General features: G+C 40.5%; 2 protein-coding genes across 2 annotated transcripts; both read right to left on the bottom strand.

Annotated features, from left to right (window-relative positions):
• Positions 1–15219: 15219 nt before the first annotated feature.
• Positions 15220–36493, bottom strand: LOC122052015 (threonine--tRNA ligase, chloroplastic/mitochondrial 2-like). The gene is made up of 8 exons (XM_042613394.1): positions 36104–36493; positions 17967–18113; positions 17710–17857; positions 17291–17544; positions 16681–17058; positions 16283–16591; positions 16001–16201; positions 15220–15656 (listed from the first exon to the last, which is right to left on the bottom strand). Exons 1-8 carry the CDS (start codon positions 36425–36427, stop codon positions 15396–15398), a joined length of 2022 nt encoding a protein of 673 aa, XP_042469328.1. The 5' UTR covers positions 36428–36493; the 3' UTR covers positions 15220–15395.
• LOC122052016 lies at positions 19312–21035 on the bottom strand. The gene is made up of 2 exons (XM_042613395.1): positions 19413–21035; positions 19312–19326 (listed from the first exon to the last, which is right to left on the bottom strand). The coding sequence occupies exon 1, from the start codon at positions 20926–20928 to the stop codon at positions 19507–19509; it is 1422 nt and encodes a 473-aa protein (XP_042469329.1). The 5' UTR covers positions 20929–21035; the 3' UTR covers positions 19312–19326; positions 19413–19506.
• Positions 36494–72089: the final 35596 nt, after the last annotated feature.

Genomic DNA, 72089 nt, shown 5'->3' on the forward strand with positions numbered 1-72089 from the left:
ACCTGGATCTGACTGGTATCTGCTCGTCATGCTCAAAGCATACGAGACATCAGGACGAGTACATAGCATGGCGTATATGATAGATCCTATGGCTGAGGCATAAGGGATCTGATCCATGCGGTCTCTCTCCTCTCTAGAAGAGGGACCTTGAGTCTTCGAAAGACTCACGCCATGTGACATCGGCAGAAATCCCTTCTTGGAGTTCTGCATGGCAAATCGAAGGAGTACCTTGTCAATGTATGTATTCTGACTTAGGCCAAGCATCCTTTTAGATCTATCTCTATAGATCTGTATGCCTAGAATGCGGGATGCCTCACCTAATTCTTTCATTGAGAAACAAGTCCCTAGCCAAGTCTTGACAGACTGCATCAAAGGGATGTCTTTCCCAATGAGTAGTATGTCATCCACATACAATATGAGGAAGACAACTATGTCCCCTACAACCTTCTTGTAGACACAAGGTTCATCTTCATTCTTGATGAAACCAAACTGTTTGATTGCATCATCGAATCGAAGATTCCAGCTCCGAGAATCTTGCTTTAGTCCATAAATGGACCTATGCAGCTTGCATACTCTGCTAGCATGCTGTGGATCTACAAAACCCTCAGGTTGTGTCATGTACACATCCTCGAGTAGGTTTCCATTCAGAAACGCGGTTTTGACATCCATTTGCCATATCTCATAGTCATGGTATGCTGCAATAGCAAGCATGATCCGAATGGACTTAAACATCGCTACTGGAGAAAAGGTTTCATCATAGTCAATACCATGAATCTGCTTGAAACCTTTAGCTACCAAGCAACCCTTATAGATAAGACCATCCATGTCAGTCTTTCTCTTAAAGACCCACTTACTCCCAATGGGTTTTACCCCTTCAGGTGGATCAACCAATGTCCATACTTGGTTGGTGTACATGGATTCTATTTCGGATCTCATGGCCTCTTGCCATTTCTCGGAATCTGGTCTCATCACAGCTTCCTGATAGGTGGTAGGCTCATCCTCTATGAGCACAACGTCATCATGGTCAGACAAGAGAAATGAGTATCTCTCAGGCTGACGATGTACCCTATCAGACCTGTGAAGAGGTATGTCTACTTGAACTGGTTGTTGTTCCTCAACTCTTTGTGGAACAACATCATCCACAACACTTTGTGGTTCCAGTTCAACTTCCATCGAGGCTTCAGTGCTATAGTCCGCATCTTGAACTTCTTCAAGATCGAATGTACTCCCACTAGTCTTTCTAGAAACAAAGTCCCTTTCTAGAAAGACCCCAGTCTTTGCCACAACTACCTTGTGCTGACTAGGAATGTAGAAGTAATATCCCTTAGTTTCTTTGGGATATCCAATAAAGTAGCACTTGTTAGATTTGGGTCCTAATTTATCTGAGACTTGACGTCTAACGTAAGCCTCATAACCCCAAATCCTTATAAAAGATACCTGGGCATCTCTCCCAGTCCATATCCTATATGGTGTCTTTATCACGGCCTTAGATGGAACTCGATTGAGTATAAAAGCTGTCGTATCTAGAGCATAGCTCCAAAGGAATGTCGGAAGATCTGTGTGACTCATCATAGATCGTACCATATCTAATAGAGTATGATTCCTCCTTTCAGATACACCATTCCACTGTGGTATCCCAGGAGGAGTGAGTTGGGATAGAATCTCACACTCAGCTAGATAGTCACGAAACTCATGGCTAAGGTATTATCCACCTCGATCTGATCGAAGTATCTTAATACTCTTGCCAAACTGGTTCTGTACTTCATTCTTGAATACTTTAAACTTTTCAAAGGATTCTGACTTATGTGTCATCAAGTACACATAACCATATCTACTGAAGTCATCAGTAAATGTGATGAAATACCTATAACCGCCTCTAGCAGCGACATTGAAAGGGCCACATACATCACTATGTATAAGTCCTAACAAATCAGTCGCTCTTTCGTTGTGCCCACTAAAGGGAGTCTTGGTCATCTTGCCTAGTAGGCATGACTCGCATGTCTCATAAGATTCAAAATCAAATGAGTCCAGCAAACCATCCTTATGGAGCTGGGATAAGCGCTTGTCATTTATATGACCTAAGAGACAGTGCCAGGGATAGGTTTGATTCAAGTCATTTGACTTGAACCTCTTGGTATTTATGTTATAGATAGGGCTTTCAAGGTCTAGAATGTAGAGTCCGTTCATCAGAGGTGCACTACAATAGAACATATCTTTTAAATAAACAGAACAACATTTGTCCTTTATTATAAAAGAGAAACATTTCTTGTCCAAACAAGAAACTAAAATTATGTTCTTAGTTAAAGCAGGCACATAACAACAATCATCCAACTCTAGTACAAGCCCAGAGGGCAGAGATAGAAAATAAGTCCCTACAGCAACAGCAGCAACCCGTGCTCCATTGCCTACGCGTAGGTCCACCTCGCCCTTTGCCAATGCCATGCTATTTCTCAGCGCCTGGGCATTAGTACAAATGTGAGAAGCACATCCGGTATCTAATACCCATGATGAAGAAATTGATAGATTGACTTCTATAACATATATACCTGAAGTGGAAGTCTCACTTCGCTTCTTATTAAAATCTTCCAGGTACACCTTGCAGTTCCTCTTCCAGTGCCCAGTCTGACCGCTCCTTTAGGCTTCAGTGCCTTGCCTTTGCCCTTGGCTTGGGACTTTCCTTTGCCTTTGGGCTTGCCCTTGCCCTTGTGTTTCTGAACCATCAGAACAAAGTGGGGCTTAGCCTTCTTAAGGTTCAGCTTAGCAATTCTTAACATGCTAAGCAGCTTGGGCAGTGGCTTATCGATTTCGTTCATGTTGTAGTTTAGAACAAATTGACTATAGCTATCTGGCAAGGATTGCAAGATCAAGTCAGTGGCCAGCTCTTGGCCAAGCGGGAGTCCCAACCTCTGTAGGTTTTCTATGTACTCAATCATTTTGAGTACATATGGGCCTACGGGAGCCCCATCTGACATCTTGCACTGAAATAGTGCCCTTGAGATCTCAAATCTCTCATGCCTCGCTTGTCCTTGATACAGTTGACGAAGATGTTCAACCATATCGTAAGCGTCCATCAACTCGTGTTGCTTCTAAAGCTCAGAGTTCATGGTCGCGAGCATTATACAGGACACATCTAATGCGCCATCTTGATGCTTCCTATAAGCATCTTTGTCTGCTCGCGTGGCATTGGCAGGAGGAGCCTCTGGAATGGGCTGCTCCAGAACGTACAGTCTACGTTCCTGGGTGAGAACTATTCTCAAGTTCCTGTACTAGTCCAGGAAATTTGCTCCGTTGAGCTTGTCCTTCTCAAGGACAGAACGCAGGGAGAAAGAGTTCGTATTCGACGTCATGGTAATCTACAACAGAAATTAAAGCAGAAAGTAAATATCATATTCTTTTAAATCATTTAATTAGGCCTTTAACTAAATGATGCTCCCACTAAATTCTATAATTCATGTGGGACAAGATCCACATCATACTAACCCTTGAGTTAGCTTTGGCTAATACGCCCAAGATTTAGTATGATCGGTAGGTAACGATTTACCAATTACATCTCTATGCAACTCTTGTTTATAGGATCATTATCCGTAGTTATATAAAAACTTGAGTTAGCTTTAGCTAATATGCCCAAGAATTAATATAAATGTGATTTATGTCCTAACTTTCCAACCATTGGAAGAATGCCTATAGTTGTACTCGATCCAACCGAGTTAACTAGGAATACTCAATCTAATTGAGTTTGTACTCGCCCATGCGTTGATAAGCGGGACCAAGATTGTCCCTCCGTACCCTACCAAGATAATATGTGTTGCTCTGCTTTGGCAGATTCAACAACACATGTGATCAAGGTAGTGATAGGTATCACAGCACGGTAGGCATTTGAGTTGACGTGATTGAGATCTAATCTAATCGAGAGGGTGCATATTGTACACGATTTAGATCTAATCTAATCGTTAGGCTCTAATTAATTACTAATTATGCATCACATACACACAAGCAATTAATTAAATTATTTGTGATTAGTCATGGCCCTACTATGATATTCTCATGCCAATGAGAAGATCGGATGGTCAACCTAAGGTCAACAGCTTCTCAAGCTCCTCCCTTTGACCACCTTGTGTTGCTCGCGCCCTCCTCGTAACTCCGTCTCGAGTGGACCTTCCACTGCTCCAATTTTGTACATTACAATTTTGAAACTCGAGTTACATTCGAGTCTAAACTAATTTACAACAAGAATAAATGGAGAAAGGCACAATGCGCAGGTCGCGTATCAAATATACAGCACACACAACACGAATGACGGTGTGCAGGCCGTAATACGAATTACAACACAAATATACCAATCAAATTGGGTCTTTTTGGGCCATGACTATCACAAATGATACATAATTCTAAATTATGTATTTTCTATAATTTTATGTAATTTTTACTATAATTTTTATAATTTTTATGTGTAAAATTCCCGGCGGTTCCGTTTAGCGGGTTTTCGGGCGCAATCGCGGAACGAATCCCCTTGCGGGGCTAGGGGCAGCACCCCTACCCACGATCTAACCATCGCGAGTGTTCCTTAGTGATCCTACAGTGCCTTAGCCCACTGTCCCAAAAGGATTTGGGGTGAAACCTTGCCGTTTCGGAAAAATCTTCTCGGTAGCCGAAGCCTACAAGTGTCTAAACACTTGTGCTTCGCTTCTACGAGAAAAATACCCATAAAAAACCATAAAAACCTAATTTTACAGAAAATTATTATAACGACCCGGCCCATTTGGCGGCCCATTTTGCGACCCTCGGGTCGTCGACCGTCGACCGTTGGCCATGCCGTTACTCACTAGGACTTTCCACCCCTGGCCATTGGATTTTTGCCTCCCCCAGGATTCGAACTCTAGACCTTCAGGCTTAAGTACTAGAGTTTATGAATCCTGGTAACCAAGTGAGAGGCGTCGGTCGATGACCCGAGGGTCACCAAATGGGCCGACAAATGGGTCGAGTCGTTACAATTACAGAACCTACACTTTTCATAAAAACGCAAACTAAACTCGTACAAGACTTCACACGTGGCTCTGATACCACTGTTGGGTTTTTCGGGCCGCGAAAACTACTTTTTCGCGTCGCAGAAACCCCGAAAGCCCCGTCACCGAATCCGTGCGAAGTAAAATAAAACAAAAGTTTACGAGTACGAGTTTCTTAGACTTAGTTCTAAACTAGATTTACAAGGAGAAACCCTTTTACCCTTGATGCGTGCCCTTTACGAATCCCGCTCGTCCAAGGAAGTGTCGGATCTCGAGATCGTCAAGCGTACGATCCTCTAGAAGTATCCACGCGAACAAATGGGTGGAGAAAAACTAAACAAAGGTGTGCTAGCACCTTTGATCAGTCACGGCAAGAGGAGGAGAGGGAGAGCAAGAAGAGAGAGCAAGGAAAAAGATGAGTTGAATTGGCTTGAATGAAAAAATCAATTTCATTCACCACCATAAGTGGCCGGCCACAATGGGAATTGAAACCCCCATTCTCATTTAATGTGGCCATTAAAGAGATTTGTAACCTCTATGAGGTGGCACACACATGTGCTAAACATGATGATGTGTAACACCATTATTCGCCACTTAATGCCAACTCACAAATGAGGTGACAAATAGTCAAGTCAAACTTAACTCTTCCTCTTCCTCTCAAGTCAAGTCAAACTTGACTTAATCTCTATCATGGTTGATCTAATCCAACCATCTAATTTATGGCATCCACATTATGGAGGTTACAAGTCCCCTCTTTAATGGCATCCACATTTAATGAAAAGGAGTTACAACTCCAAGAGGTGGCCGGCCACTTTTGTAAGGAATGAAAAATTCATTTTTCATTCAAGGGCATTCACTTCATCTTCTTCCTTGCTCTCTCTTCTTGCTCTCCCTCTCCTCTCTTGGCCGAACCTTACCAAGGTGCTAGCACACCTTTGTGTTAGGTTTTCTCCACCTATTTGTTCATGTGGATATTTCTAGAGGGTTGTACACTTGACAACCTCGAGATCCGGCATCACTTGGAAGAGTGGGATACGCGAAGAGCTTCGCGTCAAGGGTAATTCCTTCTTCTAGTTTAGAACTAGCATAAAACTCGTACTCGTAATGTTTTTCGAAAGTTTTACTTCGCACGGATTCGGTGGCATGGGGGTTTCGGGGTTTCTGCGACGCGAAAAAGCGGTTTTCGCGGTCCGAAAAATCCAACAATCTCTGCCAGAGACAAGTAGAAGTATAAAATAGAGTTACCTATTCTTTATAGACCGATCGAGCAATTAGAGCTAACATTATATATATATATATATATATATATATATATATATATATATATATAAGGAGAACTTAATTAATAACAGGTCGAAGTATATAACATTAGGAAGGGATGAATATAAATTCATCACAAGTATTTACAATAATAACATCAAGTATAAAAAACATCGATTTACCCCTGATTATAACAGCTTGAGGAGTAGATCAGGAGGCCGATTTTTCACTAGTCTCCTCCGGTCAGGGAAACTAGCTGGAGGATTAGAAATCAATAATCCTAGCTCCTTCAATTGTTCCTCTCCACTATTAGCTTCGTAGTTAAGAGCCCTCAAGAAAGAATCCACCATAGGATTAAGGAGAGCAGGAGATTTAAGGTATGCCTTTTCTTCGCTGTTCAAAACGGGCATCCTCATTGGCCTTATAATCTGCCAATTCTTCTTGATAAGCTTTTAAAGTAGTCTCTTTAAGATTCAGAGTAGATAGTTGGTCTGCTAATTCAGTTGCATGAGTATCTTTTAGTGATTACAATTGGGAAGACAATTAATCGATCTCAGAAGCTTGTTTCTCCAATTTAGAGGATAACTCCTCATTACGGGCATTTGTCGACTAAAACTGAGACTAAAGGCTTTCTATGTTGACCTTATATTGGTTCGATTGCTCAGTCTCAGTTTGTAGTGATTGGCGAGCTTCTTGTAACTAGGTGGATAGACTGTCTAGTTTCTTAATGGCCTGGGCAGAGGATAATTCTGAGATTTGCCGCCTTAATGCCCTATTCTCTTGGATTAAATTATACAATAATCGAGTTATGCTCATATTATTTATCAAACGTTGCAGAAACAACAATCATTAAAAAGGCACTTAAGAAAAGATGAATGTAAACATGAACAGTTTTACCTTAGTCTCATCAAGAGAAAATCTATCGACCAGTTCAAAAGGATTAAGTCCTTCAAGGCCCCCCCCCCCCCAAAAAAAAAAAAAATATATATATATATATATATATATATATATATATATATATATATATAGGAAGGGTAGGAGTGGAGGAAGAAGTAGAAGATAAAGTAGTTTGGGTTGAAGAGGGACAAAAAATCAAAAAGGGTGAGTCTTGAACAAAAGTAGTAGGAGAGCTATCACTACCAGTAGGCAAGTTCATAGAAGAAGAGGAAGCAAGGGTAGGATAGAGAGTAGAAAGAGGAAGATCAGGAGAAGAAGGAGTAACATCTATAAGATGAGTATCGGCAGAGAAGGAGACAATTTTTTACTTAGGGGAGGGGGCAAGAGTTAACTTGCGTCGTTTCTCAGTAGGGGCCTCCTTAGAGGATTTCTCCGAACCTACGGGAGAGGTAAGCTCGATGATTGGAGGAAGATCGATGAAAGTTCCCTCTGGAGTCTGTTAGTGAGAGCCCAAGAGCCTATCATGTGATGATTGTTGTATGGACTCGATGTATCATATTCTTATATATATATATATATATATATATATATATATATATATATATATATATAAAGGCATTTCTTTATGGTTAATATACTTACTTGTATTGGTGCCAAATAACTAAGTATAAAGCGTCCTTGAGTAGAAAGTTCTTATCTATATCAATCGATTGGTTGAATTGATAATGAGATGATATAGAGAACACTACTCTTAATCATTCCTAGTCAAGTATTAACATTCAAGGACAATGTTAATGCGATGAGACTAGCATGTAAGTCAACTCGATGACTTGATCTCACAAGTCATGGATATTAGATATCAAGTTGACACATGGGTATGCATTGGAGAATGTATACTGAATGATCCGCCATGAGAAAGTATCATGGATCGTTATATGAGTGTCATATACTTTCTCATGTGACTATTAGTATGACTATCAGTCCTTGGACCTGAAGTCACCATGGTTCCTTACATAAGGAGTTGCGTACTTTGGCTTCGTCAAACGTCACCTGTAAATGGGTGAACTATAGAGGCGACTACTGGGTATGTAACAAATTATGCGGAGGGATGTGAGTGATGTAGAAGGGATCTACCCCTCCTATATGACAGGAGTGATATCATGATTCTTGATAGAGTGAGACCACTAAGTGCATGGTCATGCCCAAATAAGTCAATATGAGATATTGAGCTCATTTGATTAGAGTGAGTCTACTTGGAGTTCAAGACATAGATTGAATAGAGGATGACACGGTTTATACCTCATGTTGATCAATCTAAATGTCACTGATAGAAGGACATTGTCACATATTGTGAGAGTCACAATTAGTAGTCACATCGATGATGTTGGATCTCAACATTCTTGTAACTTGGGTAGTAATGATGTGTTGCTAGATACCGCTCATTGTTTATGTTTCTAAATGGGTTTAGGAGCATTGCCAACGTTACAAGAACCTATAGGGTCACACATAGAGGACAGTTAGATGGAGATTAGGTTCATATGATGGACCAAGAGGATTAGGTTCATGTGATGAACCAAATTGGATTAAGAGTAATCTAAATTAGACTAATTGAGTTGGACTCAATTTGATTCATGTGTCGAATGAGTCTAATTTAGACTATGATTCATTGAGTCAATTTAAACCAATGAATAGAGATTCATTAAATTAAATTGATTTGAATCAAAGGGTAGATTTGATCAACCATGGGAGATAAGAGGTCAAGTTTGACTTGACTTGAGAGGGAAGATGAAGGGTCAAGTTTGACTTGACCAAATGCCACTTCATTGTGACTTGGCATGGGTCGGCCAATGATGATGTCCCACATCATCAAGGCTACATCATTGTGTGTCACCTCATGAGGAAGACCAAGAGTCATGACTCTTGGTATTACATGGAGGTATAAAATGTTCTAATAGTGGTCGGCCACATAAGAATGAATGAGAGAGGTGTGCTTATTCATGGTCTCTTCTTCATGCTCTCTTTTTTTCTCTCCTTCTCCTCCATTGTCGAGACCTCTCAAGAGTGCTAGCACACTCTAAGTGGTTCTCTCCACCTTTTATCCGTGTGGGTACGTGTAGAGGAGTGTACAGTTGACAATCTACGAGATCCGACAACTATTTGGACGAGCGGGATAAGCGAAGGGCATCGCTACAAGGGTAATACTTCCTTTTCATATAGATCCAAGGTAGATCTAGTGTAGACAAACATATACATGAACTTTTATTTATCTATCTTCGCACGGATCCGTGGCTAGCTTCGAGGCTTCCACAATGCAAAAAGAGGTTTTTGCGGCTCAAAATTGCTAACAGAGTCGCCTCATGGGAACTGGAAGTAACCCCTGTGGAGACAAGAACTGTTGGGTTTTTCAGGCCGCAAAAACCGCTTTTTGCGTTGCGGAAACCCCGAAATTCCCATGCCACGGATCCGTGAGAAAATTAAAATTTCGTAAAACTTCGAGTATGAGTTTTCTAACCTAGATCTAAACTAGATCTACAAAGGAGAAGAGCTTTACACTTGATGCGAAGCCCTTCGCTTAATCCCGCTCGTCCAAAGTTCGCCGGATCTCGAGAGTGTCAAAGTAGACACTCCTCTATGTGTATCCACACAAGCAAGAGATGGAGAGACCAAACAAAAGGTGTGCTAGCACTTTTTTAGAGTTCAGCCAAGGGAGGAGAGGGAGAGAAGAGAAGAACTTGAGGAAGAAGATGACTTGAATGAAAAATCAATTCAAGCTTGTAAATCCACAAAAAGTGGTCGGCCACCTTCAAGTGAGTGGTTATATACTCCATGGAATTTCAAGAGTCAAAAACTCTTAATCTCCCTCATAAGGTGGCACACCATGAAGTGGTCTTGATGATGTGACACATCATCATAAGCCCACTTAATGCCAACTCACCAATGAGGTGGCAAATGGTCAAGTCAAACTTGACCCTTCATCTTCCTCTCAAGTCAAGTCAAACTTGACCACTTCTCTCCCTTGGTTGATCTAATCTAACCATTGGTTCAAGTCAATTTTAATTTAATGAATCTCTATTCATTAAATTAAATTAATTAAATGAGTCTAAGTCCAAATTAGACTCACTTAACACATGAACCAAATTGAGTCCAACTCAATTAGCTCAATTTGGATTACTCTTAATCCAATTTGGTTCATCACATGAGCCTAATCCTTTAGGTTCATCAAATGAACCTAATCTCCATCTAATTGCCCTTTATGTGTAACCCTATAGGTTCTTGTAACGTTGGCAATGCTCCTAAACCCATTTAGAAGCATAAGTAATGAGCGGTATCTAGCAACACATCATTACTACCCAAGTTAAAAGAATGTTGAGATTCAACATCATTACTAATTATGACTCCTCACAATATATGACATTGTCCTTCTATCCTAGACATTTAGATTGATCAATATGAGGCATAGACCGTGTTATTCTCTAATCAATCTAAATCTTGAACTATAAGTATACTCACTTAATCAAATGAGCTCAATATCTCATATTGACTCATTTGGGCATGGCCATGCACTTCGTGGTCTCACTCTATCAATAATATCGATGTCACTCCCATCATATAAGAGGGATAAATCCCATCTACATCACTCACATCCCTCCGCATAATTTGTTACATACCCAGTAATCGCCTTTATAGTCGACCCAGTTACGGGTGACGTTTGACAAAGCCAAAGTACGTAACTCCTTATGTAGGGAATCATGGTGACTTCAGGTCCAAGGACTAGTAGTCATACTAATAGCCACATGAGAAAGTATATGATACTCATATAACGATCCATGATACTTTCTCATGACAGGTCATTCAGTATACATTCTTTAATGCATACCCATGTGTCAACTTGATATCTCTATATCCATGACTTGTGAGATCAATTAATCGAGTTGACCTACATGATAATCTCATCACATTAACATTGTCCCTGAAGGTTAATACTTGACTAGGAATGATTAAGAGTAGTGTTCCCTATATCATCTCACTATCGATTCAACCAATCGATTGATATAGGTAAGAACCTTCTACTCAAGGACGCTATTATACTTAGTTATTTTGCACCAATACAAATAAGTATGATAACAAAAAACAAATGTCTTTATTTATATACAAGAATATGATACAATGAGTCCATACAACAATCATCAAATGATTGGCTCTAGGGCTCTAACTGAAGTCCTTAAACCTGAAGTCGCTACGGTTCCCTACATAAGGAGTTGTGTACTTTGGTATTGTCAAACGTCACCTATAACAAGGTGGACAATAAAGTCGATCACTAGGTATGCAATGAATTATGCGGAGGGATGTGAGTGATGTAGATGGGATCTATCCCTTCCATATGACGGAAGCGATATCTGTAGGTCCCTTGATTAGTAGGACATAAGAAAGCATGGTCATGCGCAAATGAATCAATATGAGATATTGAGGTTATTTGATTGAGTGTGTCTACTTAAAGATCAAGAAACACAAAGGTTAGTAAGAGCATGACACGGTCTATGCCTCATTGATTAACCTAGATATCAAGGATAGAGTGGCAAAGTCATACAAGATAATAGCCATGGACAGGTTAGATCGGATCTCGACTTTCTCGTCACTTGGATAGCAATGATGCTTTGCTAGATGTCACTCATTGCTTATGTATCTAAATGTTGATTTGGTTACATTGCCAATGTTACGAGAACCTATTAGGTCATACACAAAGAATAAGTAGATTTGGAGATGGATTCATATGATGAATCATTAGATTAAGTCTTATCCGAATTGGACTTATTGAGTTAGACTCAATTGGATCTAATTGTTGGATTAAGTCCAATTCAAACTAGACTCAAGGAGTCAATTTAAATTAATGAAATGTGATTCATTGAATTTGAATTGTATGAGATTAATTGAGTAAGACTCGATTGAATTAGACTTGAGTTAGACTCAAGTGTATTAGACTTGAGGTAGACTCAAGTGAGGAGACTTGAGTTTGACTCAAGTGAGGCTTAATGGAGAAATTCATTGAATTTTGAATTCAATTAACCATGTAATTTAATTTTCGAAATTTAAAATGAGAGGTTTTCAAATGTGTCCTTAATGGAGAGTGAATGATCATTAAGGCTCATTAATGGAATTAATGCACATTAAGTGTTTTCATTGGATGAAAATACTTAAGTCATTTTTCCTCTCATTTTTGTAATTTCTTCATTGTCTTCTTCCTCTCCCCTCCTCTTGCCCGAAACCTTCTTTAGGTTGCTAGCACAATCTTAGGTGGTTTCATCTCCACTTTGTAAGTTTGTGAGATAAACAAACACTTGTTCGTGTGGATACCGTAGAGGCGCAAACGTGAGATCGTGCTGTAATCCGAGCTGTCGAGAGTCTGTGAGCACACTACAAAGGTATAATACTATCATGTTAGAAAACTTAGTATATGTAGTAATTTTTATTTCCCTACACATGGATTTTCTGGAGGAACTAGTGTTTTTCCGCTGCGCGTTTGCGTGTTTAGCGCATCTAGTTCCTTACAAATTTGTCATCCAACAGAATCTAATGGGAACCGCCCGATTACTCTTCCCATTCTAAGTGAAGGCGAGTAATAGAGTAGCAACCCGGGCAGAAGGGTGAGGCCCGTCCTATCCTTTGGCACTTGTATGGTGCACCCTCCCAAACATGTGACTGAAGGGTCATCTCTGAACTGATCTGATCCAACTCGGCTTGTAAGAGATACACCTCGGCCTTCTGTTGGTCTAAGACTCGTTGTTGTTGAGATATTAGTAAACCATATACATGAATTTGTCTGGATAGAACGGTTATCTCTGAAGTGTATTGGCCTCTTAGATCATCCAACTCCTTAGTTTTTAGCTTCAAATCTAGATAAGTCTTTTCCCGTAAAGCCCTTTCTGATTGGATTGCAGACCGAACTGCTAATAAGCGCGCCTCTAGTTTTCTTTGGTAAGAATGATGCAGGTCTAGAGCTTGGGGAGCTTCAGCTAAGGCCTTCTCCTCCTAAAATAATGGTTGATCCCGGGAGGAGGGATCTGAGACCATAACTTCCACTAGAATCTTTAGAAAGAAGTAAAACAAGGAGGAGCGAAACTTGATGTTATAGGAGATATGATCACACGTTTATTTAAATGGCTGAAGGTGTCACGAGATCATTATAGTAGAGGTTACGGGATCATGGTAGTAGGGGTCACGGGATCACTATAGCAGAAGTCACGAGATCGCTGTCATGGATATGAAAGGTTCAGGAAAGATTGGTATTTAATAAAAAGACAAAAAAGACTCAGGTCTAGTCAATCGGATACACTATACTTGAAGGGGAGGCTAGTGATATGGGTTATAAGGAGTGGATCCCGTGTAATAATGTGAAAGGGGATGGAGAAGAGGGAAGAAATAGGGAGGCCCGGATAAGATGGATGCGCTCAGTAAGCAAATCCCGATCGAAAATATAGGACCGGTCGGGATAAAATTAACGAAACGCACAATGCTAGTGGGTATATTCGGCAGACAAAGCTTGACCGAGCATATAGTGTCGGATGAACCCAAATGGGTGAAGTATTAGCAAGCACACCTATGCCCAACAAGGAAGCCTCGATCGAGCATGAAATACCGACCGAGAATATAAGTTCGATCGAGAATATAAGCCCGACTGAACTAAAACAAACAAAGGATTAGCGTGTTCAGATACGCTCAGTAGTAGAGGTTCGACCGAGCATAAAGTACTGGCCAAGTTAAAATAACAGAGGGTCAATGAACCTAGAAACGCTTAGAAAGTAAAGCCCTGTTGAGCTTAAAGGCGTACATCCCTAAGCAATCTCTGTAGTCGGTCAAGCAAGACTGATTGCATATCATAAGACCCAACATGACTCAATAGGCAAAGCCTGAGCGGGCATAAACACAATATAAGCATATTACGCCCGATAATAGAATCCCGGCCGAGAATAAACATAACTCGTTCGGTAATATAATCTCGGGCAAGCAAGTAGATGTACCAACTAAGGGTGTCAGAAGGGGCTCGACTTAGAAATATCTGGTCAGACATAGGCACAATACGCTCGGTAATATAATCTAGGACGGGTATATCAACACACACCTTTATAAGGCTATTAGTATGAGATCAACCTGGCAAAATCTGGCCGACCATAAAAACACTTACATTTATTAAATCTCGTACACATAGCCAATAAGGAGTATTATAACTAAATATATGTGATGTATGAACCATATGAGAATAATATATGATCCTATGACAATTTGGTTAATTTAAAGGGAAACATTTTCTAGAAACTTCTATAAGTGCACTAGACGATAAAAAATGTACATCTGGGGTACAAAAAATAATCCTTAAACTATTATTACAGATACTTACGTCATCTCATAACAAACTCTAACAAACCGTAGTCCACCTCATGATTACGGAGGTTGCATGAGGTGGTATAAAAAGGGGAATCCTCTTCGTTGGCAAGGTACGCCCAACGCCACCACCAAAACCCTAGTTCCACTTCAGTTTTACTGTACTTCTTCTTTTTCTTCTTACTGAGAAGAGAGAAGACTGACTTGAGCGTCGGAGGGCCTAGCTAGGGATTCCCACCCCGGTCTTAGGTCATTAATGCTTTATCGGTTGGTTCCATGGTGCGCAGGAGGTAATAGCATCCGTCGAAATATTGACCTGTGGTTTTCTTCATCACGGTATCCTAATTTGCCGGAGTCTTCCCTAGATCTGCTTCGGGTTTCTCAAATCTAGCTTCAACCTACTATTCTCGTCGCTAGGAGGTATTTTTGACTAAATTTCTTCGAAATCTGCTTTGAATCTCAGATCCATTGTTATTCATCTTTCCCGGAGTCGTTGCCTATCTTTTCTCCGGAGTCACCGCCCGCCGTCCCAACTCTCCATCTCGTTACGCTTTTAGACAAGTGCATATTTCTTTTTTTTTTATTTCTACTGTGCAAACATTTTAAAAAGCCATTCTATATTTTCCAATCATTGTTTTTTTTAACTGAATTCATTTTTATTTTGCTAACTTGTTATTTAATCTGTCTTAAAAGCATTTTCCACTGCGTTTTTAAACGATCAAACAAAATATATAGTGCATACAAAATAGTATCTAAGTCACAGAAAATAATGCACAAAATTTGCATGGCTATGTTTGAGCATACATCTAAGTTTTTTTGATGACTGAACAAACTTGGTTAGGATGATTCATAAGCTTTTTATAAGAATCTTCTTTTTTCCGCTGCCGACTTGATTCTACTGATGAACTCGTCAATCGTCATGGTTCCTAGTTCACCTCCAAACCTTGACCTAATAGTTACTGTGTGAGTCTCGACTTCTCTTGGCCCAATAACAGCCATCAAAGGCACTTTCTGTTTTTCTGCATTCCTTATGAGTTTCGGTAGGCGCTCACCATGGCATATCTCAGCTCGAATGCCTGTAGAACTGAGTTTTGAGACAATCTCAGTGCAGTACTGGACCTGAAAATAATGTTGTGCGAGGACGGATTAAGACAAGTTTTAGGAATGATTTATGTAAACAATCTAACATCTACATATAAACTTAGTTGGGCACTTATGACAAATTCATGAACAGGTCGTGGAAAACATTACAAGAACTATGAACTAACAACTAATTGGAGGCAATTCAGGTTGTCAAATATCTCCATTCTAACTAACCGAGATTAAACTTGGGCCAGGGTCAAATTTCCAAGGACAATGAAATTTCATTTGAACAAGAAAAAAGAATCTCTCAGAGAAAAATAACACAATCAAGCGTTGACTTAAATCTTGATAGAATACTCAATATGAATCATAGAGCACACCTCAGTATCAGTTACAGGTAAAATCCGAGCTTGGATCGGAGCAATCCATAGTGGAAAGTCGCCAGCATAATGCTCTATAAGGACACCAAAAAATCTCTCAAGGGACCCAAGCGCAGCTCTGTGGATCATAATAGGACGTCTCTTTTCAGCATTGGAGTCAACATATGACATGTCAAACCGCTCTGGCAGATTGAAATCAACCTAAACTAGCATCAGTTAGCTCACATGCTCATTCAAAAGAGACATAACGAATTTGAATAAGAAAATTTCCAAATAGCTTGCCTGCACTGTTGAGCATTGCCATTTCCTTCCAAGAGCATCTTCAATCTTTAGATCAATTTTTGGACCATAGAAAGCACCACCACCTTCATCAATCTGATAATGCCAACCTTTGTCATCGAGAGCATCTCTTAAGGCAGAAGTTGCTTTTTCCCATATATCATCGCTGCCAACAGATTTCTCTGGCCGGGTTGAAAGATTAACTTCATACTTTCTAAAACCAAATTGAAGCAATATCTTCTCTGTTAAATCAAGAACACCCCTGATCTCATGTTTAATTTGGTCATCCAAACAGAAAATGTGTGCATCATCCTACATGAAAACAAAGTTTGAATTCAAACCACTAACACAATTAAGGTTGTACAACAAACATACAGCATAATGAACTTATCCAGAGGTACCTGAGTAAACCCTCGCACCCGAAACAGTCCATGCAAGCTACCAGACAATTCGTATCGGTATACTGTTCCCAACTCAGCAACTCTGATGGGAAGATCCCTGTATGATTGCAGTTTCCTTTTGTAAACCAATATGTGGTAAGGACAATTCATTGGCCTAAGTTGATAGAGTTCATCTTCTATGTTCATCTGATCATACATATTTTCTCTGTAAAATTCCAAGTGGCCACTGATTTTCCATAGATCAACCTTGGCAACATGGGGAGTGTAAAGTAGCTCATAACCATGGTCCAGATGAATTTTTTTCCATGTATCTTCAATAAGGTGCCTCATGATGGCACCTTTTGGATGCCAAAACACCAACCCTCCACCTGCATCTTCCTGTCAAGGTAAGAGGAATATTTGACAATCCTTTATAGGCTCAGTAAACAGACCGAAATAAGCAGCCACTGAAATAGTATTTTGAAATTACTTTCAACAGTTCATTTATTTTCCACTTATCTACTGTAAAGATAGCATCTTACTATGATGACGTGTTGTGTAAAAGGTCCTATAGAAGGTTACTGCATGAACATGTATCACCTAGCTATCATTACAGTTAATGGAGATGTACCTGTATAGAGAACAGATCGAGATCCTGACCAAGACGCCTATGATCACGTCGCTTTGCCTCTTCCTTTAAATAAAGGAAAGCTTTTAAATGTTCTTCAGTCTCCCATGCTGTTCCATATATCCTTTGCAACATGGGTTTATTCTCATCACCTCGCCAGTAGGCTCCAGCAACAGATTCCAGTTCAATAGCCTTTTTGTCTATATGTCCAGTTGAGTCCACATGGGGTCCAGCACAAAGATCCCACCATTCGTTTCCTGCATGATGGGCAGTTAGGTGAGGAAACGGCATTTACAAGATAAGCAAAAGTCAAAGTGCTGTTTATAATCTATCATGGATGCTTATATTGTTTCTTAGTCATAATACCTGTTGGGAATTTCATGAATTTATGACAAGTTAACAAAAAAAAAATCCAAAATTACCTATATGATAAATCGTAATAGGCTCTTCCTTTATACTTTCCAATATTTCCAACTTATAAGGCTCATTAAGAGCCATAATCCGTATCTTGGCCTCTTCTCTGGAGACTTCTTCTTTTATTAACGGCAGATTCCGACTAATAATTCGATCCTACAGATGATGTAAGAAATGAATTCTGTACCCTGAAACAATAAGCTAATGAATATGCTTGTGAAACTTCAAATCTATAACCTAAATTCAAAAAATCATTTAAACTCACCATTTCCTTCTTTATTCTCTTTAGGTCTCTATCCGCCAAAGGCTCCATATCAAAATCATAATAAAAGCCATTATCTATCCACGGACCTATGGCCACTTTAGAACCAGGGAAGAGCCTCTGAACAGCCATCGCCATAACATGTGCACACTGCAGAGAAATGCAAAAACTATAACAGTTGTACTAATGTTAGTAGGACAACTAGGAGCTTAATTTCTACCTTCTAATTCCTAATACATCATTATAATGCAAACATATAGTCCTAACACAAAAGCTGCATCTTTGGGTTAAGTATTGATATTCTAAAACAATATTTACTCCATATAAATGGAAGACATTAGACACTAACATTCCATGTTGACACCCTCACACCCTCGTATTCCTTTTGATCACATGTAAAAGTGCTTAGAAAAGACTGTGTTGGGCACTTAGATCGACACCCATATCAACTACTTGTACTCAAATCTGAGTGACATAGTTGGCAAGCCACATAACCGTTCATAGCAACTGAACAAAATAGTGCGTTTTTTGCAATATATTTTTATGGAAATGTACAACTCATCCATGGCGAATGATTTTCTCACTGTCAAACATTCTTAAACCGCAGAATATAAACTCAAAAAATATGAAAGCATTCTTTTAAATACCTAGGTCATTTTAGATAAGGAATATAAATTGTTTCACGAATGTTTCATCCTTGAAGTTTAAACGGCAATTTCTCAAAGAGCGCATTTAAAATTTCTGAATACCCAAAAGGCACACTTAAGTTTCATTTTTCCAAAAGGCGCATCTCATTCCCATTTTACGTCTCCTATCAAATGCTGACCCGCTATCTTTTTCCAAAATATCTCTCCTCTCTCCTTTTTTTTTTTCTCTTTTCTCTAACACCCTGTTTGGAAACAACTTAAGTGAAGGAATTGAATTCTGGCAGGAATTGAATTCAATTCCTATGTTTGGAATGAATTAGTGAATAATAGAATTGAATTGAATTCCTTAATTTGGAATCTATTTGAATTGAATTCCATTTTTATACATTTACCATTTTATCCTCATAATTAACCATTTAATAATCAAGTTAAGTATTAGAGAATAGGAAGAAGGGATCGCACAGTTAAAATAGCACTGAAAAAACTCAAAACTTGAAATTCTTAACAAACACAAAGATTTGACAAGTTATCTACGAGGTCTTACTTCGCTCACTAAATTGTCATTAAAATGTTTACGAGGCAACTTCCGTTCTGGAACATCTCACTACACTTCGAAGCTTGGATATTTGTAATTGTCAACTTACGATCGCACAGTATGAAGAAGGTGGCGCACGGGAGTAATGGTGCAAGGAGAAATTTCCCATAGAGGCAAGTAACTAAAGAGTGAGAAAAAATTTGAATTAGTTTCCAAGAAATTATAAATTTATACGAGTATTTAATAATTAGTAATAAATTAAGTTACCTTTTCTTAATACCATTAAAGGCAGCTTGTATCTTTTCTTTGGCCCTGTCCATTTCCTCATAAATGAACCCCATGGCAGGCTTCTCATCTGAGTCTACCAACGAAGGACTTTGATCAAAGGATAAGCACTCCTCAAGCATGTAATAATGCTTTTCCAGAAGTCCTTATCCATTACCACATTTTCAATAACCTTTCCATCTTTAGTCTTTGCAAATTGACTAGATTTCCATTCTTTGGATGTAAACATTCTAATCAATGCTCCCTTATTGTCATTCAAGCAACCCAAAGTCAAGTAAGATGTGGCAAAACGGGTAGTGGCTGGTCTAATCAAATCCTTTTCTTTGGTAAAATGATGCAATAGAGAAATAAGCGCAGTCCTTGAATAGATGTAAGTTGTGATCTTTTTACCTCGTGCAATTGTCTCTTTATGTATTGGTATCTTTTTTTCAAAATCCTCCAACATTAAATCGATGCAATGAGCTGCACAAGGCGTCCAATATAGCCTCTTTCTCTTCCCCATCAACATCTCCCCGGCTGCTTTGTAGTTTGCTGCATTGTCTGTGACAATTTGCACTACATTCTCTTCACCAACTTCTTCAACAATTTCATCCATCAACTTGAAAATCTTGTCAGCTGTTTTAGATATATCAGATGCATCAATTGACTTCAAAAAAATGGTTCCCATAGGACTATTAACCAAGAAGTTTAATATAGTCCTCCTCCTCTTATCTGTCCACCCATCAGTCATAATTGTGCATCCCATTTTCTTCCAAAATGCTTTGTGCTGCTCTATAACTTCTTTGGTGCAATCAACTTGTTGTTTCAAATACTTGACTCTAATCTCATGGTAGGATGGAGGCTTAAAGCCAATACCATGTCTTGCAACCAAGTCTAGCATCTTCTTGAATTCATCACTTTTTGCCACATGAAAAGGTATAGCATTATTGTAGAAAAAAGAGGCAATCCCTTGGCAAGCTTCCTCCCTCAAATTCTTCTTGAAAATGCCATTGATGGTAGTTTGACTACTCACACCCCTTTTCTTGAATAGATCAGCAGGATTCTTTGCAATTTCTCGCCTTTGTCTTTTTGCACCCTCCACCTCCTCATCTTCATATTGGCCAAGAGGACTTGAATCACTTGATCTTCCTTCAATCTCCTTTGCCCTCTTTATTAAATTTTCTTGCAATGAGGATACAATTTTCCACATTTCCTTCCTTACATCATCACTAACAGCCTTGCATGCTCCAACATCCTTTTGTGTTCCTGCCAAATGATGCTTGAGTCTATAAATCCCTCCATTTATCACCTTTTGACAGTATTTGCATTGCACTTCCTTTGGATTTTCATCAACTGCAATTCCATGTTTCCAACCTGGATCAGATCTATTTCCAGGAGCATTCATTGCCAATCTTTTGGAATCTGAAGTTCCACTAGTTGTGGAAGCTACGCTTGGAGTGGCTGCACCACTATTGGAGCTTGCTTCACCAGACCCACCAACACTAGCTTCTCTACTCATTTTCGTGAAATTAAAGAAGAACAAGAACACCACCACGCAGCTTCAGCTTCACCAACGACACTGCAACTCTGCAACAGCAGCTCGCGAACCACAGACGTGGCCAACAGCTTTCAGAGATGCAGACGGGACAGAGACGACCAAAGAAGTAAAGAACAGAGACCCACGAATGAGATAGATGGAGAAGGGACAGAGGCGGATGGTGGCGTACCTTTAATCGAAGTCAGTCACAGTGCCGGTCGACGCACACCGGACGCACAGGGAGGAGGAGACAGACGCGTACGTGAAGGAGACGATGGTTGCTGAAGAAGAACGAAGCACAGCAGTTGCGGCGACGATGGCTCGTGACGCGACTTAGGAAAGTTAGGGTTTCTTGGACCCGTGTTTGATCGATCGCTGCGATCGACCTTCCGGTCTTAGAAAACCAGCGGACATTTCGCGTAGAATCGTTGGACTCTTACAAGTCTACGATTTCCGCTACGCTTCCACGCGATTCTGCACGATTCCACCCGATTCCGCTTCCGCCTGGGCACGCAACGCGGAAGGCCACCAAAAACGCGTAGAATCGTGCGATTCTACGTTCCAACTCGCGATTTTGACAACATTGGTACATACACATAACTTATCATAGGGATGTCAGAACCATGATATTTGATATGTGTACTTGAGTTGTGCAGGACTGCAGGATACACATGTGACTCAGGTTGATGGCTTCGGGTCCTGTGAAGGATGGCATTGGGGATGAGCCGCGGGCTTGTATGCATCCGAGGGACCGTGGACAAGGCAGCAAGGACAAGGGCCGAGGGAAGCGACTTCGAGGCATACGCGAAGGATGACATTGGGGACGAGCCGCGGGCTTGGATGCATCCGAGTGACGAGAGCCAAAGGAATAGGCTTGAAGGCAAGAGATCAAGACTGCAAAGAAGAGTCAAGTGAGTCGTGAGGGTCCGAGTGCTAAGAGAAATGTACTCGGGATGGGAACCCTAGGTATAGGGTTGTACCAGTTGACTGATACTAGGATTAGTCGACTGGTGATGAGCACAGAAGCTCTCTGTACTCGAAATGGCTGGGATCAGTCGACTAGTCCTGGGACCAGTCGACTGGTAGATTGTCGTAGGGCTGGCACCAGTCGACTCGACTGGTGCAAGGACCAGTCGACTAGTAACCGGCAAATCAGCTTGTTGATTTCTTCCAAACTCTATAAGAAGGAGCTTGGGATGGCCGGCTAAGGTAACGAAATTAGACTTGGTTAAAGCCTAATTAGTAATCACCAAAGTGCTTAAGGTTCTCTTGTGTCCAAGTGTTCTTGATTGGTGTTGTGTGAGGTTTCTCCACCCATAAGGAGTTGCTTGAGTAGCCAGAGTTTGCCGGGGGCTAATCCACCGAAGGATCGAGATCGTCCACCTTACGGACAGTCGTGGAGTAGGAGCAAGTTATCCCCGAACCACGTTACATTGACGTGTATTGGTTTGCATTTCCTTTCTTTGTCTTTAGCTTTTGTATTCGTATTTTAATTTTGTATTATTCCGCTGTGCAACTAACGAATACGTAGGAAGCGAACGATTTGGGGGCGCCGTCTGTCCAACCCCCCTTCTAGCCGGTCACCGATTCCCTACAAGTGATATCAGAGCGGGACGCTCTCCATTGGACTAACTGCCAAGGAAGCAAAGATGACCGGCTTAATTGATCCGCCAAAATTCGAAGGAGGAAGCTTATGGGACATCACCTTTTGGATGGTGAAGATGAAGAATTTCTTCGAAACGGATTAAGACACAATGATGGTGGTGGAAGAACCATTTGAAGTCCCGAAGGACAAGAAAGGGAAGAAGCTCCGACCACGACATTGGACGGAGGAGCAAACCACACGATCGGAGGCAAATTCAACGGTAATATCAATGTTGATTGAAATTTTGCCCTCTAACGTGATAAGTCGTGTAGGTGAATACAAGAACGCCCACGAGTTGTGGAGTAAGTTGAAGAAAGTTCTAAGAGAGGAACTTTTGCCTACACATGAAGAGGTAGAGCCCAAGGAGATGGATTCAATTACTCAAGGAGAGGAGGTTGAGCAACCGGAAGTTGAGCCATGCTCAACATCCGAAGAGGAGAAGGATGAAGAAATGTCATCCACTAGTGTGGATGAGGAGACATCCTCAAAGGTTGAAGAAAAATCCAAGACAAGTGAAGAGGATGAAGAAGAGATCTTAGAAGTGGTCAACCTAGCAAGCACCTCCACCGAAGTCAAGTCAAAGGACCACATCATTTGCTTCGGATGTAATGAGAAGGGGCACTACAAGAGTAGGTGTCCAATGGGTAAGAAGAAGGTAACTCCTAAACCCATTCAAGTTATTTTAAACACTAACAAGGGTTGTAGGAATGAAGAATTGTGTGCTTCACGTGTGGGGAGAAGGGACACTACCAGACAAAATGCCCTAGGAAGGGAGAGCTCAAGAAGTTGGAACAATTGAAGAAATGAGAGAAGAAGAAGAAGAGCTCAAGTCAAGGGGGAGCTTCAAGGGTAAGGGAGGTATACCCTAATTTGAATTGCAATTCAAAGTCAAATTCAAAGTCTTATGTTCCCATGCATGCTAGGAGAAATGATTTTGATTATCATTATATGCCCATGCAAAATTTTGGTTTTAAATATCATGATAGGAATAGGGTTAATATAGATCAAAACCCTAAGAAAGTCATGCATGATAAACCTATAAATGGTAGACCTAAGGAAAACCAAGGAATTAATCCTAAGAAGGGGAGATATGCCTAGAATTGGTAGGTCTAGGAATGTCCAATTTGGACAAATTAACTCTAGGGTTAGAAACCTAGAGAAGGAGAATCAAGCTTTAAGAGAAAAGCTTGATAAGTTAGAACAATTCCTTAAGAGATTCAATGTTGGATTTAAGGAATTAAATATGGTGTTGGGTAGCCAAAGACCCAACCATGAAAGATTGGGCTTGGGATACCGATCTAGTCCCTTTAAGGCAAGGAGAGATCATATGCTAAGGTGGCAAATGATTATGGCAAGGGAGAGTTCTCCAAGGCTAAGGGAAAGTCTTATGCTAGGGTTGCATATGACTACAGCAAGGAGAAGTCAATAAATGGCAAAGGAAAGTCATTTAGTGGTAAGAAGAAATTAACCAAGGACAAGGTGTCCAAGGTTAAGAAGGTTAGTTTTGTAGGCCAAGTGTCACCGAAGGTGCACCGATGTGGCCTAGCAATTGTGGATGAGTCACCTAGGGAGGTGGCTAAGGTTAAGAGCTCTAGGGGGAGCTCAAAGAGTCAATTTGGGACTCATGGCAAATGGATCTCAAGTGAGTACTACTTGGGATTCTAGATGGGTTATGGAATGTGCCAAAAGGTTTGAAGACGGATTTGAGTCTCAACCTTAATGATTTAGCACAATTGGGTTGTGTTTCAGGCTTAGAAATATGACATTGGAGTCATATAGCATGATAATTGCTTTTGGATGAATAGATGCCACATAAACCAATGCTAGGGATGCATTGTGGGTTCGTTTGGGCAAATACATCAAGAGGAAGCTAAAACTAGAACTTTAGGTCAAGGTTCAATTGAACCATTTAGCTAGTTTTGAATTTTGTATCAATCTTGGGATTGGTGATAGATACATTTTGTAATGTATTTTTCCCAAGTAGACATGGGTACAATAGACCTCTCTACAAAATTTGGGGATTTTTGGAGGTCTGTGGAATTTCTTGTGCATTTCTGAAGTAGGCCAGAAAAGGCCGATTTTTTCAGAAATAGGGTACCAATCGATTGGTGCAGATACCAGTCTACTGGTAACAGTGTTTTTCGAACACAGAATGCTTCTGTGTGTTGATTTCAATAGGATCAGCCGACTAGTACCAAGGGGCAATCGACTGATACCAGCCTGATAGTGTTTTTCAGCGTTGTTCTTGACCGTGTCAACTCGTTTAGATGTATGGGATCCATGGGGAATAAATACATAAGTTTAGGATCAATTTGGACGACAAGTTTTCAACAATTGGGATATTGTTGGAGAGTTTTTTGAATGTTAGGCAAAGGGGGAGAAGTAAGGTTTAGTTGGGAAAACCTTAGTGCTTTTGCGTAGGGAGAGCCTTGTGATAGGTTCTTAAAAATCCCTGTGTGAAAATCCTAACTCATTGGAGAGCTTAGGTGTAGGGGGAGCCTTGGAATAGGTTACAATGCATGTTGCATTTTGTTTCGGCAGTGTAAGTCCAAGTGTGTAGCCTTGGCAACGTAAGTCCATTCGACGTTGTAAGTCCAAGTGTGTAGCCTTGGCAACGTAAGTCCATTCGGCGGTGTAAGTCCAAGTGTGTAGCCTTGACAACGTAAGCCCATTCGGCGGAGTAAGTCCAAGTGTATAGTCTCGGCATCGTAAGTCCATTGTTTTTAGCATATTGTTTTGCTATTATGTTTTCCCTAACTTAAACGTATTGCCAAACATCAAAAAGGGGGAGATTGTTGGAGCAATCCCAATGGTGCGTGCGACCATGTGTTTTGGTGTTTGGGCAAAGGGTTTAAGTTAGGTTCACCTTTGTATTTGATATGTGTACTTGAATTGTACAGGACTGCAGGATACACATGTGACTCAGGTTGATGGCTGAAGGATGGCATTGGGGATGAGCCGCGGGCTTATATACATTTGAGGGACCATGGACAAGGCAGCAAGAACAAGGGTCGAGGGAAGCGACTTCGAGCTATACGCGAAGGATGGCATTGGGTACAAGCCGCGGGCTTAGATGCATCCGAGGGACGAGAGCCAAAGGAAGTAGGCTTGAAGGCAAGAGGTTAAGGCTGCAAAGAAGAGTCAAGTGAGTCGTGAGGGTCCGAGTGCTGAGAGAAATGTACTCGGGATGGGAACCCTAGGTATAGGATTATACCGGTCGATTGGTACTGGGATCAGTCGACTTATGGTGAGCACAGAAGCTCTCTGTGCCCGAAATGGTTGGGATCAGTCGACTGGTCTTGGGACCAGTTGACTGGTAGATAGTCGTTGGCATGTCGTTGGGCTGACACCAGTCGACTGGTGCAAGGACCAGTCGACTAGTAACGGGCAAATCAGCTTGTTGATTTCTTCCAAGCTCTATAAGAAGGAGCTTGGGATGGCCGGCCAAGGTGGACGAAATTAGACTTGGTTAAAGCCTAATTAGTAGTCACCAAAGTGCTCAAGGTTCTCTTGTGTCCAAGTGTTATTGGTTGGTGTTGTGGTGAGGTTTCTCCACCCACAAGAAGTTGCTTGAGTAGCCGGAGTTTGTCGGGGGCTAATCCACCGAAGGATCAGGATCGTCCACCTTACGGACAACCGTGGAGTAGGAGCAAGTTATCTCCGAACCACGTTACATTGACATGTATTGGTTTGCATTTCCTTTCTTTGTCTTTAGTTTTTGTATTCGTGTTGTAGTTTTGTATTATTCCGCTGTGCAACTAACGAATACGTAGGAAGCGATCGATTTGGGGGCGCCGTCCATTCAACCCCCCTTCTAGCCGGCCACCGATCCCCTACATAAATGACAATGAGGATAGTAATATGATTCTACAAGCCTAGACGAAGGTAGACAATAAGAAGACGGTTAGAATGACAATGAGGGTTCCCTGGCATAGTCACTCTGACTCTCAAGTTAGAAAACAAAGAAGAAGAACAATATTAGGGATTCTGTCTTTTTCCTGAAATAATCCGAGAGTTGCGTGATAGTTATTTTTTCCTGAAATAATTTAAGATTTATGTGATGATAATCCTTTTCCTGAAATAATCTGAGATTTCATGCAATTATCAAGAAGACAAGCACCGAAAAAGATGGAGTGTTGAAGAGTCGAGGGTACCTAAGAAGTCGGGGTGCCAAGGAGTCGGGGGTGGTCAAGAAGTTGAGGTGCCAAGGAGTCGGGAGCGCCCAAGAAGTCAGGGTGGCCAAGGAGTCAGGGTGCCAAAGAAGTCAAGGGTGCCAAGGAAGCTATGGTCGACTCGGTTTTTCCTTTGCTTGAACCACCATCACAGGAAGATCACTAACCTCGCTTATCCATATGGCACCCTCTAATTATCCTCCGAATCACAAGTCTCCCTTCAAGTCTAGTCGAAGGAGGCGAGAATCCAACCAATAGGACCGGTGTGCAATCGGAATAATTCCAGCTGCCTCGATTACCTAAGTCACGTGATGGATCGCTTGCGTATTTCTGAAAAGATTACGTATTAAATGTCAACATGCCTTTGTCATTATGTCATTAAATGCAGGCACTCTTTTTAAAAACATCGTCTGCATCATCCATCTCGATTCTCGAGCCATAATCCACTAGTGTCTTCGAGGTTGCATCACATTAATGTGATATAACCAGCAACAGAGAAGACTAAGTGTCTTTCACCAACTAATGATTACTTAGATTTGATTTACTCCATGTGCTTGATTCTATGGTTGGAAATTTATCCCGCTCATGTAACACAGAGATCCAATGGTCTTTATTCAGCTAGTCGGGTTATATTAGGTCAGATAATAATGTCCTTGCACATGATCATTGATTATGCATTTTCCGTCCTTAATCTTCTTCGTCTCTGAGCTCACCTTCCTACCTATTTGGTTCATCCCTACGATTCTTCTTTGCACTTTGGTAGTCTAGAAGCGTACTTCATGGTCGGAGAATTTCTTCTTCTCTTTGGTATAGATCCACTACATCAAGCTTTCCTAATGCATCCTTGGATTGATTAAGGACTATCTATGAGATTTTGACCGACCATCTATTAGGGCTTCCGAATGGTAATGATTGGCCAGACCATCCTTCTTCGAGTTTTGTGACCTTCTTCTGAAGTCATATGTTGAGTGGGTTATATTTCCCTATCCTATTTTTTTTTTTATCGAAGTATCACAATATTTTCATATCTTATTATCGCAGCTTGACACCAATTCCTTCCGCATCTTAACTGGGGTAGTAATCCGTTTGTATCATATTATGTTTTCCCCTTGCATCTTCTATTTCTTATTTTACCGAAAGAAGATGGAAGATGGGTCTTTTTCTTTTCATCCCAAGCTGAGATTAGCCTGATTAAGGAGTTTACCTCTTCACACAAGGAGTGAAAATTACAATTTTTCTTTGTCAAATCCCTGAGTCTCATATCTTGGACGACTCGGTGGCAGAGAGAATTGCCCCCACCTCCCGCTTTGAAGGACTATCACTTGAAGCAAGGCTATTTTAGTGCATCCAGAAGCTATTGGGCTTGCAATTTAGCAACAACGTCCTAATCGAGGAAGGAATGATGCATATGTTCAAATTGAGCCCCAAACCGACTCCCCTGAATGCTTCATTTAATAAGAATTCTCATCATCATGAGTTTTGATATCTACATATTGTTTTTTGCAGCTGATATGATGATGAGGGCATCGTTGAACAAGGTGATGAAACTCACTACAGCAGAGCTGGAGGCACGCCGTAGAATCATCGTTGATCTTACTAAGGCAGCACCCGAAGAAAGAGCACCTCCGACCCTAGCTATAGCTCCAACGGAGGTGATTCCTCAACTGGCGGTGAGAGAACCGAACCCGACGAGGGAGTCGAGAAGGTCTCCAATTCATCGATCTAGTGCATCAAAACCAACTTCATCGACGAAGTCGGAAGCCCTCTTAGAATTGCAAGGAAGAGGTGTCACTTGTCTACACCCTCGGCTGACCATTCGGGTCCGTCCGCTCCCACATGAGTCCTAATCGGATCCCCAGATCCATTGATCCGCTCGCCGGTTCAACCATCAAGTGCGCTAGTCAGGTAAGAGAGTCGCCCAGTCATGGCTAATCTTCCCTTGGTGCACATCCCACTGTCTCCCAGGATCACAACTCTCATGCCCCTGTAAAATCAGGAAAATCTCGTATTAGGGCTGGTCCTTCACGCGCTCTCGTGGATCTAGGTTCTGCGGATCGTCGGGAGAATTTGTTGGGCTAAGAGGGCGTCCCATTCACCGTGGAGTTATCCTAAGAACTAGTTCAAGAAGAGAACAAACTGATCTCACCCTCTACGGTCTAGCGACAATTGAATGACGGAACACTGAAGAAGCAACCAAGGGCATGTCCATCTGGGCTTTAGCATAGAAACTTTTGCTAAATGGGGTTAAGCATATGTCTCAGCTAATGATATTCAGCCAGTGATACTCTAAGATCTAGCAGGGCAGGCGAGAGTTGCATACCCGCATAGTCGAACTAGAGACCCAGTTAGCTGCAACCCCTTCTTAGGAAGTTTTGATCGTGGCCAAAGAGGAGATGGCCCTCGCAAAGTCGGAGATCGATCGCTTGAAGCGACAACTGATCCTGCTTCTGATCAGGCAACAATCACTCGACTGAAAAGGGGAACAGCGGAGGCAACGACAAAAAGGATTAGGGTGGCGCACAATGTGAGTCAACTGCAGGTGGAGATAGACCAGTTAACAACTGTTATTGTCACGCATCAAACGGAATTGAAGGCCACCACAGCTAAGGTAACGGCCATCCAGGTTGATTTGGAGGTTAACAAGGAGCTTGGGCTCCTTAAAGTGGAACTAGGAGCAACTTGAGAGGAGACCGAGTTAGCCGGGGCTATGGCAGAAGCTCGACGATGCGAGTTGGAGGCTGCCCTTATTACAATCGAGGATGCTCGCGCTGAGGCGCAAGGCTAGGAGGCCTCCATGGCGGAACTACAAGCAACACTTGGAGCTCAGAAGAACTAGATAAAGAGTAAGATATTCGAGCTTCACGAGTACCAAGCTGGAAAGGACGAATGTTGGGCCACCAGTAGAAAGGATTCATATGATCTGAAGAGTTCTATGATATGGTTAGCACCCACCTCGTCCGAATGGTGCGACACGGGATCGATGACATCCTTAAGCAGCTGCTGGAGAACGAGATTCTTCCTGCCAATTCTTCTCTTCCAGTCATTGACCTGCTAAAAATCAACGAGAGCATTCCCAATGAAGATGCAGCAAACTTTTAGGACACTGTAATAGTCCCTTCTTTTGAACTTAATGAGATTTGGTTTGAGAAATTCATGCTTCTTCAATTTAACATCATAGCGACTAGATTGATATAATATCTGCTCAACCCTTTAGACGAAAGGGAAGGTGGTTGTTATAAATAGAAGGATCCCGACCCCAACCTTTGTCCGAGTCGAGGGAGTTTGGGCTAAAAACGAAAATATGATATGGTACTCGCTCGACCCTTACGCGAAGGGAAGTCGACTATCGCAACTTAGAAGATCTCGACCTCGACGATGTCCTAATCGAGGGAGATTGGACCCTAAAAAGGATAAGGTGATACGGTACTCACTCAAATCTTGTGCGAAAGGGAGTCCGCTACCATAGCCTGAAAGATCTCGACCCCGACTATGTCCGAGTCGAGAGGTGTTGGCCATGAAAAAGACAAGATGATACAGTACTCACTCGACCCTTGCATAAAGGGGAGTCCACTACCGCAGCCTGGAAGATCTCGACTCCGACTATATACGAGTCGAGGGAGGTTGGACCTTGAAAAGGATAAGACAATACGGTACTCGCTTGACCCTTGTACAAAAGGGAGTCCGCTACCGCAGCCTGGAAGATCTCGACTTCGACTATATCGGAGTTGAGGGAGGTTGGACCTTGAAAAGGATAAGATGATAGGGTACTCGCTTAACGCTTGTGGGAAGGGGAGTCCACTACCACGACCTGAAAGATCTCAACCCTGAGTATGTCTAAGTTGAGGGAGGTTGGACTCTGAAAAGGATAAGGTGATATGATACTCACTCGATCCATGTGTGAAGGGAAGCCCGCTACCGAAACCTAGAGGATCTCGACCCTGACTATATCCAAGTCGAGGGAGGTTAGACCCTGAAAAAGACAAGGCGATATAGTACTCGCTCGACCCTTATGCGGAGAGGAGTCCGCTACAGCAGTCTGGAAGATCTCGACTCCGATTATGTCCGAGTCGGGGAAGGTTGGGCCTAAAAATGACAAGGCGATACGGTACTCACTCGACTCTTATGCAAAGGGGAGCCCGCTACCGCAGCTTGGAAGATCTCGACCCTGACTATGTCCGAGTCGACGAGAGTTTAGGCAGGACTTAAGTCTTTTCTTGATCTTCAGAAGCCAAGGGAATCTGGTGATAACCTTGATAAGTATTCAGCATGCATATGAGTTCACAACCGGAAGTAAAAACTATGAGTTGATCAATGCAAGGCAGAGGGTAGCAATCTTTTAGACAGATTTTATTGAGGTCATGAAAGTCAATGCAAACTCTTCATTAGCGAGTCAAGGAATTAAACCTCCCGCATATGCTTGACTTCCATTAACTTGCCGATCTCTGCTTGAATCACCTAGTCCTGCCTTGGTGAGAAATTTCGCTTCTTTTGTTGAACGGGCTGAACTTCCGACAGCATGTTTAGCTGGTAAATCATTATAGTTGGGAAACGCCTGTAACGTCCTTCGGTGACTAGGAAAAGACATCATGATTGCGCGAGAGACATGCAATTAATTCTTGTTTGAGCACTGAAGGGCGATTGGTAGCTACTCAAGTGACCCGATCGATCGGGATAAACTTGCACACTTTCATGATTCTCCTCCGATCGAGATATCGACGCCTCTTGGACGGCTTAGATAGCAGTATCTTGAGTTCGATGGGTCATGCATGAGTCGGTCTAGATTAAACCTCTCCTACTCGGCTTCCTACTTGGAATTTAATTTTCTAATGAAATGTGGAGACTACAGCTTAGTAGGTACTCAATGTCGACCTCTCTAATATAACATTGTAGGCAGAGGCGGTGTTTACGATAATAAAGGATGTTTGTGGAGTTCGCATTAGTGGCTCCTCCCCTAAGGAAAGGGAGAGGTTAATTTGGCCGATAGATTATACTTCATGCTCGGTAAAACCATATAGGAGAGTATGTATAGGATGAAGTTTCTCCCCATCCAGCTGCATCTGATCACAAGCTATTTGAAAATGATATTGACGGAACTACCCGAATCAATAAACATTCTTTACGTAAAAACCTTGATTACTAAAGAATCATCATGGGGGGAGCTTAATTCCTGTCAAATCTTTAGGTTTGAAATTTATAGAAGGATCTTTTCCTCTTCCCGACTGATGCTGACGATATAACTCCCCTGCCTTTTACCGTGAGCCTTTCGGGCTCGAGTGGAGTCCCCATTTGTGGGACTGCCCGAGATCATGTTCTTGCCTGTGTTTGTTCCTTTCTCTTTTACCTCTTGACGAGACTGGAGGAACCTCAAGGTTACCTTAAGGGAGAATGAGATCGTTGACTTGTGAATCGATTGATATCAGCATAACGATGGCGACAGCGTTTGTAAGGTTTTTTGAGATTTTCTTTTACTGGGCCAACTCTGATTGGTGTTCCGCTGATCAACGACTCATTTCAATTCCCTCGCATATTGTTAGTAATCCCGAGTAGAGTGAATACTTGATTGATGGTAGGCACAGTATTCAGTCACCCCGAGAGACGCGATCAGATTCGGGAGGAGTTGGGGCTACCTTCACTGTCTGTACCATTTTTTCCCCTCTCTGATTTGTGAACTCCCCAATTTCGCAAGGGCGAAGGAGGGCTCTACGATCTGGATGAGTGGGGGCAGAAGCTAGAGTCAGAGCTTCTTTTCTCTTTGCGGACTAGGCTTCCTCGACTTGAATATACTTAAGTATCGAACTTGTAATCCTTCGAAGTTGACTGGGAGCTTTTTCACCAAAAACCTGAAAAAATCTCCATCAATCAAGCCTTACGAGAAAGCACTGACTTGTACCTCTAGGATAACTAGGGGAGCATCCATGGCCACCCGATTAAACCGTTATAAATATTCTTTCAGGGTTCTTTGAGTTTTTGTTTGAGAGCGAACAAATCATGCGGCATTTTATTTATATCTTTGACTAGTTGTGAAGTGTTGCATAAAGACAGCTTTAAACTCCTCAAAGTTTGAATAGAAGAGATAGGGAGTCAACTAAACCATCTCTGCGTCGAGTTCGAGAACATGGTTAAGAAAACTCGACACTTGACGCTATCCGTATATTGATATAATAAAGAAGTATTTTTAAATTTGACGATATGACAACACCTGAAAGTGCCTTAGCAATTCATCTTGGAGGTTGCCCCTCAAGAATGGAAGGCCTCGAAGGGCTCTCGTTCTACTAAATTCAAAGGTTTTTTCCTTTGGAGGATCCCAATAAGGGGTTTCACCAAAAGATTCTACAGAAAGTTCGCTCGCAACAAACTTACCGATTAGTATGGGAGAAGTAGACTGCGACGTTTCGGGGTGTCAAAAATGAACCCGACTACGGCGTTTAGAAGTGTCAAAAATGAACCCGGTCTGAGTCGACCAATAAAAATCAGGTTCAAGTTGAGAATTTTTGGGTTCGGGTCGGGCTAGGGTTGGAGGGATTTTAGGTTGAAAATTTTCGAGTTCGGGTTGACCCGATTTGACCCTAATTTAGGGTTTAATCACTTAGTGAATTTTTTTTTAGGAATAAATCAAATATTATTTTGAAAATTATGATGATTTTATATATAGTAATATTAATATTAGTACGATAATGATGAAGTATTGAAATAAAAGTGAAGAATTATAGGGACAATAGCAAAAAAAAAAGTCATTTTGAATTGGGTTTTTGGGTTATTCGGGTTGGTTTAGTTCGGGTTCGAGTTTAAGGGTTTCGAGTTGGGACTTAAAAAAAAAATTTCCCCAACCCGACCTGAACTCGATTGACCCACTCGAATTGACACCGCTAGCAGCGTTCCCGTGGGTCAGGGCACCTTCTAGTGCACCGATGTCGCTTTAATCGACTGAGACGATGACTCGATTGAGGGATTGATCACCGGTGGAGAATGCGAGGATAACTCCTTTAATACCGCTTGTACCGTCGCCACTTCTAATTTTTCAAAATCGTCTGTTGTCATAACGATGATGTTAGGTCTTTTGGCATCATCTATCTTAACGTCCTAATTCAGGTTTTTAACTCAGTGTTTCCATAGACATCCTGTCCACGAACATCGACGAGTGAATTACCGATGAGTTAGCTTTGATGTCAACTTGATCATCAATCGTTAAATGACGAGGATGGTAATATGATTCTACAAGTTTGAACGAAGGTAGACAATAACAAGAGGGTTAGATTGACAGCCAGGGGTTCCTCGGTGTAACCACTACGACGCTCAAGTTAGATAACAAAGAAGAAGAGCAATGTTAGGGTTTAGATGTATATCTGTGCATGTAACTTGGACATCGAAAAGGGCTACCTTTTATAGGGAAACGACAGACTTTTTTCTTATGTTCTGATCTTCATGTTATCATTATTTAATTCCTCAAATAATTTAAGACTTATTCATGTCGCTGTCTTTTTCCTAAAATAATTTGAGATTTGCATAATAGTTATCATTTCCTAAAATAATCTAAGATTTGCATGATAGTTATCATTTTCATGAAATATTCTGAGATTTCATGCAAGTATTAAGAAGACAAGTGCCTAAAAAGATAGAGTGTCGAGGAGTCGAGGGCGCCAAAGAAATTGGGGAGCCAAGGAGTCAAGGGCACCCAAGAAGTCAAGGTGCCAAGGAGTCAGGGGAGCCCGAGAAGTCGGGGTGCCAAGGAGTCGGGGCGCCAAGGAGTCGGGGCACTCGAGAAGTAGGGGTGCCAAGGAGTCAAGGGCACTCAAGAAGTTAGGGTTCCATGGAAACCAAGGTCGACTCATTGTTCCCTTTGCTTTAACCACCATCTCAATAGGATCACCAACCTCCCTTATCCACTTGACGTCCTCTGATTACCCTCCGGATCAGACACCATATATACCTTTACCATACTACCCTCTTCTATTATATGTCAACTTTTCAGAAATTCAAATCTCCTAGTCAATCAATGAGTTTCATTTGAAACCATTGATGGACTTAGAGAACTCTAATTGGACTCATTCTAACTTCTATGGATTTCTACAATGCCCTGGAATACAAATATGCGCTTCTTTACTATTTTTAAAAAATCAACACCACAAGGTATTGATGGTGCTGGTGTTTAAATCATGGTACTGGTTTTTTAAAAACTAGCACCACAACGGTGCTAGTATGTTGAGCTGTGGTATTGATTTTTAAAAACCAACGCCGCTGTTTTAAAAAACAACACCACTATTTTAAAAACAAACACTAGAGAGCAGTGTTGGTGTTTAAAAATCATCATAAAAGAATTAAAAAATGGAAAAGATGAAAGAGAAGAGAAGAGAAGAAAAATGTTTACATGCAAGAGAAGAGAGGAAAGACGTTAAATGCAAAGGAGAGAGACAAGAAAAAAGAAGAAAGGGATAGAGGAAAGAGAAAAGTCAGCTCTTGGCGGAAGCGGTAAAATAGATATTAGGTGCACCTTTTGAGAATTTAACAACTTTAGGTGCGCCCTTTAGGAAATTGCTGAAGTTTAAAACATGTTATCCTTATTTTAACTTTTTCTATCTCTACAACAACCACCAAATCTTTATCCTACTAAATGATGTCGATTATATGGATCTTCCTACGCTATTAAGTTTGATCTCCTAAAATATCAGCATATATTTAAATAAATTTTATCTTATTTTATCGTTATTAACCAAACTTTTTTTTTGCTATCGTTGTCCTTCTCAATTAATGTGTATATTTGTTATAATTTTACATCATCTAATTAGGGTATTTATTGGTCACTGAAGTATATATTCATATTATATTCATATCATCTTAGTTGCATCTCTTAGAGTTTTTCCAACCAATGCAATCCTGACTTACTCTCTAACATTTTCATTTTGTATGATGTGTATCTTCATATGTCCGCACATTCACCCTAACATCATCATTTTTACAACTGTCATCTTATACTTGTGTACTCATTTCATAGTTTAACCTTCAATTCCATATAATATAAATTTTTCATAGTTCAACCTTCAATTCCATATAACATAAACTTTTCCTATCTATAATCGCTCAAAACTAGATTATCCACTCTGCAACAAAATTTGTTCTCTATATTTTCTTGAGAATGTCAGAACGCATTAAAGAATCATAATCATCCAATTTTATAAAGATAAAAAAGGAAATACCCTTACAACATAAGAATCTAACTTTGAGATGGTTCCTGAGAGAAAGTAAAAAAAAAAAGTTTACCCACAAACTGGCAGAAAAGGATTTTGTTCTCTTTCCAGAAATAGAAATAAACAAGAGAAATAGACGAGGGAGAAAAAAAAAGTACCGTGTGGCGAATCCGGAGTAGTTTCTCGGATGACTCATTAGTTGGAAGGATGATCCTTTGCTCCACTAAATCTTCCTCTTTTTTGACCTCGGAGGTCCCATCGCTCACCTCGACTGCCGGACCGACTGCCAGACGAGGATCCGATTCCACTGCGGAGGAGGTAAAAGAGGATGCAACGGCGAGTCTGCGGCAACTACCGGTCGGCAAAGATTTGAAGTGGTGAGGAGGCCTCCGTAGTAGAGTCGAGGGAAGGAACAAACTGGCGAGACGAGGAGAATGGGATCGGAGGCAAGAGTGGATGAGAGGCGAGGAGACTGCCGCCATGGCGCGGTCGGGGCTTACCCCTTCATTCACTGGTCTTGCTTCGCTTCGAGCCTCTCTTAATCCATTGCACTTGTGGCGTCAAATTTCCGCACTTTTCCTAAAATATTTTGATATTTTCATCATTTTATTTATTTAAAAATATATTTAACAAAATGGAAACTTTTATTTTTGCACTTTTAACTTTCGTTGCGTTTTCAACGTGCCCCTAAACTTGTTGTTTTATCAACATGCCCCTAAAATTTTGAAATAAAATGGAAACTTAAAAAGTCTTTAAACATTGTGAAAAACTAATGAAAATTGGGATAAAATAAAAGTTTCCTTAACAAATATTAAATTAAAGGGTAAATATCTTGTTTAATTCTCAATAATTTTAACAAATATTTAATTCATTTCTCAACTTTATCAATGCACCCAAAACGTGTTAGAAACTTTTATTTGCCACACCATACTATCTGTTTTTTTATATAAAAATCATATAATGACAATTAATTTACTTCATATAATAAAATAATTATTGACAAAATCTCAGACTCATAAAAATATATTAGATATACATAATTGTTATAGAAACCAAAAAAAAACTTGCTAAAGCTAAAGCTTATTACTCCACGATGTACATGAGCTCTCATATGGAGTTTAAGTTGAATTAAGAATAAGCTGGAATAATATCAGTTTTCTTATTTAAAATACATAATTTATATTAAAAAATTATTTTATTAAATTTGGATATTCATTTTTTACTATATCATATAACAGCTTCCCTATTTTTTTCTCTCTTCTTTATAATAGTTAAATAATGGAATTCATAACTTAAATTTAAAGAAATATTATTCATAAATGTTAAATTTAGAGAATGAATAGGATAGTTGATACAAAAAATTTTTAGCTATCCTATCCAAATTTTAAGATAACATTTTAGATAGGGTAATTAATGTGAATGCCCTAATATTAGAAATAATTTTTTATTTCTTATTAAATAATCCTTTAATAAGAAATCCTTGGAGCTGAAATCGATGGGGAAACCCAGGTCGATATTATTCTCCAAACGCTGCCCAAAAGTTTTGAGCAGTTCCGCCTGAACTATAATATGAATAAAAGGATTTATTCATTAGCAGAACTACTGACAGAACTTCAGGCAACAGAAGGGATATTTTGTTATAATTCTCAAATTTACTTTGCTGAAAATGTTTCTACTTCTAAGTCGAAAGGCAAGAAGAAGAAAAAGAAATAAGCTGGCTCGACAAAGAAAGTGAATCGATCTCTAGGTACTGGACTAAAAGCAGGAGTGAAGAAGTCGAAAGGCAAGTGCTTTATTTGTAAGCAGTATGGACATTGGAAGACGGGTTGTCCTCGTAGGAAAGAGAGCAATAGGTATATCTTATTCTCTAGTTGCTGAAACATGTTTAGTGGTGTTATCTACCAGTACCTGGTGTGTAGATACAGGAGCCACTGATCATATCTGCAATTCATTGTAGGGGTTCCAGGAAACCCGTCGACTATATGAAGGAGAAATAACTGTCTACATGAGCAATGCTACGAAAGTGCCGGTTGTTGCAGTGGGAGATGTCTATTTATCATTTGATAGGAATATAACTTTGATTTTGAAAAATTGTCTTTTTGTACCAAGTTTTAGAAAGAATTTAATTTCAGTTTCTAAACTATTTTTGGATGGATATACTGTTTCTTTTGATAATAAAGTGGTTGTCAAGAAAAATAGGGTAATTATCTGTTCTGGTACATTAGTTGGCAATTTATATACTCTAAATCCGATAACACCCACAAAGCAACAAATGGAAATTAATAACACATCCTCTAATTCTAATAAGAGAAAGGAACCTTCAAAAATGAACCAAACATATCTTTGGCATCTACGACTTGGTCATATTAACTTGAGTAGGATTCAAAGGCTAAGCCGATGGACTCTTGGGTTCATTAGTATTGGAAAATTTTCTAACTTGCGAATCTTGCTTGGAAGGGAAAAATGACCAAGAGACCTTTAAGGCCAAGGGGTATAGAGCAAAAGATGTGTTGGAATTGATTCATTCTAATTTGTGTGGATCTATGACTATCCAAGCGAGAGGTGGTTTCGAATATTTCATCTCTTTTATGGATAACTATTCGAGATATGGGTACATTTATTGTTGCGCCACAAGTCTGAGTGCTTTGATAAGTTCAAAGAGTACAAGGCTAATGTGGAGAAACGTCACGGTAAGAGTATCAAGACACTACGGTCTGATCGTGGTGGTGAGTGCCTCTCAGAAAAGTTTAGGAATTACCTATCAGAGGTTGAGATTTAATCCCAATTATCTGCACCTAGAACACTCCAACAGAATGGTGTGACAGAAAGAAGGAATAGGACTCTTATGGAAATGGTTAGATCAATGATGAGTTATTCAGAAATACCAAATTCATTCTGGGGATATGCTTTAAAAACAGCAGTGTACATTTTTGTTGGGTTTTTCGGGCGGCGAAAACCGCTTTTTCACGTCGCGGAAACACTGAAACCCCAAGCCACTGGATCCGCGCGAAAAATAAAATTTACAAGTACGAGTTTCTTAGACTTAGTTCTAAACTAGATTTACAAGGAGAAAACCTTTTACCCTTGATGTGTGCCCTTTACGAATCCCGCTCGTCCAAGGAAGTGCTAGATCTCGAGATCGTCAAGCGTATGATCCTCTAGAAGTATCCACACGAACAAATGGGTGGAGGAAAACTAAGCAAAGGTGTGCTAGCACCCTTGATCAGTCACAGCAAGAGGAGGAGAGGGAGAGAAAGAAGAGAGAGCTCTAGGAGGAAGAAGATGGAATGAATAATGCCTTGAATGAAAATTCAATCCCATTCAACACAAAAGTGGCCGACCACAATATTGTAACTCCTCTCATTTAATGTGGCCATTAAAATGAGGAGGAGATTTGTAACCTCCATGAGGTGGCACACACATGTTCTAAACATGATAATGTGTAACACCATTATTGGCCACTTAATGCCAAGTCACAAATGATGTGGCATAAAGTCAAGTCAAACTTGACTCTTTCCCTTCCTCTCAAGTCAAGTCAAACTTGACTTAATCTCTCTCATGGTTAATCTAATCCAACCATTTAATTCAAGCCAATTTACTATAATGAATCTAATTCATCTAATTAAATTGATTCAATGAGTCATAATCTAAATTAGACTCATTGAACACATGAATCAACTTGAGTCCAACTCAATTAGTCCAATTAGGATTACTCTTAATCCAATTTGATTCATCACATGAATCTAATCCTCTTGGTTCATCATATGAACCTAATCTCCATCTAATTATCCTTAGTGTGTGACCCTATAGGTTCTTGTAACGTTGGCAATGCCCCTAAACCCATTTAGGAGCATAAGTAATGAGTGGTATCTAGCAACACATCATTACTACCCAAGTTACAAGAATGTTGAGATCCAACATCACCTTGTTACTACTATTTGTGACTCCTCATAATATATGACAAGTGTCCATCTATCCTAGACATCTAGATTGATCAATGTGAGGCATAGACCGTGTCATTCTCTGACCAATCTAAATCTTGAACTCCAAGTAGACTCACTAAATCAAATGAGCTCAATATCTCATACTGACTCATTTGGGCATGGCCATGCACTTCGTGGTCTCACTCTATCAAGAATATCGATGTCTCTCCCGTCATATAGGAGGGATAGATCCCATCTACATCACTCACATCCCTCTGCATAATTCATTACATACGTAGTAATCGCCTTTATAGTCCACCCAGTTACGGGTGACGTTTGACGAAACCAAAGTACATAACTCCTTATGTAGGGAACTATGGTGACTTCAAGTCTAAAGACTAGTAGTCATACTAATAGCCAAATGAGAAAGTATATGACACTCATATAACGATCCATGATAGTTTCTCATGGCGGGTCATTCAGTATACATTCTCCAATGCATACCCATGTGTCAACTTGATATCTCTATATCCATGACTTGCGAGATCAAGTCATCGAGTTGACCTACATGCTAGTCTTATTGCATTAACATTGTCCCTGAATGTTAATACTCGACTAGGAATGATTAAGAGTAGTGTCCCTATATCATCTCACTATCGATTCAACCAATCGATTGATATAGGTAAGAACCTTCTACTCAAGGACGCTATTATACTTAGTTTATTTGGCACCAATACAAGTAAGTATAATAACCAAAAAAATAAATGCCTTTATTTATATAAGAATATGATACAATAAGTCTATAATACAATCATCAAATGATTGACTCTAGCGATCTAACTAATAATCTCCCACTTGCACTAGTGCCAATCAGTGTAGGCTCTAAGCCCCAATGACCTAGTGTGACCATCATGCTTCCTCTGTGCCAAAGCCTTGGTCAAGGGATCTATGATGTTAGCCTCTGTAGGTACTCTGCAAATCTTCACATCTCCTCTCTCGATAATCTCTCGATGAGATAGAAGCGCTGCAAGTTCAGTGATGAACTTGCAGATCCAAACTGTCTACTTTGCTGCCTCTGATGCAGCAATGTACTCGGCCTCTGTCGTAGAATCAGTGACTGTGTCCTGCTTTGAACTCTTCCAGCTCACAGCACCACCATTAATGCAAAACACAAACCCTGACTGCGATCGATAATCATCCTGATCGGTTTGGAAGCTGGCATCACTATAACCCTTTACAGCTAGCTCATCATTGCCTCCATATATCAAGAAATATTCTTTAGTCCTTCTTAAGTATTTAAGAATATTCTTGACCGCTATCCAGTGACTTTCACCTGGATCTGACTGGTATCTACTCGTCATGCTCAAAGCATATGAGACATCAGGACGAGTACATAGCATGGCGTACATGATAGATCCTATGGCTGAGGCATAAGGGATCTGATCCATGCGGTCTCTCTCCTCTCTAGAAGAGGGACCTTGAGTCTTCGAAAGACTCACGCCATGTGACATCGGTAGAAATCCCTTCTTGGAGTTCTGCATGGCAAACCGAAGGAGTACCTTGTCAATATATGTACTCTGACTTAGGCCAAGCAATCTCTTAGATCTATCTCTATAGATCTGTATCCCTAGAATGCGGGATGCTTCACCTAAGTCCTTCATTGAGAAACAACTCCCTAGCCTGGTTTTGACAGACTGAAGCAAAGGGATGTCTTTCCCAATGAGTAGTATGTCATCCACATACAATATGAGGAAGATAACTATATCCCCCACAACCTTCTTGTAGACACAAGGTTCATCTTCATTCTTGATGAAATCAAACTGTTTGATTGCATCATCAAATCGAAGATTCCAGCTCCGAGAAGCTTGCTTTAGTCCATAAATGGACCTATGTAGCTTGCATACTCTGCTAGTATGTGTTGGATCCCGTGGTAGTTTTGATGTGATCAACCAAGTTGGTTAGGTCCTGCTGTATTTGATCCCTGTGTCTGAGTGTGCAGGAGCTTAGGAACACAGGAAGTCGAGCGGAAGACGCAGCTCGCGAGAAGGACGGCACGGGAAGGGAGCCGACGGGCTTGGTGCGTCCGAAGGACGAGAGAGCTGCGGAAGAGTACTCCGGTGGGCGTGAAGAGCGTGCGCGGCGTTCGAGGGACGTGAAGCCGGGACGGAAGGCTGCTCGAGGAGAAGGCCGGAAATTGGGTTTGGGTGAGCCCTATTTCGGTTGATCGAAATCACCCAAACAAATGGAGCTTCGGAAGACAAAGTGAAGAAGAAAAGGAGTCAAAAGAGGCTAGAAGTACTGTAGAAGAAATTACTGTAGCAGGAACCTTGAAGGCACCTTAAACACATTGAAGGCGCCTTGAATAGATTGTTTAAGGCGCCTTGAGCAGGTCAATTTGACCGTTTGCGCTGCGGATAAAGTTTTATCCGCAGATTGAGTTGGAGGCGCCTTAAACCCTGTTGAAGGCGCCTTGGACTCTCGGGATAAGATTTCCGGGGCCTATATAAAGGCCCCTGGAGCTAGGAATTCAACAACAACTCAAGCAATCAATCCATAAGCAATTCCTAGCAGTAGTTCTGAGCAATTAGAGTGTAAAAGGCTTCTCCGCCTTCAGAGAAGGAGAATTTTCTTAGTGCGCTTTTCACTGCCCTGGATTAACAACCCTCTTGGTTGTAACCAGGTTAAATCTCTGTTTATGCTTTTAGTTTTCTGTCTCTACTTTTTTACTACTGCATTTAATCTGAGTTGAAATCCGAGGAGGGTAGTTTCATTTTTATTTTCAGCAATTCACCCCCCTCTTGCCGGTCTCCGCTGCACCAACAAGTGGTATCAGAGCCTGATCGCCTCAGAAGGACTAATCGCCAACTGAAGCACTACGATCAAGACGATGGCCGGAGCGAACATCCATCCCCCGAAGTTCGACGGAGACTTCGCCACTTGAAAGTGCAAAATGGAGGTATTTTTTAAAACGAATTTTGATATTCTTATTACAATGAAATATGGTTTTGCAGCGCCGAAAGACAAAGAAGAAAACACATGGAGCAAGAAGGAGCAAGTCGATTTCGTCGCCAACGGAAAGGCAGCTACCGCCGCAGGAGGTAAATCGGATCGGAAGCTACGACTCAGCGAAAGATCTCTGGGAGAAATTCCTGGAGCTTCACGAAGGTACTTCCGAAGCGAAGCTAGAGAAGCGTGACATCCTCCGGAACCAGTTAACGAACCTCCGGATGAACCAAGGCGAGAAGGTAGCGCAACTCCAAGCGAGAATCAAGGAGCTGATAACGCAACTAACGAACCTTGGAGAAAAGGTAACCAACCGGGATTCTATCCGATACGCGCTCAATGCCTTCCCGAGAACTCCAGAGTGGGCCTCCTTAGTAGATGCATACTACATCTCTAAGTGTTAGTTAGAGCCCTAAAGCCAATCATTTGATGATTGTATAAAGGCATTTGTTTGGTTATTATACTTATTTATATTAGTGCCAAATAGACTAAGTATAATAGCGTCCTTGAGTAGAAGGTTCATACCTATATCAATCGATTAGTTGAATCGATAGTGAGATGATATAGGGAACACTACTCTAAATCATTCCTAGTCGAGTATTAACATTCAGGGACAATGTTAATACAATAAGACTAGCATGTAGGTCAGGTCGATGACTTGATCTCACAAGTCATGGATATAGAGATATCAAGCTGACACATGGGTATGCATTAGAGAATGTATACTGAATGACCCGCCATGAGAAAGTATCATGGATCGTTATATGAGTGTCATATACTTTCTCATGTGGCTATTAGTATGACTATTAGTCCTTAGACCTGAAGTCACCATGGATCCCTACATAAGGAGTTATGTACTTTGGTTTCGTCAAACGTCACCCGTAACTGGGTAGACTATAAAGGCGATTACTGGGTATGTAACGAATTATGCAGAGGGATGTGAGTGATGTAGATGGGATCTATCCCTCCCATTTTACGGGAGCGACATCAATATTCTTGATAGAGTAAGACCACGAAGTGTATGGTCATACCCAAATGAGTCAATATGAGATATTGAGCTCATTTGATTGAGTGAGTTTACTTGGAGTTCAAGATTTAGATTGGTCAGAGGATGACACGGTCTATGCCTCACATTGATCAATCTAGATGTCTAGGATAGAAGGACACTTGTCATATATTGTGAGAAGTCACAATTAATAGTCACAAGGTGATGTTGGATCTCAACATTCTTGTAACTTGGGTAGCAATGATGTATTGCTAGATGCCGTTCATTGCTTATGTTTCTAAAGGAATTTAGAAACATTACCAACGTTACAAGAGCCTATTGGGTCACACACAAAGAACAAGTGGATGGAGATTAGGTTCATATGATGAACAAATTGGATTAGGTTCATATGATACACCAAAGATTGGATTCAAATTAGACTTATTGAGTTAGACTCAATTAGATTCAATTGTTGAATGAGTCTAATTTAAATTTGATTCATTGAGTCAATTTATATTAATGAATTGAGATTCATTAAATTAAAATTGACTTAAATCAAAGGTTGGATTTAACTCAACAAGGAAGACAATTGGTCAAGTTTGACTTGACCAAGTAGAAGTTGAAACATCAAGTTTGACTTGATGTATTGCCACATCATAAGGATGACTCATCCTTGCCACATTACCTCCACCTCATGAGACATGCCACCTCATGGGGGTTACCCCTTCCTCTTGGCTTTAATGTGGCCGACCACATTAATGGGGAGGTTACATTGTGTGGCCGGCCACACACTAATGAGGAGGGGTTTTTCATTTAGTGTATTGATTGTGTGGTAATTGTATCTTCTTCTTCCTTGCTTCTTCCCTCTCTTGGCTGGTGGTTGCCGTGACTTTGATGGTGGAAGAAGGTGGGTGAGTGAGTTAATCCAAGAAGTCCAAGAAGAAAGGTAATATTTTTAGAGGAGTGTATTGTATTCTCTTCTTTGCTTTCCTTTCTTCTTCCATTCCCATCCGAGAGCCCTAGAGAGAGTGCTAGCACACTTGGGGTCTTTCTTCTCCATCCTTGAGTGCTAGAGAGTACTCCTTGTTCGTGTGGATATCACTAGAGAAGTATCTATCTTGATACTTTGGAGATCCGACACGTACCTTGGACAAGCGGGATTTTGCGAGGGCACGCATCAAAGGTATAAAGTGTTTTCCTTTGTAGATCTACTGTAGATCGTAGTTTATAACTCGTACTCGTGTTTTCAAAATTTTTCCTTGCACGGATCCTACGGCTTTGGGTGATTCGGGGTTTCCGCGACGCGAAAAACCCAACAGTGGTATCAGAGCCACGTGCAAGGCTTGTACGAGTTTAATTTTTTGTTTTATGAAAACTAAAGTTTCTGTAATTTTCTGTAAAATTATGATTTTATAGTTTTTATGGGTAATTTTTCCGTAGAAGCGAAGCACAAGTGTCTCGGCACTTGTAGGCTTCGGTTACCGGAAAGATTTTTCCAAAATGGTTTCGTTTTGCCCCAAATTCGTTTGGGACAGTGGGCTTGGGTGCCATTAGATCGCAAAGGAGCAACTCACGATGGTTAGATCGTGGGTAGGGGTACTGCCCCTAACCCCGCAAGGGGATTTGCTCCGCGATTGCACCCGAAATCGCTAAAAACGAACCTGTCGGGAAGATTTTTCCGAAACGGCAATGTCTCGACCCAAATCATTTTGGGACAGCGAGTTTGGGTGCTGTTGGATCGCAAAGGAACCCTCGCGATGGTTAGATCACGGGTAGGGGCGCTGCCCCTGGCCCCGCAAGGGAATCCGTTCCGCGATTGCGCCCGAAACCGCTAAACGGGACCGCCGGGAAATTTTACTCATAAAAATTGTAAAAATTATTTTTAAAATTATAGTAAATTATGAAAATATATAATTTTGAATTATATATTAATTTTGTGATAGTCATGGCCCAAAAACCCAATATGATTGGATTGTGTTGTAATTCATAATACGGTCTGCGTGCCGTTATGTGTTTGCGCGTGTTGTATTATATTCGCGACCTGCGCGTCGTGCCTTTCTCTTATATTCTTGTTGTAAATTAGATTTAGACTTGAATGTTACTCGAGTTTCAAATTGTAATGTACAAATTGGAGCGGTGGAGGGTCCACACGAGACGGAGTTCCGAGGCGGGCACGAGCAACACAAGGTGGTCAAAGGGAGGAGCTTGGAGAAGCTGTTGACCCTAGGTTGACCATTCGATCTTCTCTTTGGCTTGAGAAGATCGTAGTAGGGCCATGACTAAATCACAAATATATTAATTAGTTAATTGCTTATGTATATGATGCATGTTTAATAAGTAATTAATTAATTAGTGCCTTACGATTAGATTAGATCTAAGTCGTGCACATGATGCACCCTTGTGATTATATTAGATCTAAGTCGTGCACAAGATGCATCCTTTTCGATTAGATTAGATCTTGATCGAACCAACTCTAAATGCCTAACCGTGCCGTGATACCTATCACTACCTCGATCACATGTATTGTTGAATCTGCCAAAGCAGAGCAATACATATTATCTTGGTAGGGTACGGAGGGACAATCTTGGTCCCGCATATCAACGCATGGGTGAATACAAACTCAATTAGATTGAGTATTCCTAGTTACTCGGTTGGATTGAGTCAACTATAGGCATTCTTCCAATAGTTGGAATGATAGGTCAAAATCACATCTATATTAACTCTCGGGCGTATTAGCCAAAGCTAACTCGAGTTTTAATATAAATGCGGATATTGATTTTATAAACAAGAATTGCATAGAGATGTAATTGGTAATCGTTACCTACCGATCAGCCTTGGGCGTAATAGCCAAAGCTAACTCAAGGGTTAGTATGATGTGGATCTTGTCCCACAAGAATTATAGAATTAGTGGGAGCATCATTTAATTAAAGGCCTAATTAAATGATTTTAAAAGAATATGATATTTATTTCTGAAAATTTTCTGTTGTAGATAACCATGACGTCGAATACGAACTCTTTCTCCTGCGTTCGTCCTTAAGAAGGACAAGCTCAACGGAGCAAATTTCCTGGACTGGTACAGGAACCCGAGAATAGTTCTCACTGTACGTTCTAGAGCAGCCTATTCCGGAGGCTCCTCCTGCCACTGCCACGCGAGCTGGCCGAGATGCTTACAAGAAGCATCAAGATGACGCATTAGATGTGTCCTGTCTTATGCTCGCAACCATGAACTCTGAGCTTCAGAAGCAACATGAGTTGATGAGCGCTTACGATATGGTTGAACATCTTTGTCACCTATATCAAGGACAAGCAAGGCACTGGAAGAGGAACTCCAAAGAATACCTGGAAGATCTTACGAAGAAGAGAAATAAGATTTCTACTTCAGGTATACATGTTATAGAAGTCAACCTCTCTATTTCTTCGTCGTGGGTATTAGATACCGGATGTGCTTCGCACATTTGTACTAATGTACAAGCGCTGAGAAATAGCAGGGCATTGACGAAGGGTGAGATAGACCTACGAGTAGGCAATGGAGCACGAGTTGCTGCTATTGCTGTAGGAACTTATCATCTATCTCTTCCCTCTGGGCTTGTACTAGAATTAGATAATTGTTGTTATGTGCCTGCCTTAACTAAGAACATAATTTTAGTTTCTTGTTTGGACAAGAAAGGATTCTCGTTTATAATAAAGAACAAATGTTGTTCTGTCTATTTAAACGATATGTTCTATTGTAGCACACCTCTAATAAACGGACTCTATATTCTAGACCTTGAGAGCCCTATCTATAACATAAATACCAAGAGGTTCAAGTCAAATGACATGAACCAAACCTACCTCTGGCACTGTCGCTTAGGTCATATAAATGACAAGCGCTTATCCCAGCTCCATAACGATGGTATGCTGGACTCATTTGATTTTGAATCATATGAGGTATGCGAGTCATGCCTACGAGGCAAGATGACCAAGACTCCCTTTAGTGGGCACAGCGAGAGAGCGACTGATTTGTTAGGACTCATACATAGTGATGTATGTGACCCTTTCAATGTCGCTGCTAGAGGCGGTTATAGGTACTTCATCACATTTACTGATGACTTCAGTAGATATGGTTATGTGTACTTGATGACACATAAGTCTGAATCCTTTGAAAAGTTCAAAGAATTCAAGAATGAAGTATAGAACCAGCTTGGCAAGAGTATTAAGATACTTCGATCCGATCGAGGTGGAGAATACCTTAGTCATGAGTTCCGTGACTATCTAGCTGAGTGTGGGATTCTATCCCAACTCACTCCTCCTGGAACACCACAGTGGAATGGTGTATCCGAACGGAGGAATCGTACCTGTTGGTGCAGCGGAGGCCGGCAAGAGGGGGGTGAATTGCTGAAAACACAAAATAAAAATACCCTCCTCGGATTTCAACTCAATTAATGCAATAGTAAATAAGTAAAGGCAGAAATAAAATTAAACTAAGCAAGGAAATAGAAATTAAGTAGAAAACAGGATTTAACCTGGTTACAACCAAGGAGGTTGTTAATCCAGGGCAGTAAGAAAAAGCTCAGTAGAAAAATCTCCTTTGCTGAAGGCGGAGAAGCCTTTTACACTTTGGAAGCTTAGAACTATTGCTAGGAATGGCTACACAATGATTGCTTGAGTTGTTGTTGAATTCTTAGCTCTAGGGGCCTTTTTATAGCTCCTGGAAAGTCTATCTCGAGGGTCCAAGGCGCCTCCAACAAGGTTTAAGGCGCCTCCAACTCGATCTGCGGATAAAACTTTATCCGCAGTGCAAACGGTCAAACTGGACTGCTCAAGGCGCCTTAAACAATCATTCAAGGCGCCTTCAATGTGTTCAAGGCGCCTTCAAGGTTACTGCTACAGTAATTTCTGCTACAGTAATTTCAGCCTCTTTTGTCTTCTTTTCTTCTCCTCTTTAGCTTCCGAAGCTCCGTTCTTTTGGGTGATTGCGACCAACCGGAATAGGGCTCACCCGAACCCAATTCCCGGCCTTCTCCTCGAGCAGCCTTCCGTCCCGGCTTAACGTCCCTCGAACGCCGCGCACGCTCTTCACGCCCACCGGAGTACTCTTCCGCAGCTCTCTCGTCCTTCGGACGCACCGAGCCCGTCGGCTCCCTTCCCGTGCCGTCCTTCTCGCTAGCTGCGTCTTCCGCTCGACTTCCTGTGCTCCTAAGCTCCTGCACACTCAGACACAGGGATCAAACACAGCAGGACCTAACCAACTTGGTTGATCACATCAAAACTACCACGGGGTCCAACAATCTCCCCCTTTTTGATGTGCATCAACCCAAGTTCAAGTTAGGGTTAAAAATAGACATAAACAGTAATTTTAAAGAAAAATTACTAAACTAACAAGTTAAGAATAATTTTTGCAATTAGTAAAATTGCAACACTTTTTTTTTAAAAAAAATAAATTTCAAAATTTTCTAACTCCCCCTAAACTTGTATTTTTCTCTCCCCCTTTGATCACAGCAAAAATGGGGTTAAAAAAATAACCTAAGTTAGGTGAAATGTATAGAATTTAAAAAAATTCTAATTCAAAAACGAATTTTTCCAAACAAAAAAATTCTAAGTCAAATTTTTGAATTTTCAAAAAAAAATTTCTAAGTCAATATGAATTTTTCCAAAAAAAATTTCTAAGTCAAATTTTTGAATTTTTTAAAAAAATTCTAAGTCAATAAAAAAATTTCTAAGTCAAATTTAAAATTTTGAATTTTCACAATCTGACTTTTTAGAATTTTAAAAAGATTTAAGAACTTTTAAAGCATTATTTAATTCTAGTTTAATGCTTTTTCAGAAAGTTAATTAAACATTTTTTTTTCAATATTTTAGCTTCCAGGTCGTGGCGAGGCACTAGGCCTTCTTGGTTATTGGAGCAACAACCACTTCCTTAGACAAAGCTTCCATAAAGAATTTCAATATTTAATTTTCTCACTGTAAGCTTTTAATTTTTGAAAAATTAATTAAGCACAGATTTTGGAACCCAATAGAGGTTCCTACCTACAGGGTTATTCAGATACTTAGGGGGTACATAATTTTTGGGTATCCTTCTAAGCTGGCCCTGATGGTTTCTAATATACCAGTTCAATTTTCCATAAACTTTAATTTTTGAATTTGGAAATCTATTTAAACATGTACTATTTCTTAATTTCTCAATTTCTAATTTTAGATTTTTATTTTCAGATTTCAAATTTTTATTTTCTTTTTCTAATTGATCTAATTCTTTAGACAAAGCTTTAATAAACTCAAAAGACTGTTTAGAGTTTAGGGCACGTACCTTACTTACCTCATCTTGCGATGCTCCCCCTTCATCATTGCTTTCTCCTTCTGATGTTCCTCCCCCTTCATCTATGCTCATTTCTGAGCTAGACGTTTCTTCTAGCTGATGGTTGGCCATCAGTGCTAGTCCTTCGATGTCTGACTCGGAGGATGATGAATCTGACCAAGTAGCCTTCAGGTTCTTGTGCTTGGAGGATTCTGGTTTCTTGCTTTTTGATTTTTCCCTTTCTTTCTCCTTTCTCTTTAATTTCGGGCAGTCATCCTTGATGTGCCCTTCTTCGTTGCAGTTGTAGCAGCGAACCGTCCTTTTTCTTTGTTGATTCCTCTTTTTCTGCGGTCTAAATTTATTAGAATTAAAAAACTTATTGAACCGTTTTACCAGTAGTGCTGCTTCGGATTCATCGCCCGAGGCTTCGGAGTCAGAACCGATTACTTTTGCCTTTAGAGCTATGTTCTGACCGGTCTTCTCTACTCCATTTGGCTCTGAAACTCGAGATTCGTGAAGTTCAAAAGTCGAAAATAACTGTTCTAACGTACTTACCTCGAGGTCCTTAGAGATGTAGTATGCATCTACTAAGGAGGCCCACTCTGGAGTTCTCGGGAAGGCATTGAGCGCGTACCGGATAGAGTCCCGGTTGGTTACCTCTTCTCCAAGGTTCGTTAGTTGCATTATCAGCTCCTTGATTCTCGCTTGGAGTTGCGCTACCTTCTCGCCTTGGTTCATCCGGAGGTTCGCCAACTGGTTCCGGAGGATGTCGCACTTTGCTAGCTTCGCCGGAGGTACCTTCGTGAAGTTCTAGGAATTTTTCGAGATCTTCATGAGTCGTAGCTCCGATCCGTTTACCTCTTCGCAGCCGAGTAGATGGAACTCACCTTTCCGTTGACGAAATCGCTTGCTCCTTTTGCTCCACGTGTTTTCTTCTTTGTCTTTAGGAGCGCAAAACCATATTTCATAGTAATTAAAATATCAAAGTCTGTTTTAAAATACCTCCATTTTGCGCTTCCATGTGGCGAAGTCTCTCGAACTTGGGGATGGATGTTCGCTCCTACCATCGTCTTGATCGTAGTGCTCGGTTAGTCCTTCCGAGGCGATCAGGGCTCGATACCACTTGTTGGTGTAGCGGAGGCCGGCAAGAGGGGGGTGAATTGCTGAAAACACAAAATAAAAATACCCTCCTCGGATTTCAACTCAATTAATGCAATAGTAAATAAAGTAAAGGCAGAAATAAAATTAAACCAAGCAAGGAAATAGAAATTAAGTAGAAAATAGGATTTAACCTGGTTACAACCAAGGAGGTTGTTAATCCAGGGCAGTAAGAAAAAGCTCAGTAGAAAAATCTCTTTTGCTGAAGGCGGAGAAGCCTTTTACACTTTGGAAGCTTAGAACTATTGCTAGGAATGGCTACACAATGATTGCTTGAGTTGTTGTTGAATTCCTAGCTCCAGGGGCCTTTTTATAGCTCCTGGAAAGTCTATCTCGAGGGTCCAAGGCGCCTCCAACAAGGTTTAAGGCGCCTCCAACTCGATCTGCGGATAAAACTTTATCCGCAGCGCAAACGGTCAAACTGGACTGCTCAAGGCGCCTTAAACAATCATTCAAGGCGCCTTCAATGTGTTCAAGGCGCCTTCAAGGTTACTGCTACAGTAATTTCAGCCTCTTTTGTCTTCTTTTCTTCTCCTCTTTAGCTCCAAGCCCGCTTTTGGGTGATTATACAATAGGGCTCACCAACCCACCCGCCTTCTCCTCGAAGCCTTCCGGCTTAAGGTCCTCGAGGCAAGCGCCTTCACGCCCACCGAGTACTCAGCCTCTCTCGCCCTTCGGACGCACCGAGCTCGGCTCCCTTCCCGTTGCCCTTCTCGCCACGCTGCGTCGACTTCCTATGTTCCTAAGCTCCTGCACACTCAGACACAGGGATCAAACACAGCAGGACCAAACCAACTTGGTTGATCACATCAAAACTACCACGGGGTCCAACAGTACCTTATTAGATATGGTACGATCTATGATGAGTCACACAGATCTTCCGACATATCTATGGGGATATGCTCTAGACACGGCAGCTTTCATACTCAACCGAGTTCCATCAAAGGCCGTGATAAAGACACCATATAGGATATGGACTGGGAGAGATGCCCAGGTGTCTTTCATGAGGATTTGGGGTTGTGAGGCTTACGTTAGACGTCAAGTCTCAGACAAATTAGGACCCAAATCCGACAAGTGCTTTTTCATTGGATATCCCAAGGAAACTAAGGGATATTACTTCTACAGTCAGCACAAGGTAGTTGTGGCAAAGACTGGGGTCTTTCTAGAAAGGGACTTTGTTTCTAGAAAGACTAGTGGGAGCACGTTCGATCTTGAAGAAGTTCAAGATGTGAATACTAGCACTGAAGCCTCGATGGAAGTTGAACTGGAGCCACAAAGTGTTGTGGATGATGTTCCACAAGGAGTTGAGGAACAACAACCGGTTCAAGTAGACATACCTCTTCGCAGGTCTGATAGGGTACGTCGTCAGCCTGAGAGATACTCATTTCTCTTGTCTGACCATGATGACGTTATGCTCATAGAGGATGAGCCTACCACCTATCAGGAAGCTGTGATGAGACCAGATTCCGAGAAATGGCTAGAGGCCATGAGATCCGAAATGGAATCCATGTACACCAACCAAGTATGGACTTTGGTTGATCCACCTGAAGGGGTAAAACCCATAGGGTGCAAGTGGGTCTTTAAGAGAAAGACTGACATGGATGGACTTATCTATAAGGGTCGCTTGGTAGCTAAAGGTTTTAAGCAGATTCATGGTATTGACTATGACGAAACCTTTTCTCCAATGGCGATGTTTAAGTCCATTCGGATCATGCTTGCTATTTACCATGACTATGAGATATGGCGGATGGATGTCAAAACCGCGTTTGGAAACCCGCTCGAGGATGTGTACATGACACAACCCGAGGGTTTTGTAGATCCACAGCATGCAAGCTATATAGGTCCATTTATGGACTAAAGCAAGCTTCTCGAGCTGGAATCTTCGATGATGCAATCAAACAGTTTGGTTTCATCAAGAACGAAGATGAGCCTTGTGTCTACAAGAAGGTTGTAGGAGATATAGTTGTCTTCCTCATATTGTATGTGGATGACATACTACTCATTGGGAAGGACATCCCTATGCTTCAGTCTGTCAAGACCTAGCTAGGGAGTTGCTTCTCAATGAAGGACTTAGGTGAGGCATCCCGCATTCTAGGGATACAGATCTATAGGGATAGATCTAAGAGATTTCTTGGTCTAAGTCAGAGTACATACATTGACAAGGTACTCCTTCGATTTGCCATGCAGAACTCCAAGAAGGGATTTCTGCCGATGTCACATGGCGTGAGTCTTTCGAAGACTCAAGGTCCCTCTTCTAGAGAGGAGAGAGACCGCATGGATCAGATCCCTTATGCCTCAGCCATAGGATCTATCATGTACGTCATGCTATGTACTCGTCCTGATGTCTCGTATGCTTTGAGCATGACGAGCAGATACCAGTCAGATCCAGGTGAAAGTCACTGGATAGCGGTCAAGAATATTCTTAAGTACTTAAGAAGGACAAAAGAATATTTCTTGATATATGGAGGCAATGATGAGCTAGCTGTAAAGGGTTACAGTGATGCCAGCTTCCAGACCGATCAGGATGATTATCGATCGCAGTCAGGGTTCATGTTTTGCATTAATGGTGGTGCTGTGAGCTGGAAGAGTTCGAAGCAGGACACAGTAGCTGATTCTACAACAGAGGCCGAGTACATTGCTGCATCAGAGGCAGCAAAGGAGGCAGTTTGGATCCGCAAGTTCATCACTGAACTTGGGGTGGTTCCTAGCATCGCTGACCCAGTTGAGCTCTATTGTGACAACAATGGAGCTATAGCACAGGCGAAGGAACCTCGCTCACACCAGCGGACCAAGCACATACTACGGCGCTTCCATCTCATTCGAGAGATTATCGATAGAGGAGATGTGAAGATTTGCAGAGTACCTACAGAGGCTAACATCGCAGATCCCTTGACCAAGGCTTTGGCACAGAGGAAGCATGATGGTCACACTAGGGCATTAGGCCTTAGAGCCTATACTGATTGGCACTAGTGCTAGTGGGAGATTGTTAGTTAGAGCCCTAGAGCCAATCATTTGATGATTGTATTATAGACTTATTGTATCATATTCTTATATAAATAAAGGCATTTATTTTTTTGGTTATTATACTTACTTGTATTGGTGCCAAATAAACTAAGTATAATAGCGTCCTTGAGTAGAAGGTTCTTACCTATATCAATCGATTGGTTGAATCGATAGTGAGATGATATAGGGACACTACTCTTAATCATTCCTAGTCGAGTATTAACATTCAGGGACAATGTTAATACAATAAGACTAGCATGTAGGTCAGCTCGATGACTTGATCTCACAAGTCATGGATATAGAGATATCAAGCTGACACATGGGTATGCATTAGAGAATGTATACTGAATGACCGCCATGAGAAAGTATCATGGATCGTTATATGAGTGTCATATACTTTCTCATGTGGCTATTAGTATGACTATTAGTCCTTAGACCTGAAGTCACCATGGATCCCTACATAAGGAGTTATGTACTTTGGTTTCGTCAAACGTCACCCATAACTGGGTGGACTATAAAGGCGATTACTGGGTATGTAACGAATTATGCAGAGGGATGTGAGTGATGTAGATGGGATCTATCCCTCCTATATGACGGGAGTGACATCGATATTCTTGATAGAGTAAGACCACGAAGTGTATGGCCATACCCAAATGAGTCAATATGAGATATTGAGCTCATTTGATTGAGTGAGTCTACTTGGAGTTCAAGATTTAGATTGGTCAGAGGATGACACGGTCTATGCCTCACATTGATCAATCTAGATGTCTAGGATAGAAGGACACTTGTCATATATTGTGAGAAGTCACAATTAATAGTCACAAGGTGATGTTGGATCTCAACATTCTTGTAACTTGGGTAGCAATGATGTATTGCTAGATGCCGCTCATTGCATATGTTTCTAAAGGAGTTTAGAAACGTTACCAACGTTACAAGAGCCTATTGGGTCACACACAAAGAACAAGTGGATGGAGATTAGGTTCATATGATGAACAAATTGGATTAGGTTCATATGATACACCAAAGATTGGATTCAAATTAGACTTATTGAGTTAGACTCAATTAGATTCAATTGTTGAATGAGTCTAATTTAAATTTGATTTATTGAGTCAATTTATATTAATGAATTGAGATTCATTAAATTAAAATTGACTTGAATCAAAGGTTGGATTTAACTCAACAAGGAAGACAATTGGTCAAGTTTGACTTGACCAAGTAGAAGTTGAAACATCAAGTTTGACTTGATGTATTGCCACATCATAAGGATGACTCATCCTTGCCACATCACCTCCACCTCATGAGACATGCCACCTCATGGGGGTTACACCTTCCTCTTGGCTTTAATGTGGCCGGCCACATTAATGGGGAGGTTACATTGTGTGGCCGGCCACACACTAATGAGGAGGGGTTTTTCATTTGGTGTATTGATTGTGTGGTAATTGTATCTTCTTCTTCCTTGCTTCTTCCCTCTCTTGGCTGGTGGTTGCCGTGACTTTGATGGTGGAAGAAGGTGGGTGAGTGAGTTAATCCAAGAAGTCCAAGAAGAAAGGTAATATTTTTAGAGGAGTGTATTGTATTCTCTTCTTTGCTTTCCTTTCTTCTTCCATTCCCATCCGAGAGCCCTAGAGAGAGTGCTAGCACACTTGGGGTCTTTCTTCTCCATCCTTGAGTGCTAGAGAGTACTCCTTGTTCGTGTGGATATCACTAGAGAAGTATCTATCTTGATACTTTGGAGATCCGACACGTACCTTGGACAAGCGGGATTTTACGAGGGCACGCATCAAAGGTATAAAGTGTTTTCCTTTGTAGATCTACTGTAGATCGTAGTTTATAACTCGTACTCATGTTTTCGAAATTTTTCCTTGCACGGATCCTATGGCTTTGGGTGATTCGGGGTTTCCGCGACACGAAAAGCGGTTTTCGCGGCCCGAAAAACCCAACACTAAGGACCTCGAGGTAAGTACATTAGAACAATTATTTTCGACTTTTGAACTTCACGAATCTCGAGTTTCAGAACCCAACGGAGCAGAGAAGACAAGTCAGAACATTGCCTTAAAGGCAAAGATGAACAATTCTGACTCCGAAGCCTCAGTCGACGAATCTGAAGCGGCACTACTGGTAAGATGCTTCAATAAGTTTTTCAGTTCTAATAAATTTAAATCGCAGAGGCATCATCGAAAGAAGAGGATGGTTCATTGCTACAACTGCAACGAAGAAGGGCACATCAAGGAGGACTGCCCAAAATTGAAGAGAAAGGAGAAAGAAAAGGAAAAGCCAAAATACAAGAAACCAGAACCCTCCAAGTACAAGAATCTGAAGGCTACTTGGTCAGATTCGTCAACCTCTGAGTCGGACATCGAAGAATTATCAGGGTTAGCACTATTGGCGAACCATCAACCGGAAGAAGACTCAAGCTCAGAGATAAGCATCGATGAAGGGGGAGGAACATCAGAAGAAGAAAGCAGCAGTGATGGGGGAGCGTCACCAGACCAGGTAAGTAAGGTAGGCAATCTAGCCCCAACTCAATCTTTTAAATTTATCAAGTCTCTTTCTAAAGAGTTAGATCAATTAGAAAAAGAGAATGCTGAACTAAAGTTGAACCTAGCAAGAGTATGCCCGTTAGAAATGTATGATCATCTAAAATCAGAAAATGAAAATTTGAAATTAGAAATTGAAAAACTGAAATCTGATGCATGCTTAAATGAATTTCCAAATTCAAAATTAAGAATTTATGGTAAATTAAATTGGTATATAAGGAAGCATCAAGGTCAACTTAGGAAAATACCAAGAAACTATATACCCCCTAGATTTTTGAATAATCCTGTAGGAAGGAACCTCTATTGGGTTCCAAAATCTGTGCTTAATTAATTTCTCAAAAATTAAAAGCTTACAGTGAGAAAATTAAACATTGAAATTCTTTATGGAAGCTTTGTCTAAGGAAGTGGTTGTTGCTCCAATAACCAAGAAGGCCTAGTGCCTCGCCACGACCTGGAAGCTAAAATATTGAAAGAAAAATGTTTAATTAACTTTCTGAAAAAGCATTAAACAAGAATTAAATAATGGTTTGAAAGTTTATCAAATATTTGTTAAAATAAAAAAAAATTCCTTAGAATTTTTTTTTAAAAAAATTCTAACTTAATTTTTGTTTTGAATTAGAAATTTTCTTCTAGAAAATTCTAATAGTTCATTCACTTGACTTAGAAATTTTTTTTGGAAAATTCATTTTAACTTAGCAATTTTTTCAAAAATTCATTTTTAACTTAGAAAATTTTCAAAAACTTTAATCTTACTTGAAGATTTTTAAGACCCCATTTTTTGCTGTGATCAAAGGGGGAGAGAAAAAAATACAAGTTTAGGGGGAGTTAGAGAAAACTGAAATTTCTTTTATAAAAAGTGTTGTAATTTTACTAATTGTAAAAATTATTCTTAACTTGTTAGTTTAGTAATTTTTCTTTAAAATTACTATTTATGTCTATTTTTAACCCTAACTTGAACTTGTGTTGATGCACATCAAAAAGGGGGAGATTGTTGGACCCCGTGGTAGTTTTGATGTGATCAACCAAGTTGGTTAGGTCCTGCTGTATTTGATCCCTGTGTCTGAGTGTGCAGGAGCTTAGGAACATAGGAAGTCGAGCGGAAGACGCAGCTAGCAAGAAGGACGGCACGGGAAGGGAGCCGACGGGCTCGGTGCGTCCGAACGAGAGAGTCGCTAAGAGTACTGTGCGTGAAGAGCGTGCACGGCGTTCGAGGGACGTGAAGTCGGGACGGAAGGCTGCTCGAGGAGAAGGCTGGAAATTGGGTTCGGGTGAGCCCTATTTCGGTTGGCCGAAACACCCAAACAAACGGAGCTTCGGAAGACAAAGTGAAGAAGAAAAGGAGTCAAAAGAGGCTGGAAGTTACTGTAGCAGGAACCTTGAAGGCGCCTTAAACACATTGAAGGCGCCTTGAATGGATTGTTTAAGGCTCCTTGAGCAGGCCAATTTGACCGTTTGCGCTGCGGATAAAGTTTTATCCGCAGATTGAGTTGGAGGCGCCTTAAACCCTGTTGGAGGCGCCTTGGACTCTCGGGATAAGATTTCCAGGGCCTATATAAAGGCCTCTGGAGCTAGGAATTCAACAACAACTCAAGCAATCAATCCATAAGCAATTCCTAGCAGTAGTTCTGAGCAATTAGAGTGTAAAAGGCTTCTCCACCTTCAGAGAAGGAGAATTTTCTTAGTGCGCTTTTCACTGCCCTGGATTAACAACCCTCTTAGTTGTAACCAGGTTAAATCTCTGTTTATGCTTTTAGTTTTCTATCTCTAATTTTTTACTACTGCATTTAATCTAAGTTGAAATCCGAGGAGGGTAGTTTCATTTTTATTTTCAGCAATTCACCGCCCTCTTGCCGGTCTCCGCTGCACCAACAGTATGCTGTGGATCTATAAAACCCTCAGGTTGTGTCATGTACACATCCTCGAGCAGGTTTCCATTCAGAAATACAGTTTTGACATCCATCTGCCATATCTCATAGTCATGGTATGCTGCAATAGCAAGCATGATCCGAATGGACTTAAATATCGCTACTGGATAAAAGGTTTCATCATAGTCAATACCATGAATTTGCTTGAAACCTTTAGCTACCAAGCGACCCTTATAGATAAGTCCATCCATGTCAGTCTTTCTCTTAAAGACCCACTTACACCCAATTGGTTTTACCCCTTCAGGTGGATCAACCAAAGTCCATACTTAGTTGGTGTACATGGATTCCATCTCGAATCTCATGGCCTCTAGCCATTTCTCGGAATCTGGTCTCATCACAGCTTCCTGATAGGTGGTAGGCTCATCCTCTATAAGCACAACGTCATCATGGTTAGACAAGAGAAATGAGTATCTCTCAGGCTGACGACGTACCCTATCAGACCTGTGAAGAGGTATGTCTACTCGAACTGGTTGTTGTTCCTCAACTCCTTGTGGAACAATATCATCCACAACACTTTGTGGCTCTAGTTCAACTTCCATCGAGGCTTCAGTGCTATAGTCCGCATCTTGAACTTCTTCAAGATCGAACGTACTCCCACTAGTCTTTCTAGAAACAAAGTCCCTTTCTAGAAAGACCCCAGTCTTTGCCACAACTACCTTATGCTGACTGGGAATGTAGAAGTAATATCCCTTAGTTTCCTTGGGATATCTAATAATGTAGCACTTGTCAGATTTGGGTCCTAATTTGTCTGAGACTTGATGTCTAACGTAAGCCTCACAACCCCAAATCCTCATAAAAGATACCTAGGCATCTCTCCCGGTCCATATCCTATATGGTGTCTTTATCACGGCCTTAGATGGAACTCGATTGAGTATAAATCCTGCCGTATCTAGAGCATAGCTCCAAAGGAATGTCGGAAGATCTGTGTGACTCATCATAGATCGTACCATATCTAATAGAGTACGGTTCCTCCTTTCAGATACACCATTCCACTGTGGTGTTCCAGGAGGAGTGAGTTAGGATAGGATCCCACACTCAGCTAGATAGTCACGAAACTCATGGCTAAGGTATTCACCACCTCGATCTGATCGAAGTATCTTAATACTTTTGCCAAGCTGGTTTTGTACTTTATTCTTGAATTCTTTAAACTTTTCAAAGGATTCAGACTTTTGTTTCATCAAGTACACATAACCATATCTACTGAAGTCATCAGTAAATGTGATGAAGTACCTATAACCGCCTCTAGTAGCGACATTGAAAGGGCCACATACATCACTATGTATAAGTCCTAATAAATCAGTCGCTCTTTTGCTGTGCCCACTAAAGGGAGTCTTGGTCATCTTGCCTAGTAGGCATGACTCGCACGTCTCATAAGATTCAAAATCAAATGAGTCCAGCAAACTATCCTTATGGAGCTGGGATAAGCGCTTGTCATTTATATGACCTAAGCGACAGTGCCAGAGATAGGTTTGGTTCATGTCATTTGACTTGAACCTCTTGGTATTTATGTTATAGATAGGGCTTTCAAGGTCTAGAATGTAGAGTCCGTGTAACGCCCACCCTTCTTACCCAACCAAAGGTGGCGCTACGTTCTTATACTACTTACGTACATGCTTTAGTTATAACAGCGGAAGAATAAAAACTTTAAAGAATTTAATTTATTAAGCATAATATCACATATTCTGATTTGTTCAAATGTGCATATATTGAACTTATAACTAAAAATATTAATTTGTCCGAATCGTTCTTGCCGAGCCACCACCACACACATCACTATCTGCTCCTCCTGCTGCTCCGTTGTACATCCAGCTTTCTCTTTTATCTGCGGTACAAGGAAAGTAAGCTATGAGCACTCATGGCTCAGTAAGTTCCTTTCCTACTCACTAAAACCGAGAATCATCGTATATCAAGAATGGATCAACATATCATCGTCTCAACTAATCATAACATAACATATCATTCTATTCAAACATATCATGCATATTTCTTATTCACATATCATTTCATAGAAGCATGAATATCATATCATAAAACAAATAAATCACAAGCATGAGACATACAAGGGCATCATATTCATATCATAATATCACATGACATTATATCATATCATCATATAATTCAAGCACATATGAATGTAGGCAATGCATCGTGAATTTGAAAACTTATACTTAATAGTACTTGAAATTAATATCATCATCATTTGGGATCCCGGTTTGTACCACATACTTAATGCGTAGGTCCAAGGTAGCAAGTCTTGAGCCCTACCATGCATACATACTAGGCCCGAGTCTTACTCCATCGACCTAGGGCACTCAAAGGCCCATTACTGACGAGGCCCGAGTCTTACTCCATCGACCCCGGGGCGTTTACAGAGCCCACCCTTGGTACAAATCATAAAAATAACTTATCATGCATAACTATCATATCATGTCCTTAACAATCTTTCATGCATTTATTCTTTTCATTTCTTTTCATTATGTATAGCATTTTCTATGCTATCACATATCATAACATAACTTCATTTCTTTTCATTATGTATAGCATTTTCTATGCTATCACATATCATAACATAACTTCATTTCTTTTCATTATGTATAGCATTTTCTATGCTATAACACATCATGGCATATTTCATAATATAACTTCATTATGCATATCATTTCGTAACTAAAGCAATCATGCATTCTAACTTATTATCATATCATTTTCATACAGCATGGCATAGACATATTTAATTTTTGTTCTAGGGTTTCTAGGGCATCTATCCCTTCATGGCCGAACACATAATGATTCATTTAGGTCATACAAACATGTATCACATTCACACATTATCAAGTTTTCATAAGAAGTACTTTTAACCCCTTAGGTTTCATTTCCAAGGCCTCTAGGTCCTTTAAACCTTACTTGGCCGAAATTCATAGAATATAAACTTCCTTTAAGTGGCCTAAAGCATGGGAAACCTAAGTAATTTCATAGCAAGATTTACTAAGAACATCATACACAAGGTTGGATCATAAACAAGCTAGGACTCTTGTGATCTTACATGTCATAAATCATGTAACTAATTTTCTACATTCCAATTAAACATGAGAGCATTAATCATCTTTCATAACATAATATCATAGAGGTCATTGAGCATATTAGAATTTTGTTTAAGCTTCTCTAAACTATCACCTTACCATGGCCGAAATATTAAGAGTAAGGTTCATGAGTTTCTTTCAACATACAAGTATACAACTCTTAAGAACTTTATATCATGTCATATAAGCATAGTTATTTTAAATTCAAGGTCCTCCTAACCCTAAATTCTTTTTTGGCCGAAACATGAGAGTGGGGTTCTTTTGGTTCCAATCAACTTCCAAGCAAGAAAACCATAGGAAGGTCCTTAGCATTTCATAGGGGAAAACTTGCACTAGTTTGGTTAGACAATAATTTTCCTAACCTATTTACAATATTTTTGATTGAAATTCTAGGGTTACATACACCTCTGATCATGCATCATATATGTATACAAACATAGGGGAAAACTTTCTTTCAAGGCATAGAAAAAGAATCCGAAAATCACATGAAAGCCTTGTACCGCAGGTGAGGGGAAGCTTACCTTCTTTGCTTAAGTTTCCTAGAGTTGAGTACTTGCTTGTGGACCTTTCTTCCTTGCTTGCTTTGCTCGGCACCAATGGAGGAAGAAGTGGCTAGGTCTTTTGGTGGAGAGGAGGAGGAAGAAGTGGCTAGGTCTTTTGGTGGAGAGGAGGATGAAGAAGAGGAGGCTTCTTCCTCTTGTGTTGCTCGGCAACAAAAAGAAAGAAAGAAAAGAGGGAGAGAGTGAGTTCTCGGCACCAATGGAGGAGAGGAGGAGAATGAGTTGAGGATGAAGTTGAAGTCACCCCTCCATGCCTATTTATACTAAAATGAGGGGAGGAAAACTTGACTTGATTCATCCTCCTCATTTACTTCTCCTCTTAATGAGAAAGAATATGCTAGAGAATGCTTCTTGAGTTTCTCTCTTTTCTTTCTCTTAATTTCTCTCCTTTCTTTCCTTTAATTATAATTTCCATCTCTCCTTTTACAATATTCACTCCTATCACACTTGGTTAACACATGCATGCATCCACAAGAGAACCAAGGATCAAATCCTTCTCCTAACATATTTTTGTACAAAATAATTCATGTATATGCATTATGCATAAATATTTCATACATGCATATATAATATCTCATATCTCTTTTGTTTACATTAATTCCTTGCATTATAAATCATGTATAGAACTTTATATTCTCAACTTTATTTTCTTTCATAAAGTTTTTAATCATCTAAATCCTTCCCATCGTAACATTCAACGTAGACTATCTACACATTCTTTTCATTACATTCGTACTCTCATTGCCCTTACTTTATCTAGGCTTTCTAGGGGTGTTACAGTCCGTTCATCAGAGGTGCACTACAATAGAACATATCTTTTAAATAAACAGAACAACAATTGTCCTTAATTATAAAAGAGAAACCTTTCTTGTCCAAACAAGAAACTGAAATTATGTTCTTAGTTAAAGCAGGCACATAACAACATTCATCTAATTCTAATACAAGCCAGAGGGTAGAGATAGATGATAAGTTCCTATAGCAACAGCAGCAACCCGTGCTCCATTATCTACTCGTAGGTTCACCTTGCCCTTCGCCAATGCCCTACTATTTCTCAGTGCCTACACATTAGTACAAATGTGAGAAGCACATCCGGTATCTAATAACCATGATGAAGAAATAGATAGATTGACTTCTATAACATATATACCTGAAGTGGAAGTCTCACTTCGCTTCTTCTTAAGATCTTCTAGGTACACCTTACAGTTCCTCTTCCAATGCCCGGTCTGACCGCAGTGGAAGCAGGTTGCATTCTTGGCGACCCCTCCTTTAGGCTTCAGTGCCTTGCCTTTGCCCTTGGCTTAGGACATTCCCTTGCCTTTGGGCTTGCCCTTGCCCTTGCCCTTATATTTCTGAACCATCAGAACAGAGTTGGGCTTAACCTTCTTAAGGTTGAGCTCAGCAGTTCTTAACATGCTAAGCAGCTCGGGCAGTGGCTTGTCAATTTCGTTCATGTTGTAATTTAGAATGAATTGACTATATCTATCCGGCAAGGATTGCAAGATTAGGTCAGTGGCCAGCTCTTGGCCAAGCAAGAATCCCAACCTCTGTATGTTTTCTATGTACCCAATCATTTTGAGTGCATATGGGCCTACGGGAGCCCCATCTGACATCTTGCACTGAAATAGTGCCCTTGAGATCTCAAATCTCTCATGTCACGCTTGTCCTTGATACAGTTGACGAAGATGTTCAACCATATCGTAAGCGCCCATCAACTCGTGTTGCTTCTGAAGCTCAGAGTTCATGGTCGCGAGCATTAGACAAGACACATCTAATACGTCATCTTGATGCTTCTTGTAAGCATCTCGGTCAGCTCGCGTGGCAGTGGCAGGAGGAGCCTCCGGAATGTTACGTTCCTGAGTGAGAACTATTCTCAAGTTCCTGTACCAGTCCAGAAACTTTGCTCCGTTGAGCTTGTCCTTCTCAAGGACAGAACGCAGGGAGAAAGAGTTCGTATTCAACGTCATGGTTATCTACAACAGAAAAATACAGAAAATAAATATCATATTCTTTTAAATCATTTAATTAGGCCTTTAACTAAATGATGCTCCCACTGAATTCTATAATTCATGTGGGACAAGATCCACATCACACTACGCCTTGAGTTAGCTTTGGCTAATATGCCCAAGATTTAGTATGATCGGTAGGTAACGATTTACCAATTACATCTCTATGCAACTCTTGTTTATAGGATCATTATCCGCAGCTATATTAAAACTTGAGTTAGCTTTGGCTAATACACCCAAGAATTAATATAAATGTGATTATGTCCTATATTCCAACCGTTGGAAATATGCCTATAGTTAAACTCGATCCAAATGAGTTAACTAGTTACTCAATCTAATTGAGTTGTACTCACCCATGCGTTGATAAGCAGGACCAAGATTGTCCCTCCGTACCCTATCAAGATAATATGTGTTGCTCTGCTTTGGCAGATTCAACAACACATGTGATCGAGGTAGTGATAGGTATCACGGCACGTTAGGCATTTGAGTTGACGCGATTGAGATCTAATCTAATCGAGAGGGTGCATCTTGTACACTTTTTAAATCTAATCTAATCGTTAGGCACTAATTAATTAATAATTATGCATCACATACACACAAGCAATTAATTAAATTATTTGTGATTAGTCATGGCCCTACTACGATCTTCTCAAGCCAATGAGAAGATCGGATGGTCAACCTAAGGTCAACAGCTTCTCAAGCTCCATCCCTTTGACCACCTTGTGTTGCTCGCACCCTCCTCGTAACTCCATCTCGAGTGGACCTTCCACCGCTCCAATTTTGTACATTACAATTTTGAAACTCGAGTTACATTCGAGTCCAAACTAATTTACTGTTGGTGCGGGTAGCACTAACGGTCTAACCTAGGTTTTGATGAATGACAAATATGTTAAGTTAGTTTTGTTGTTGTCTGACACTTTGATCGAGTGTGCAGAAGAAGTTCAGACAGGTCGACGGGCTAACCGGATGTCTGACACGAAGTCCAGCTAGGTCGACGGGCTGACCGGACGCTTGGCAAGAAGTCCAGCTAGGCCGACGGGCTGACCGGATAGCTGGCGAAAGGTCCAGATGGGTCGAAGGGCTGACCGGACGTCTGGCAGGTAAGTGAGGTAAGTCACTGGAGGGGAGTGACTGCGAGGACGCGTTCTCGGGAAGGGAACATTAGGCGTCGATCCGGCTTAGATCCATTTCAGAAATCTAAGTCGAGATCGTGACTAGATTTCGGTCTCGGAAAGACGGAATCTAAGTCATACTTTTTCTGTTAATTCATACTTTATAAATTGTGCTAACAATCTGTGTTGCAGGGTATATTTTGCCTCGGACTAAGTTTGTTTTACAGGAGAAGGAATCTCTGGAAAAAGGTGGTCCGGGCGCCCGGAGGGGATCCGGGCGCCCGGAGCAGCATATAAAAGAAGCCCCAGGGGTGGAGCTTCAAATACAACTGAGAACTCTTCAACTGCTTGCCCTGCTGCTCTACGCTCCTACGACTCTAACAAAGCTCCGACAAAGTGCTCCTTCTTCTTTGGTTAATTTCCTTGTTGGTATCACTTTGTTTCATTAGCATTTCTTGTACTCTTTTTGTAATTATATTAGAATTGCTAGTGATTGCCCAACGAAAGTGGTCAAGGACCACGGGCCTTCGAGTAGGAGTCGTCACAGGCTCCGAACGAAGTAAAATCAACTGTGTTCATTTACTTTTCCGCTGCGTACTTTTACACTCGAATTTTCGAATCGATATTCACCCCCCCTCTATCGAACGATCACGGTCCTACAAGTGGTATCAGAGCAGGTACCGCTCTGATTTGGTGCAACCACCAATCATACAGGGGGTGAAAAATTAGTTTTTTTTTCGATTTTCAGTTTTACGAATTTTTTCCCATTGCAATTAAATCTAAATTGGTGCAACACCAATTTAGATACTTCTATAATTTTTTTTTCTTCCGCACTACTAATCCAAGACCAAGTTTTGGGATTTTTGTTTTTCTTTTTCTTTTCTTTCTTCTGTGCGCAGGACTAAAATGTCTCAGACAGAAGGATTTAGCACAGTACGACCTCCACTCTTCAACGGGGACGATTTTCCGTACTGGAAGAAGCGCATGGAGGTCTACCTCAAAACAGACTTCGACCAGTGGATGAGCGTTACGAGACCCTATAAAATTCCAGCGGACAACTCCGGGAATATACTGGATCCTGAAGACTGGACAACAGATTTGAAGAAAAAGGTGTCAACAGAAAATAAAGCGATCAACACTCTACAGTGCGGATTAATAAGAGAAGAACTGATCAGAGTCGGTCCACACAAAAACGCTAAAGAGCTGTGGGACAAATTGATCGAGCTGCACGAGGGAACGAGCGACGCCAAGGTAACAAAACGAGACCTGCTTTTGAATAAAATTCTTAATATAAAAATGCAGGAAGGTGAAATGGTGAATCAGCTCCACGCGAGGATCAAGGACATCCTCAACGGGCTTCATGCGATAGGCCACCAAATGGAAAATAGAGACTTAATAAGGTACGCATTAAATGCTTTTCCACGTAATAGTTTGTGGGCATCATTCGTAGATGCCTACAAAATTTCTAAAAATCTTTCTAAGTTAAAATTAGACGAGCTTTTTTGTGAATTAGAATTACATGAACAAACTAATGCTGGAGCCGAGAAAGGTATAGCTTTATTTGCAGGTTCCTCCAAAGAAAAGAAAAGCAAGCCTGAATTTGAAGAAGATTCCGACCAAGACTCCGAAGACGAAGAACACCTGGTGAACTTGGTAAGAAAAATGTTCACCAGGAGAAAAAGGAGCTTCAGCAAAAAGGACCTTCAAAAGATCAGTTCTCCCTCAGAACAAAGGAACATGACTTGCTTCGGCTGCAATAAAAAGGGACACTATAAGAACGAATGCCCAAAACTGAAGTTCGACAAACCAAAGCCAACCAAAAAGAATGCACTCAAAGCAACGTGGGACGACTCCTCGGACGAATCGGAGGAAGAAGAGCAGAAACATCAGAGCCACCTTGCACTGATGGCCCACGAAGCTAAAACAGAAGACGAGTCGGAAGATGAAGATGGGTCTGAACCCGAAACAAGCCACGAGTCCGTACTCGTTTCCGAAGGCCCGAATGAGGTATATTTTAATTTAAATAATTTTTTTTTAGAATTATTTCCTGTTTAAATAGTAAATTAATTAAAATAGAAAATGAAAACAAATCACTTCTTGAGGAAAATCAAAACCTCAAGGAACAAATCAAAAATTCAAATCCAACTCAAGATCTAACACTTGAGGAGGAGAATTTATCATTAAAAATGAGATTAACAATTTAAAAGAAATGTTAGAAAAATTCACAATAAGATCAAAAAATCTAGACTTAATCCTAAATAATCAAAAAGCATGCTATAATAAAACCGGACTAGGATATAAGTCGAATTCAAATAAAACCTTCAAATCATTAATAACCCAATACAAATCAACCAATCTAGCTTGGGTTCCGAAAGCGTGCTTAACCACGCAAATAGGACTTAATCAATATTATATACCTAAAGAAAAAATACATTATATAAAATCAAATAAACCAAACCAAAATCCAAAATACAAACCTAAATCAAATTCAAAATCTAAACACTTTAAAAATCAACAAAATTATCACCAAGTTAACCATAACTATAAAAGGAATCGACACAAACCTAAAACCAAAATTTAAATTAATGGCCAATAATTCAGGGGGAGGCTCCAGAATAGCTGGCACCTCCAAAACTAACTTACCCGACAGGGTAACCTAAAACAAACTAACCCGGCAGGGTAATTAGGATTAGAGACCAAGTTTAACTTGAATCATGGTACTGGTGAAGTTTTTGGATGATAGTACGTTAGGGAAACTTGGGCATCGCATGTCTAGAAAGATATGGTTTCGATCTGGTGCATTTGGCCAAGTGGAACTGACCGAAGCTACCCTTAAATGAATCCTAACCAGTTAGACCAAGATTTAGTACTAAGCTCCGTGGATAGGACTATCGGAAAACCTCGAAAGGTTGGTTACTTCTAATGACGTCCATGTGACTCACCAAGCTTAGAAGTTTATCCGAAGATTGCCTATTTGTGGAAACCAAAGCTAAAGCTGAATCTAACACAAGTTAAACCAAAACTCCATAATTAACAATCCAATTTCATCTCACAAAATCATAGGATTCCCTGATTGATAATATAGATCGGGTGAGATGAATAAGGCTTAAATTTTAATTTCAAACTTAAAAATTAATTTCAAAATTTTAATTTTAAACTTAAAAATTAACTTCAAAATTTTAATTTCAAACTTAAAAATTAATTTCAAAATTTTAATTTTAAACTTAAAAATTAATTTCAAAATTTTAATTTCAAACTTAATTTCAAAATTTTAATTTCAAACTTAAAAATTAATTTCAAAATTTTAATTTTAAACTTAAAAATTAATTTCAAAATTTTAATTTCAAACTTAAAAATTAATTTCAAAATTTTAATTTCAAACTTAAAAATTAATTTCAAAATTTTAATTTCAAACTTAAAAATTAATTTCAAAATTTTAATTTCAAACTTAAAAATTTTAATTTCAAACTTAAAAATTAATTTCAAAATTTTAATTTTAAAAATTAATTTCAAAATTTTAAACTTAAAAATTAATGTTAAACCTAATCTCTAAATCTTTTTTTTTTTTAAAAAAAAAAGGTGCCCCTGGTATTCACTTCCGGGGCGCCCGGAAGGGAATCCGGGCGCCCCGCCTAAAATCAACTCCGGGCGCCCGGAATGGCTCCAGGCGCCCGGAGCTCCCTATGAATAAGGGGCAGCAAGCGCCCCCAACCCTTGCCCCACAAAAACTTCACTTTTGCCAAGGTTCACTCCGAACCTCAGTGCGAGAGTATTTTAAATCACATTTTTCTTGCGGTGAAGACGCTGCTGCGATTCAACCGAGGTCGTCAGATCTATATTTGTCGATGGCTCCTCGGTAAAACTTCTTCCCCTCTCTAAAAATTTATTAGAATTTGTCTTCTCATTTTCTCTTAGAATTTTTTTTTTATATATACAGTAGGAAACGAACAAATACTGGTGCTGGACCCTCTAATGCTAGCACTGACCCTAGGTTTCCCACAGATGAACTAAGGATCAAGTTTGAGTCAACCGTTTATAAGGCCATTAGGACTACCTGCATAGATATATCATTCTTTCTAGGTTCATGTCCCTCCATTATAGAGGTTATAAACCACTATAACTTAAAGAACCTTGTCGAATGTACCAGTCCAGTAAACGTAAGTCTGTGTGCTGAATTTTGCAATAACCTAGTGAAAGTAGACAATCTCACCTATACCACTAGGGTAGCGGGTACTGATATCACATTTTCCCCTACGACTATCCGAGAGTTTTTAGAGTTACGTCCATCTACTTGTTCTTTTTTGTGCTATCCTCCCAGGGATCTACCATTCGGAGATCCCTACTCACATATTACTCTCGATACGATTTATTCATATTTTTTTGGGGGAGAGCGAGATCCCACTGTGACCCAGTTTAGGTCGGTAGAACTTCGAGTCCAGGACTACGCTCTGTATAGGGTATTAGTCCTTTGCATTTTACCACTAACTACTCGGGACATCGCTGTGATGCACCCATTCCATTCATTTTTACTCTATGCCCTGAGTCATAGGTTAGATATTGACATCAGCCTACATATCTTCTCCACCATTATCTACTCAGCTGGATATGTGACTGATAGATGAGTCCACATGCCATTCTGTCACATTCTGACATCCTATATGTCCTCGTTGCACATTGATATCACTAGAGGAGACATTGCCTATATGACCGAGTTCGATGTTATAGCAGCTCGGAACTTCTCCCTAGCTGGTATCCACGTAGATAGGGATGACGGGACTATGTCTTGGCGGAGGGGGGCACAACACCAGCCCGATCCAGACGCACAGGTGGACGAGTTCATGCTTGCACTGTTTCCAGAGGAAGCCGCACCGGCTCCACCGCCCCCAGCTCGAGCACCACGTCACGCTCCCCGCACTCTAGACGACCGTATGACTGGACTAGAGAGAGCTATGGTGAGTCTCCAGCAGGAGAACTCTGATTTTCATCGGGACATACGGCAAGAGGTTGCCGAGTTACGAGCTGCCGGGGAGACCCGACACACTGAGCTGATGGCGCTTCTCCGATCCTTGGGATCTGGACCACCCCCTTCATCATCTCAGTAGCTCTAGTTATGACTCACTTCTGTAGCTACACTACCTGTAAAATACCTTGGATCTATCTAGTGATATTTCAGACTTGCATTGATTATGTTCTATCTTGGTAGCCTAGGAATTTTGAATTTCAAAAATATTTTCAAAAATAATTGTTTTCAAATTATAAGTTAAACTTGTTTGTTTTCAAAACTTTCCATTTTTAGATTTTCAAAAAACAGTTTTGGCCTTAGACTAGTTTTGAATCCTTAGAAAGCATGTACCCATAGGACTAGTTTTTGAGCATCTCACCAACACCTTAGGTTTACCTTACTTGTGTTTGACAAACATAGAAAGGGGTGAGATGCATAGGCCAACTGTCTGGACTTAAGATGCTTATTTCAGTGCATCGGCATAAGTCTGGACGTTAAATACAAATCAGACATTAATCAGATTAAGTTCATCAGTCAAGTCAAACACTGACTGCTTATAATCAACTTAATCTGACTAACCAAGTGAAAGCTACTATCTTCTGATAGTTAGTTAGTACCTAATTGGTTAGACAGCTGTTTAATTTTAAGTTCAGGGGGAGAAATTAATTAAAATTTTGTATATTTTTGTACATCTATTTTAAAACTAACTTATTTTTGAACACTAGTTTTCAAAAAGTTAAAATTAACTGAGTGTTTGAAAAATTAGAAGTTTAAAAATCCCACCAAAATTTTAAACTTGATTTTAAAGTTGAAAATCATTACAAATTTAAACTTATTCAGTTTTGTAACATATGCTTGAAAATTAAACTTTCCAAAACTTAGCTTTTATCAGATTAGCCTTAACAAATTTATTTTGGCTAAAACTTTACTTGTTTTTGAAAATTAAATTTTTTTTTTTGCTTTGTTTTGAAAAATCAAATTTGAAAACTAGATTAACTTTAAACTTGATTAACTTTAAACATATACTTTTTTAATTAAACTTAAATCCCCCAAGTCAACTTGACTATCTTTTTAACTTGATTTTAAAATTGTACTTTTATCAGTATCTTTGAATTTTGAATCAAACTTAAATATTTTCCAAAATTAGCTGTTTCTTAACAGTAACTCTACACTATGCTTGTTTACCCTTGCCTATTTTTGATGAATGCCAAAGGGGGAGGGTTAGGTGGTTAAGTTAAGTTAGCTAAACCAAATTGAAAACACCAAAACTAACTTTAAAAAACCATGTACCTGTTTTATTTATTTTTTGCGTCTTTTCACTAACTTAACCAGGTTGTCATTCCATCAAAAAGGGGGAGATTGCTGGTGCGGGTAGCACTAACGGTCTAACCTAGGTTTTGATGAATGACAAATAGGTTAAGTTAGTTTTGTTGTTGTCTGACACTTTGATCGAGTGTTCAGGAGAAGTTCAGACAGGTCGACGGGCTGACCGGATGTCTGGCACGAAGTCCAGCTAGGTCAACGGGCTGACCGGATAGCTGGCGAGAAGTCCAAGCGAGTCGACGGGCTGACCGGACGCTTG

This window comes from Zingiber officinale, chromosome 3A (genome assembly GCF_018446385.1).
Source record: "Zingiber officinale cultivar Zhangliang chromosome 3A, Zo_v1.1, whole genome shotgun sequence".
Lineage (NCBI taxonomy): Eukaryota > Viridiplantae > Streptophyta > Magnoliopsida > Zingiberales > Zingiberaceae > Zingiber > Zingiber officinale.

Coding starts and splice junctions, on each gene's coding strand:
- LOC122052016 (XM_042613395.1), bottom strand. CDS start 20,928: ATGAGTAGAGAAGCTAGTGTTGGTGGGTCTGGTGAAGCAAGCTCCAAT.
- LOC122052015 (XM_042613394.1), bottom strand. CDS start 36,427: ATGGCGGCAGTCTCCTCGCCTCTCATCCACTCTTGCCTCCGATCCCAT. Junction 17,545..17,709: donor TATTACGATTTATCATATAG/GTAATTTTGGAT, acceptor CCCATCATGCAG/GAAACGAATGGTGGGATCTT. Junction 16,202..16,282: donor GGCAATGCTCAACAGTGCAG/GCAAGCTATTTG, acceptor ATGCTAGTTTAG/GTTGATTTCAATCTGCCAGA.